At 41.7% G+C, this 72,089-nt stretch overlaps 2 long non-coding RNA genes across 2 annotated transcripts; one reads left to right on the plus strand and one right to left on the minus strand.

Annotated features, from left to right (window-relative positions):
* The first annotated feature begins 23,194 nt into the window (after positions 1 to 23,194).
* LOC138756625 (uncharacterized) lies at positions 23,195 to 29,129 on the plus strand. The gene is made up of 4 exons (XR_011353200.1): positions 23,195 to 23,316; positions 23,441 to 23,559; positions 24,928 to 24,999; positions 25,100 to 29,129. It is a non-coding gene; the product is annotated as an uncharacterized lncRNA (long non-coding RNA).
* A 10,826-nt stretch (positions 29,130 to 39,955) lies between these two features.
* Positions 39,956 to 41,554, minus strand: LOC138756626 (uncharacterized). Its single transcript, XR_011353201.1, has 2 exons — positions 41,243 to 41,554; positions 39,956 to 40,093 (listed from the first exon to the last, which is right to left on the minus strand). It is a non-coding gene; the product is annotated as an uncharacterized lncRNA (long non-coding RNA).
* Positions 41,555 to 72,089: the final 30,535 nt, after the last annotated feature.

A 72,089-nucleotide genomic window follows, 5' to 3' on the forward strand; every position in this document is an offset into this window, starting at 1 on the left:
AGTTACCCCACTTTCCAAGTGCCCCTCCACTCCCAATCCGCCCGCCCACGTGTCTTTCAACACGTTGGCTGCTTTTGCAAGGCAGCTGGAAGTATGGATGGACTCGATGGAGGGGAGGAAGTGTTTGTATGGTAGTCTGAGCTGCTTTCACAAGCTCTTGAAGGGCCTTGAGTGTTATCAACTTCATATCATATCAAAGTTTGGGAACTAGGAGCTCAGCTTCACTGTTGGAACAGGGGCCATGTGATTGCAGAGGCTACAGGAGTTCGAAAGGCAAATTCACAGACGCCTAATATCTCTGAAGGACCTCTCTTTTGCTTCTCTTTCACTTATTGGTAGGGGATCCTGGCTAGTGGTGAGTCTTTGTGTTTTTATGTGCTTGACAACTTATGGTGGTACACCACCAACCTACTCCGGGGGCAACCTCTGTACCTGCAGGAGTGTAAGGGGACAGGACAACACCTGGCCGGCTGTCAATCAGTCGGCCTGAATGGATCAAGCCCCACCCGGTCGGGTGTCAATCACCCTCCGGGATATAAGCCTGCTCCGGCTGGCCTCCCGAGGCCTCACTCAGAGTTGCTGCAGCTACAGCCAGCCTGGCTCTGTGGAAGTCTTTGTGGATTAAAGCCTGTTGTACAGTCTTTACCTTGAGTGTGTCTGATTCCGGCTAACAGCGCACCGCACAACTAAAGAATTTTGAAACTTGAATTAAGGGTTATAGGGAACAGGCAGGTAGGCGCAGCTGAGTCCGCAGCCAGATCAGCCATGACCTTATCAAACCACAGGCCAGATGGCCGATTCATGCTCCTATTTCTTACGTTGTTATGAGAGAGAGAGGGAGAGAGAGAGAGAGAAAGAGAGAGAGAATGGATGAATGTGTTTATTTTCATATGCATATCTACAATGGACAGATGCAATGAAAATTTTTACTTGCCGCAGCTCTCCAAATACGAAAATGCTACGACAGAAAGAAAATGCATACATGCAGATGGCGCTTGGTGTGCCGATGAAAAATAGTTAGAAAGATTAATGTAGTCAGTCGTCTACTTCACACTCACCTGGAAGGCTGTTCATTGTCAAAATAAAAGGTAGAAATCATCATGACCTCCTCCTCCTCCTCTTCCCCCCTCCCCCCTCCCTGCTTCCACTCTGATTTTGTGGGTTCAGTTGTGACAGATTAAGTAGTAGGCATTAATGGCCTCTCTATCCCAGCTGAGTTCATACCCATTCCTGGTTCGTCCACTGACATCTTCTGTCCATTAAGTCTCACTCAGGACTACAGTGTCAATGTGACTCAGAGCTGTGATATGTCGCTGCCTGGGGCATATTGTGAAATGGAAGTTGCCCGTGGGAGGTTTCTGTTAACTTTGTTGCAAGGTGAGCTCTTAACCCAGCAGCAAAAGGGCACACTCACAGAAACCTCACTACATGATGCTACATGATGTTCAGGCAGAGATAGATACGTACATTTTCTTGCCTGTGCATCTGCATATACACATGCAGACATGCGTCAACACATGCATGTACACACATGTGCATTCATGCTTGCACACATACACTTGTGCACACACACACACACAAATGCACACATGGAACACAAACACACTCGTCCACATAGAAATGTATGCACATGTATATACATAAGGACACGTGTATTCTTATGGATGCACACACACACATGCATTCACACCCAAACATGCATATATGTACACGCAGAGGGCTTACATCTATGCAAATGCCTTTCACCATACTTGATGAGGAAAGGTGAAAATTGATTTTTTTTGTCTCTTGAAAGAGGCAGAGGAAAAAGGGAAGAGAGAGAGAGAGACAGCTAGAGGAAAGGAGACAGCGGGAAGAAGACTGGGGGGTAGGGGGGGGTTCAAATGAAAACTGGAGAAATTAATGTTAATGCCATCCAGTTGGAGGGTGCCAAGATGGAAAATAAGATGTTGTTCCCCCAATTATGGGCGGTCTCGGTCTGGCAGTGCATGAGACCATGGACAGACATGTCAGCAAGAGAATGGGACAGGTGAATGTGGCCACTGGGAGATCCATTCTATTGTGGCGGACAGAGCTAAGGTGCTGAATGAAGCAATCTCCCAGACTCTCCAATGTGGAGGAGCACCAGATGGCCCCTGCAGATTCACAAGTGCAGTGTTCCTTCAGTTTGAAGGACTGTTTGGCCCCACGAACGGTGGTGAGAGAGGAGGTAAAGGAGCAGGTGGAGCATGTCCTGTAGTCACAGGGGTAGGTGCCAATAGGTTGATTGGTGGGGAGGAAGGAGGTGTAGGTGCAGGAGGAGCCTATCTGTGGGCACAGGGGTAAGTGCCAAGGGACCATTGGTGGGGAAGGAGGAGGTGTGGGTGCAGGTGTAGCTTCTCTCTGGACACAAGGGTAGGTGCCCTGCTGGGTTCCCAGTATTTTCTATTCTATATTTTTGCAGCATCTGTAGTTTTTTGATTTTAATTTATTGCTGCTGAGACAGATCTGTTGTCCCAAAATCACTGCTGTCTTCCCCCTTTACTCGACAGGGAGCCCAACTTCCACTGTCCTCATAGAACAGTTCAAGTTTATTGTCATCTGGCTGAATATTAACAACCAGAGGAACAAAACGATGTTTCTCCGCACCTCTGTGCACACTCACACACAAACCCACACCCAATACAATAAAGATATGTACATATAGGCAGTATGGTTGGTGACGTGGTTAATGCAATGCTGTTACAGCACCGGAGATCAGGACCGGGGTTCGAATCCTGCACTGTCCATAAGGAGTTTCTATGTTCTCCCCATGTCTCTCTGGGTTTTCTCTGGGGGTTCTGGTTTCCTCCCACCATTCAAAACGTACCAGAGGTGTAGGTCAATTGGGTGTAATTTGGCGGCATGGGCTCATGGGCCATTTTCCACATTTTATAAATTTAAAATAAATATACAGTATATAAACATTTTGGGATGATTTACCCAGTGACAGAATAAGTTTACTCAGTTCATCAATCTCACAGTCTGGGGAAAGAAGCTATTTCCCAGCCTGGCAATCTTGATTTTGATGCTCCCTCCTTCCTGAAGATAGTGGGTCAAAGTTACCGTGTGCTGAATGGAAAAGATCCTTAATAATTCACAGAGCTTTGTTTAAGAAATGCTCATGCTAGATGTTGTAAATAGAGGAAAGGGATACCCCAGTGGTCTCGGCCGTTTTGATGATGCTCCGTTTTGCCTTCCAGTCTGATACTTCGCAGCTACCGACCGGTCCACACAACGATTCAGCCAGATAGGACACCCTCAAATGTTCTCCTGTGAAATGTTGTCAACCTCCAGTAGAAGTGTAGTTACTGCTGCACCTTCCTGACTAATGAGGGTGTGTTGTGGGTCCAGGATAGGTAACACTATGTTCTCAGTCCAAAGCTATGAGGGCTTTGAATGTTGTAATTATCTTCACATCCCTCAAAACACTCAGTCACATCATGCATGAGTCAAAAAATAAAATTACTGCCAAAAATAATGATGTAAAATTCTAAAGAGCTCACCCACACACACTGACAAGTAAAAATGTAAATAGTAGATTCTAACAATAGATTAACCTCCAATGACCTTTTCCCTAGCAACCATTCTCATATTGTACCCGTGGTAGATTTAATGGTGCAAGTTCACAGGGCAGATGTGTGTTACAAGGACAGTTGTAGGTCATCAGGAATTCCCTCCTACATTATTTTACATGCATACCTGGCAGCACAAATGGCAGGGTGCAAAGTCCTGCTGCTGGCCTGATTGCAAGCCAATGCTAGAAGCATATGGTACTGTGCTAGCATTGGAGAGAAAGATCTCACCACCATTTGAGCCTCACTTCCTTCTTCACACCTGACATCCTTTCACTATCCATCTGTATGATCTGTGAAGACTCTCTGCTTCTTCTTTCAGTGGAGGCCCTCTCTCCTCACAATGAACGACTTTGTCCGCCCTCCACTTACTTCATTCAAGTCAAATGTGTGGCAATCTCTGCGTGTCCCCACCACATGGGTTGTGGGGAGAATTATTTGTTCTGATCTAATACAGGGCCCTTCCTTTGCATCTCACTCCAGAAGAATAGTGGCTATTGACAACTATACAACTTTCCACATCTTGCATCTTTCAATCACCTAATATTTCTAAGACACCTCTCTGACCCTCCTCAACCTCTCTACCTCTATTTATGATACAGGCTATCGAGTTACATGCAACATAGGCCCACAAACACTCCTGGCTATACTTCACCCTCACTTGTCCCCTGGATATTCTCCCAGATATTCCTGCAAGTCCTCTATCTCTATTGGATCATTAGTTAAGTCCTCAGATCGCCATACATTGATGCAATGAAGCTCAAAGGTTTGAGGAACAGCAAAGGAGTTTGTAGTTTGGGACTTCAAAATTCAACACAACCTCAGGCTATGACTGCCACAGAAGCTGAATCTCAGTTGGTATCCCTCTAGCCTCTATTTCAGAAGTTCGTCTCACTCCTTATTGTCACCCTGTTCTATGCTGAGTGTGTGCTGCACTGTTGAAGGTGACATCATTTTGTACGTGATATTAAAATATGTAAAACAGGCTTTATTCAGTTAAAAGTCTCTACTACAGAGGTAGCTGTACTGGTGGTTCCCGAATGACTAGCTCGGGAGGGGCGGCTCAGGATTATAATCACGGGCAGTTGATTGACAGCTGGCCGGGTGTGGTCTGTCCTCCAGTGATCTTCCTGCAGGTACAGAGATCACCCCCTGCAGTCGGCTAGTGGTGTATCACCACAGGTCCTATTGCCTCTATTGTGAAAACCAAAAAAAATGTTGGTCAAAATCTTGAATAACTATCCTTTCAGTGTGCAAAAAGCAATCGGCTGGAGAAATTCAACAGGTTGAGCTGCGTCAGTGGGCAAAAAAAGAACTGTCAACATTTCAAGTCGGAGAGTCAAGACTTTCAAGTTCTTTCAGTGTTTGGCCAATACAATTATCACTGCTGGTTTTTTTTTACAATTATCACTGCTGGTTGAGGGAGGTTCATGTGTACAAGTCAGCCGATGCCCTTCCACATTATCTGCAGTTAGTTCAAGGGGTGTAAAGCACTTTGGGACCTCTTTAGGAACTTCTTTAGGAACTGCTTCCACATAGTACTTTTCTTTTATCGAGATATTGATTCAGTTCCTCAGCTGTATTTTATTTAACCATATAACAGTTTATGGCATGGAAACAGGCCATCTTGGCCCTTCAACTCCATGCCGGTTCACTCAAACATCTCCGCTAGATCCCCCCACCTATTCTCCTATTCCCTTCATAATTTTAAACACCTCTATCAAATCCCCTCTCGATCGTCTACGTTCCAATGAGTTAACCAGTATCTGTGGCCTTGGTCACTTTTCCAGTCTAAGTTGAATCAGAATTGACACACTCTCACCAAGGTCTATTACAATGTTGTTTTGTCAACTCTTCCCATCCCCCATCCCTACCTTGTAACTTTCCAGTGTGAATCATTGGGACAACAGTTAAGGGCATGAGCCAAAGTTGATTTTTCATCCTGGGATCAGAGTCCTTTGGGTACGTTGTCATGTACAGGCAACTCTGCACAATATAGGTATGTAGATACTGCCTTGGCTAACCCAGCCTTCATTGAAGGTAGGGGGAGGAAAAACAACTTGCCCTGCCATTGAGTTTCCAGTCCCTGCTCAACACCAACTGATCTCTTTAACACCTAGAGAAAAATATACCAAGAGATCCATTCTCAGACTGATTTTTCTCTCTCCATCATAGACACACACACACACACACACACACACACACACATTCACATGCACACATACACAAGCACACATATACACACTCACTCTCACACACACACTCACTCTCACACATACACACACACACACACACACACACACACACACACACACACACTCACACACATCTAAAAAAGGGCTCAAGCCTCCTGTGTCGCTGCAAGACTGGCTGAGTTCCTCCAGCATTTCTGTTTGTGTTTTGCTGCAGTCTCAGTGTCTGCAGACTTTTGTGTTTCACTACAAACACACGCACATTCACACACACGCACTTATGCTCACATACACACACATGAATGCACATACATACGTGCATGCATGCACACATGCACGCATAAACTTGTGTGTGCACACCTGCAGAAACAAAAGTTCTCTTCCACACTCATTTTCCCAGATGCACACACTTAATTGTAAATACACATTTAAAAGAATTTAATCATTTCTGCTAAACCATGTACAACACACAAAAGGCAGATGTCATACCATGGTTCCATAGAACCATAGAACACTACAGCACAGAAACAGGCCCCATCGGCCCTTCTAATCTGTGCCAAACCATTTTTATCTAATTATCGTGACTGTACGTCACTAAATCTTTTTAATTAGAACACTAATTTAGAACACATGTTGACTGGAATTTATGACAAGGATTTACTGGCAAGAATACCCTGATGTTCTCTTAAAATATTTCCCTGCTGGCTTTTTGCAGGCTTGTGTTGTAGTCCATGTGTGAGATGAATTCTTGTTTGGAGTTACTGTTGATAATTTGACTGCTGGAGGCTACAATGAAAATGTGCATAAGGGAAATGACGGAAGCTTAGAAAGAACAAAAAAAAGCTTTTTAAATAACACAAGTGACCTGACATGTAAAACCTGTTCTGGCTGATGCAAAATCTATAGCTTTGTACCTTATTCACATTTCTTGCTTGCAGCTGCAATACAGAAAAGAGTTGGAGAATTTCAGCGGGACACACAGCATTTATCGGAAACAAAAGGATATAACCAATTTTAGGGCCTGTGCCTTCATCAAGGTATCCCTCTTTTGCTGGAGCTGCCCTAATCTGGCACTTCTCTGAGGGAAGTTCCTATCTTTCCAGGATACTGATAAGTGCATCACTTATGTCACGAGTAGTCACTAAAATGCATGTCAATAACGGACTTGAAAAAAGTCAAGTCAAGTTTATTATCATCCAATAGCACAAGTATAACCCAGCATTCTCTGGTCCTCAGTGCAAAACAAGTAGACACACAACCAGACATAACACACATGCAGACAAACAATACATATGGAGGGGAAGCATTCAAACATACAATAAATAAATAAATAAACAGTTTTTCATGTGAGGGTCTCCGATGGTCAGTGTGAGAAATTCCTTTGTTCGTTCAGCATTCTCACTGCCCGTGGGAATAATCTGTTCCTCAGCCTGGTGGTTCTGGCTCTGATACTCCTGGATCCTTTTATCAACAGGAGCAGCTGAAAGATGCTGTGTGTGGGTGAAAGGAGTCCTGTCGGACTCTGGCTTTACCTTACTCTTAATTTAGTCTATGCGTAGTCTGAGTCCAGCGTGTTCTTTGAATGAAGTGATAGGAGAAGGTATTCAGTTCAACAGTCAATTTATTACACAGCACAAGAATAAAACTTAACAGAGCTCTGGGTCAATCGTTAGTTCATAGGTCACCTGCACAGTGAGCTATTCCCCAAGACTGACCCCTATTGTCCAGTTGGCTCAGTTTATATAGATCAACCTTATCATACAGAACAAAAGTTGGCTTCCTTTGCTAGATTTCATTATCATACAGAACAAAAGTTGTCTTCCTTTGCTAGATCTTTTTGCATAAGGGTTATCACAAGTCATCTCCTGTTTTGCAGATATCTGGGGTGTAGCGCTCCCATCTTAATCCTCCAGGCCAGACTATCCTGTTGTGTTGATCAGAAATTAATTCATCCCCAGATATTTCTAATCACCATTCTGTTCCTGTCTGGCCAATTTCTGCTGTTCTCTTTAACACCTCCTCCTGCCTTAATCTTCCTCCTAGACTGGTTTTCCATTCCCTTTGTTTCTTGCAGGCCATTCTTTGTTCTGGTCTGGCCTGTGTCTCCTGTGCTACTCACCACCTCCTTCAGTTGAGCATTCCTCCTAACTCGTTTTATGCATTTCCTCTCCCTGTATTTGGGAGCAGACAATTTTGCTCAGCCAACTTTGCTCCATGCTGTGATTGCCACTTAATCACATTCCTCTTTTCCCATGAATCATGCAGTAAATATACACTTATTAATTAATCATTTCTTTCATAATGTTTTAACCCCTAGATTCCAACAGTCCTCAATGATTTGGCGCGCCCTCTTCAGACAATGATCATCGTAGATCACGCCGATGGTGGCGCGAACCTCTCTGCCACTCATGGGCCTGCAAATGAACTCCGATTCAATTCTCTGCAGGTGTTGCATTAGCACCTACTCCTCCACCCTCATCAGCATTCAGGGCCCCGAATCATCCTTCAAAGTGAAACAACACTTCACTTGTGAACCTGCAGAGTTATCTACTGCATCCGATGCTCTCATTTGCAGTCTCCTCTACATTGGAGAGGCTAGACACAGACTAGGAGATCACTTCATTGAGCACCTTGGCTCTGTCTGCCAAAATAGTGGGAATCTCTCAGTAGCCAACCATTTCAATTCCCCATCCCATTCCCTTGCCAAAATATCTGTCCATGGTCTCAAGCAAGGCCAGACTTAGACCTGCAAATTGGGGGAATGACATACTCTCCAACTAGATGGTATTAAGCAGCTTCTCAGTTTTGCCCTGGTACCAACAGACACGGTGAACTCCAGTCCAAAGCTGACTTTCGGATGATGCCATTCTTTAACATATAGTCAAGTTCCTGATCCACTAACCTACACTTTTCTATGTTCATTCAATAGGGATGCAGCTTAATAGGCTGCCACATCATGGCATACTTGAGGTATATCTGGAAACAAGTTCTTAAATTTTAGGAGTAATTGTTGGATTTCTTCCCTTTCCTAAATTTTGAGATGAGCCAGTTTTGTTTCCAGGCCCTGTAAAACCATGGAATTCTCCAGCCTCAGGCTTATCAATTTCTGTGTCCCATGACTTTGAAACTTGTTCTACTGGCTTTCTCTTGATTAATAACCATGAGAGTTTCATCTCATTAGGGGCAGTTGCTTAATCATATTTACCTGGTAGACTTGACTCCTCTGCGATCAGGAGTCTTAATTACATGTGTAACCTCACTAATTTTAGACTGAACCTCATATGGTCTGGAAAATGTAGCCATAAGGAGATTCGATTGGGTAGGAAATAGTACCAACACTCTGTCACCAGGTTTGAAGCTCTTCATTTTTGCCTTACGATCATACTAAACCATTTTCTGTTGAGTGGCTTTTAGATTTTCCTTTGCAGGCTTTTTGTAACCGCTCTTTAAATTTAAAAACATAATCCAATAAGTTCAAATGTATATCCTGATTAATCCATTGTTCCTTCAGTAACATTAAAGGACCTCTCACCTCATGTCCAAAAACTTGCTCAAATGGACTAAAACCAAATGATTCTTGGACTGATTCCCTCACTGCAAATAAAAGTAAGTGAACCCCCACATCCCAATCTTTCTCACGTTCAGAACAATAAGTTCTCATCATATTTTTCAGGGTTAAATTAACCCTTTCCAGTGCTCCCTGACTCTCTGGGTAGCATGCAGAAGATACAACCTGCTTAACCCTCAATTCATAAATCACTTGTTGGAATAGGCCTGACATAAAATTTCTCCCTTGATCTGATTGAATTTCTCTAGGCGGGCCAACTAAGGTGAAAAACCTTAACAAAGCTTTCATCATCACCTTTGCTTTAATATCTCTCAGAGGAATGGCCTCCGGAAACCTTATAGTTGCACACATGGTTGTTACCAGCTTTTGTTATAGCCAATGGGCCCTCACAGTCCACAATTACCTTTGAAAACAGTTCACTGAAAGCAGGGATCAGTTCTAAGGGTGCCACTGGGGGACCCTGATTAGGTTCACCAACTATCTGATAAAGTGTGTCAGACTCTACAAAAGCATGTGACATCCTTCCTTACAGTCGGCCAATAAAATTGTTTGGTTATCTTATTTACAGTTTTCTTCACCCCGTGACCTCCGAAAGGTGCTCCATGAGCCAAAGTTATAATTTAATTTCTATAGGTTCTAGGAACCACACCCTCCTGCATCACTGCCCAGTCTTCATTGGCAAGACTATCAGGTGATCTCTATTTCTTCATTAGTACTCCATCCCTAACAAGGTATCCTACAGGCACCTTCTTTAGTTCTTCATCAGAGAGAGCCTTATCCCTTACCTCAGTGAGATGAGGATCCTCCTTTTGTCTGACTATCAACTCCTGTCTGGACAATGACATCTCCGTATCCTTAAGTTTACTATCTGGGCTGAGATTTACTAGAGATGATTTTTCAACCTTTACCAGGTCAGTTTTACTTTAAACCTGTCCTGAACTACCACAGATTTTGTTTTGGATTCAATTCTTTTCTATGCTCACAATCTTTTTTAGACAATGCCCTTGTTATAGCACAGGCGGGGTAAATATCAGTGTCCTTCTCTAACACCTCACTGACTGGCTTAGCTATCAATTGCAGTGCAGGAACAACCTTACCCTCCACCAAGTCATTACCCAGCAATAGTGAAACTCCGTCCACTGGCAGGTTTGCCCTCACAGATCCTTTAACTACGTCTGACTTTAACACTATTCTGTGCAGAAGAATAGGTTCAGTATCACTCCCGATATCCCTAATCAAGTTTATCTCACTCATTCAGTTTCTTCACCAAATTCTAAGACACAGTATCTCTTAAGATTTTTATTGGCACTGGCTTCGACCCTTCTCTAAATGGCACTAAACCTTCTGTCACAAAAGGTTTATTTCCCTAACCCCATCAGTAAGTCTGGATCCTTCCTGGCTATTATATCTCTTCATACTCGGAATACAAGCATTCAGTGGTACCTCTTTATTATTAACACAGGACAACTGGCTATCACATGACCAGCCTTTTTACAGTAGTGGCAAAAAGAAACCAAAGGCTTTTTTTTATTACCTTCCCTTCACTTTTGTTTCTAGTACTACTTTCAACCTTACTCAGATTATCCCTCTGACCTTTTGCAAAGTTTTACTTGGCATCCACCTAAACTTGTGTTAAAACCTATTCATCTGCACACTTAACAGACTCCTGTCAAGTCTTTGTCTCTTTCTCATTCAATTATGCTTTAATATCATCAAAAATGCATCTTTTGATCTCCTCAATTATTATCAATTCTCTCAATCGATTATAATCATTGTTCATGGTCTTGGAGGTGCACCACCAGTCAAAACACACAACTTTTCATAAGAAAAATCTGTGTATGATTGGGTTGGGGATATCCTCAAGTTCCTGAACTTCTGTCGGTAAGCCTCTGGAACCAATTCATAAGCCATGAGTATGGCTTCTTTCACAATTTCATGATTAGCAGTTTATGCAGGGGTAAGGGCAGAAGAGCCGGTTGAGTTTTTCCCCTATCACATTCTGCAACCTTAGGGACCACTGAATTTGTGGCCAATTCAAATTCACAGCTACCTTCTCAAAGTTCTGAAAATATTTATCTATTCCAGCTTCATCAAATGGTGGAATTAACCTAATTTCTCTACTAGATATAAACCCCCCACCAGGACCAGAAGGTGGATCTCAAGGCACTACTTCTTTCCTTTCTCTCCCTTCCTTCTCCAATCTGTTTTTCTGACTCATGTCACCTAGTTCTCTCCTTCTCCTCTGCTAATCTAATTTTGTTTGTCTCACAGTTACCTCTATTTTTAATTTCTTAAGTTCCATTTCCATGTCCAATCTCTTCAGTTCCATACTGTATTTGCTCAGAAGTTTGACTCTTGGGGAAAATGTTTTAACACGTCTTCAAACTGTTCATCTGCTCTGTAATGTTTTGTAATCTTTCTCCCAATCTCCACCTTTTTTTCATTGGTGATTTCACTGAAGCAATTTCTAATTTTTGGGCAATAGCCACCTATTTGTGGTTTCTTGCCCTCTGCAACTCTTCCAGAGAAGGCGACTCGATACATTTCTTCATGTCCATTGCTGTTGATTTTTTCACACACACACATGTCTCTTAATTAGTTTGCAAAAGGAATTTAACCAATTAATCAAAATTTAATCAATTACTAAGCTCCAAATTTTGTGTTCTTTCTATAGCATATACTTATTCCCAAATTTGGTTAACTATCCCAGACGGCGAGCCCCCACAATTTATGGTACACCTCACCCGCAGTCATTGAAAGAAGCATAAACAGATGAGTAAAGTTTAACTCAAAAATTATTTTAAATATTTTAGCGACATTTTAAATATACAATATATTAAACTTTTAAAAATTACAAACACAACAAACAAAAACAAAAACACAAGTCCCTCCCTCCTCCCTTTCCTTTCACCATCTGAGCTCACATATATTTTAACTCAAAAATTTTCAACAATTGTCAATAATATAATTATCTCAATAAACTCAACACCCTAAAATAAGCCTTTAGGGCAACTATATTGATATTTATAATGTGTATGTGAAAAAAATACTCAGGCCATTACACTCGAAGCCCAAATGCCCCAAAATAAACTCCCAAACAAAACTCCAAGTCAGTCTCATCAAGTAAGTCAGTCAAAAGAACAATCCACAGAATCTGGTCTCCAGGCTTTAATGTTTTGGTTCAGTTGGGCACAGGTCTTTGAGCTGAATGTGGAGAGAAATGACTGTTGTCACTGAGCAGACTTTCAACCTGGCAGGAGATTTTCCTTTGTTTATCATTTAGTGATGACTACCTTCAGTTTTTTCACAAGGAAGTTTGTCACAGTAACCTCCTAGTCACTAGCACAAAGTCTGCACCTCCGAAGCCCTCTTTGGGGTTTTTCCAGGTGGCCCTCTGTCACACAAAGTCTTCTCTGCCAAAACCCTGACTTGGGTTATACCAAATTACTTTTGTCATGCAAAATCCTCTTCTCGAAGGGGAACTGGAGGAGCCCAGGTCGGACACTCACTCTGGGAATCACAGAGTAAAATCTGCTATCAGAACACCAGTGCTGGCATCTGCGAACAGAGCAGCTCAGCCTCCTGCCTTTCAGCTGGAGCTGTCGGGTGAACGCACTGACAGTTCGTGCTTCAACACGTTGGACAGATTAACTGCCGCAGCGCATGTCTTCGGGACTCCTGATTGAAGGAGAGGATTGGACAGCAGCAGGCGCGCTCTCAGTGAGCCCACTGGCTTCAGCGCGCAGCCCTCACATTCCACACAGCTGTTCATTCTCCCAGCTCGCTGCTCTGATGCTCCACACAGCGTGTGCTCCTTTCTCCCGCTGCAGAGTCAATCACTGACCCTGGTCAGAAATAAAACTGCCCGTGGTCCATAACACAATAAATCTTCACCATCTATCTGTCTTTAATATTTACCATCTCTTTCTGTACTGAGGTGATTTAATGTATATTATTGCAGTTTTATTTACAAGTACCTGTTCAGCTGCAGGAAGTAGGAATTTTGGTGCATAAGTGCATTGTATGTATCACAATAAGTTCATGATCACTAAAACCTTTTTCAACTAGACGATATCATTTTCTAATTTGCTAATTTGGGCCAGCATATGAAGCTCTCCATTGCTCTGCTTTGCCAAGATATTCCATAAATCTCTCATGTGACATTTGCACAGGATTGAAAACTGAATGCAGCAGAAATCAATGCAATGGACATTACATGAACAAAGGGAAGCTGTAATTCTAAATGGGGTGCATAGTTTTGTCATGCATCAAAATACTCAAGAAGGGGTGTTCACATTAATAACTGTATGATTGGTGTTCATATCATTTCTTTCTTTCTTTCTTTGGTTTGGCTTCGCGGACGAAGATTTATGGAGGGGTAAACGTCCACTCTGCTGCAGGCTCGTTGGTGACTGACAAGTCCGATGCGGGACAGGCAGGCACGGTTGCAGCGGTTGCAGGGGAAAATTGGTTGGTTGGAGTTGGGTGTTGGGTTTTTCCTCCTTTGTCTTTTGTCAGTGAGGTGGGCTCTGCAGTCTTCTTCAAAGGAGGTTGCTTATCATTTATTGACATCATATATGATTAATGATTTTATGGTCAAGATTTTGCCCTTCCGATCCCATAAAGGGATCAAGTATGTGGAAGATCGTTATTTGCAAGAGCAATTAATATCATTAGAACAGTTAAAAAATAAGTATAATATTTTTAACAACACAATCTTCTGCTACTTTCAGTTAAGAGATTTTTTCAGAGATGAATTAGGACTGACCATGATGTTACCAGAGTGCAGTGAAATGGAGATTCTGATTTGAAAGGGAAAACACAAGGAAGTTTACATCTGCAATGTATTCCCTACTTCAGTCAGGAACTTCTAAACGAGAGCTATATAAATCAAATCAAAGATGGGAATCAGACTTGAATATTAGCATTGGTGATTAAAAACTGGTCTGATTTATGTCAGGACCGCAAGACCAATTCAATAAATGCAAAACATAGATTGGCACAATATAACTTTTTGCATCAGGTACATCTTTCTTACCCTGCAGAAATTACGTAAATTCTAATGTATCGGATATATATTTGAGATGAGGTGAAGAACGGGAACCTGTCTACATTCCACCTGGTCATGCTCTAAAATGAAGCCCTTTAGGGGAAAATTTAAGAATTTTATTAGATCGAATTTTTGGGAAACAATTACCACAAAGTCCAGTATTGTTTCTCCTAGGAAATTCTGTGGACATAAGACCTAAAATGAGGCTGACCAAGTGCCAATTAGCATTTCTTAAAATTGCATTGGTGGTGGCCAGGAAATGTATTGCGGTTACTTGGAGGACTGATTCCCCTCTGGATATAAGGCCGATGGAATGCAGAAATGCACAGTTACGTTCCCCTGGAGAAAATTACTATAATCTAAGGAAGAAGTTTAACATGTTTTTGCAGGTATGGCAGCCATATTTTTAGAACGCAGGGTTGAATATTTAGGGATGTTCTGTTCCTGAGTTGCACGCCCTTGTTCTTTCCCTTATCCGAGATCTAGGTAAGAAAAGGAATTAGATCCCGGATCCTGACAGTTCTTTCTTTCTTCTTTTTTTCTTGCTTTTCTATTCTCTTTTTTTCTTATCCACCTTTTGTTCTTTTCTTTACTTTGGGCCTTTGTTTGGGAGAGAGGGGATGGGATTGTTTGAAGATACGTACTAGTGATATTTTTTCAATTTATGTATGGCGGATAAGACCATACTTGAAGCACCCAAAAACACTTCCCCAAAAGAAGGGGGGTCATCTTATAGGCCAGATACAAAAAAAAGTGGCCTTAAAAATTCTACTCAAAATGCCACCTGATGGATTCCATAACCCACCCAGATCCCACCCTATAACAAAATTTTAAGATATCGATGTATTGAAAGAAAAGCTGCTGTAGTGTACACAATTTTTGTTTTGCACTAAAATCCATGACCAATGTTGTGTTAAACCAATCAAAGAATTGTAAAATAAAAAAAAACACATCATGCACATTTAAAATCCTTGAAAATCACCAGCTTCGTCGTCTGAAACAAAGAACTCGGCAAGCACATCCAGAGTCTCACTGTTTACACTGTCATCATATGGGTCCCAGTCTGAATCTGGTGAGTCAGCTTTGGCTTTGGTGTCAGTCCCACAATAAATCATCCTCCACAATCGAGATTTTATTACATTCTCTATCATTTTATCCTATGCTTTGATCACAAAATCACTCAGGTGATCCTACATGCAATGCCCGGCCTTTTGGAAAGGATTTTTCAGCATTCATCATCTAATTATTCCATTCTTCGAGCACATGTTCTTTGAATGGCTTGTTCAACCAGACATCTAGTGGTTGCTTGTGACTCCATGATAACAATTTGATTCAAATTTGACTGAACTGTAAATCGCTTTAGCCCCTTTCCCATTTGCATCCCAGTAAATTGGCCATTCAGTATCCCGGGATAGGAATGGGGGTTTGGCCTTTCACACTAGACCACTCCTAACTGGGACACTAAACGCTTGCACACTTGCAAGGGTTTATCCCTGGGTTTGGTCTGTTCTACTTCTAATCGGAAGTGCCTGCAATGTGGATGCCCCTTTCACACTTGCCTGATCTCAACACCAGCATCTGTAGATGCTGGGATTGTACTAGGGGTCGAGGCCAGCAATCCCCAGCGTGAAATGACATCATCTGATGCCAGCATTGAGCAGATTTTGCTTTCACGCTTGCAACTTTAAAGGCCAATTGGCGTTCGATTCCTGGGATCACTGGCAAGCGTGAAAGGGGCTTTTGTGACGATGCTTCACCCACCTACCAGCCACGCCTACCAGCTCAGTCAACACACTTATGAGAGTGGTATGTAAGAGCCAAAATTGGATTAACTTGTTTAGTTACCTTGTTAGGTCGGCATCCTGTTAGTCCCCGTGGGCGTCTGAGGCATCCAAAGTGCATTTTGGCTGGGTGTGGCCATCTTTGTAGTTGTGAGCTTGCGTGGTTCCTGGAACATGTGTTAGAGTGCTGGTTGGAGCATGTGTGGTAATGTATGACATGCTAGGGGAGCTTCAGATAGAATATCATAAACATGGTGACAGAGAGGGTGAGTGAAACGCTCATAACTTTAGTTGACCGTTAGTATTAATGTTACACAGAACCTCAGTGCAGATGTTATTTATGAATATTTCATGTCAACATTAAAGAATATAATTTCAAATTTACACGTTAAATAAAAGATTAAAGTATATTTGGACTTATATTGAAAACACTTCACTATTAAATGTCTCACAGCTTTCAAGCAACTATTTATTGGATTGAAGTTGCTCTTTCACTGACTGAAATTGGGGTCTTGTCTTAACTGAAGGTCACCTTATCCACCCAGATATTCATTAAGTCCTTCAACTCTACTGGCTGGGATGGATCTGACTCAATAATTAATGGGACGTGAAACATAATGTATTGTTGAGACTTCCTATCTGTAAACAATTTGCTGACAGTGTATGAAAAATGTATACTCTACCCAAGGATTACTGCAATTTCCAAGTACATTACAGTGACATGCTAATTCAGACATAGTCTCGTATGAGATAGGACAGATCAGGAGATTATTCTACCCAAAAGTTCCAGGAGCTGGAAACAGGAAATACCTCTAGAATGAGACACAGCTGATTAAGCTTCAACCGATCTAACCATTCAATTCTATAAATTCCCTAAAAATCCAAACTACAGTGAAAGCAAACCTCACACACCAGGGTCTATGGTATGAAAGAGTTTTAGCTGAGGTGGTTCTTAACTCTGGGAATGGGAAAAGGGTACATCTTCGAGAGAGAATAGGGAACAGGAAGAAATAACTGCAGGTTATGTCCGAAGTTGCCAATAAAATACTTGGTAGTTACGGATCTCCATGCTATAACAATTCCAATGACAGTAATTAGCCCTGATGGAACTTACAAATCACTACCAAAAATATAAGAGATATGGAATAAAAATTCACTTTCATTGAAATTTACTTGAATAAAATACAAACAAATCTTTTTCTTTCCACTTGCAAAGGTGGCACGACAACATATTACAGAACATTGCAATACATGTATTTTATTTAGGAAAGCTACTCCCTCACAACATGGGGTCTCTGTATTAAGTTAGACAAGTTTTTTTTAAAAAAACATAATAAAGGCACTAACTTGTATGAAATAGAACAAGTGAAACTTTGCTTTCTGGGCATTGTAAAGTGTTTGGCAGCCAAGATATTGCTTTGAAATGTATTCAAAGTTGTCATTTGGGAAATGTTCACGTTCAAGCTCACATTTCTTGTCCGAGTATGTACATGACATCACATACAACTCTGACATTCTTTTCTCTGCAGGTCAGGCAGAATTTCTACTTATGGGTAGTATAAAATGTATTTAAGAAAAGGATACGTATGCAAAAGAGAGAAATATAAAGAAAGAAATGTATAAAAACTATGTAAATGCAGGAAAAATAAATATTCATTAATAAATAACACGCAAAGTAAGAATCCCTAAATGAATGTCATTTAGGAGACTGCTTCGCTCTCCCGAGGCCGGGGCCACCGCCTCCCCCTCGCTTCTGCCCGGACCGGGGCCTCCGCCTGCCTCACTCTACTGAGGCCGGGGCCGCCACCTCCCCCTCGCTTTTGCCCGGATCGGGGCCGCCGCTGCCTACCTTCTGCTCGGACTGGGGCCGGGCCCGCCGCCTCCTACCCTTTGCCAGGGCCGGGGCCGCCGCTCAATGAGGCAGCATAGCTACTAGACAAATCACTAGACAAATAATGATATATATAGTGTTATTAATTATACACGATCCTCCTAGGCCTTGACTTTCAGAGTCAGTTTAGGAGAGTGATTATGGCGTTCGGAGGCCCCAACCACCATTGACAGGTTGGATTGCGACCAGGTATGGTCCAACCTAGGAGGGGAGGCAGGCCCCTCCAGCCCGGGTAAGAAACCTGCATAGGAGAAGGCCACTCCGATATAAAACCTACGACCCAAGGACCTCGCTGCCACGTCCCAGCTTGCTTGGCCACGGCACACGAATCATGGGTGTAAAGGGTGGGGCCAGTACTGCGCACACTGCACTCCACCTAAAAGCTCCTTTGCCCAGGCCCGAGGACAGGTCCACGTCCTCCCCCTCCACGTCCTCCCCCTCCACGTCCTCCCCCTCAAAAGATGCTCACAAACTCAAGCTAGCATGCTGGAACATCAGAACCATGCTAGACAAGGCTGACAGCCACCGACCTGAACGTCGGTCTGCCCTCATCGCACATAAACTCCTCAGACTTGACATCGACATAGCTGCTCTCAGTGAAGTCCGACTTGCAGATGTAGGCAGCCTCCAAGAACGCAGCGCGGGCTACACACTCTACTGATCTGGCAAGCCTATGGATGAACGATGCCTATCTGGTGTAGGCTTCATGGTCAAGAACTCCATTGCCTCCAAACTCGAAAACCTTCCGACAGGCCACTCGGACCAGATCATGTTCTTGCGACTCCCCCTTCAAAACAAGCATCGCCTCACCCTCATCAGTGTCTATGCTCCAACCCTCCAGGCGGAGCCAGCAGAAAAGGACAAGTTCTACACTGATCTGCGCAACCTCATTCAACGTACCCCTACAGCCAACAAGGTTGTCATCCTTGGCGACTTCAACGCTTGCGTCAGCAAAGACTCAGAAACCTGGCCAGGAATCCTGGGCAAGCATGGCGTCGGCAAGTGCAACGACAACGGGCGCCTCCTGTTGGAGCTCTGCGCAGAACAGCGGCTTGTCATTACAAACACCCTTTTTCAGCAGAGGGACAGCCTGAAGACTACCTGGATGCATCCCCGATCCAAACACTGGCACCTCCTGGACTCCGTCCTGGTGCGAGAAAGAGACAAACAAGATGTGCTCCACACCAGGGTCATGCCCAGCGCGGAATGCCACACTGACCACCGGCTTGTTCGCTGCAAGCTCAACCTTCACTTCAAGCCAAAGTCCAGGAACAGTAAAGCCCACAGAAAGAAGTTCAATGTTGGAAACTTGCAGTCAGACGAAGTGAGAGAAAACTTCCAGGCAAACCTCAAAGCAAAGCTCGAGGATGCAATCCGCCTCCGGACTCATCCCCTGAAACCCTCTGGGATCAGCTGAAGACTGCCATACTGCAATCCACTGAAGAGATACTGGGCTTCTCCTCCAGGAAAAACAAGGACTGGTTCGACGAAAACAACCAGGAAATCCAGGAGCTGCTGGCAAAGAAGCGAGCTGCCCACCAGGCTCACCTTGCAAAGCCATCCTGGCCAGAGAAGAAATTAGCCTTCCGTCGTGCATGCAACCATCTTCAGAGCAAACTCCGGGAGATCCGAAATGAGTGGTGGACTAGCCTCGCCAAACGAACCCAACTCAGCGCGGACATTGGCAACTTCAAGGGTTTTTGCGAGGCTCTAAAGGATGTGTACGGCCCCTCACCCCAAGTCCAAAGCCCGCTGCGCAGCTCAGACGGCAAAGTCCTCCTCAGCGACGATCTCCATCCTCAACCGATGGTCAGAACACTTCCAATCTCTTTTCAGTGCAAACCGCTCAGTCCAAGAATCCGCCCTGCTCCAGCTCCCTCAACAGCCCTTAAGGCTAGAGCTGGATGAGGTCCTCGCCCGGGAAGAGACATATAAGGCAATTGAACAACTGAAAAGTGGAAAAGCAGCAGGTATGGATGGAATCCCCCAAGAGGTCTGGAAGGCTGGCGGCAAAACTCTGCATGCCAAATTGCATGAGTTTTTCAAGCTCTGCTGGGACCAAGGAAAGCTGCCTCAGGACCTTCGTGATGCCATCATCATTACCCTGTACAGAAATCAGACTGCTCAAACTACAGGGGAATCATGCTGCTCTCCATTGCAGGCAAAATCTTCGCTAGGATTCTCTTAAATAGAATAATACCTAGTGTCGCCGAAAATGTTCTCCCAGAATCACAGTGCGGCTTTCGCGCAAACAGAGGAACTACTGACATGGTCTTTGCCCTCAGACAGCTCCAAGAAAAGTGCAGAGAACAAATGAATCTACATCACCTTTGTTGACCTCACCAAAGCTTTCGACACCGTGAGTAGGAAAGGGCTTTGGCAAATACTAGAGCGCCTCGGATGCCCCCCAAAGTTCCTCAACATGGTTATCCAACTGCATGAAAACCAACAAGGTCGGGTCAGATACATCAATGAGCTCTCTGAACCCTTCTCCATTAACAATAGCGTGAAGCAAGGCTGCGTTCTCACACCAACCCTCTTTTCAATCTTCTTCAGCATGATGCTGAAACAAGCCATGAAAGACCTCAACAATGAAGACGCTGTTTACATCCGGTACCACACGGATGGCAGTCTCTTCAATCTGAGGTGCCTGCAAGCTCACACCAAGACACAAGAGCAACTCTTCCGTGAACTACTCTTTGCAGATGATGCCGCTTTAGTTGCCCGTTCAGAGCCAGCTCTTCAGCGCTTGACGTCCTGTTTTGCAGAAACTGCCAAAATGTTTGGCCTGGAAGTCAGCCTGAAGAAAACTGAGGTCCTCCATCAGCCAGCTCCCCACCATGACTACCAGCCCCCCCCCCCCCGCCCACATCTCCATCGGGCACACAAAACTCAAAACGGTCAACCAGTTTACCTATCTTGGCTGCACCATTTCATCAGATGCAAGGATCGACAACGAGATAGATAATAGACTCGCCAAGACAAATAGCGCTTTTGGAAGACTACACAAAAGAGTCTGGAAAAACAACCAACTGAAAAACCTCACAAAGATTAGTGTATACGCAGCCGTTGTCATACCCACACTCCTGTTCGGCTCCGAATCATGGGTCCTCTACCGGCATCACCTACGGCTCCTAGAACGCTTCCACCAGCGTTGTCTCCGCTCCATCCTCAACATTCATTGGAGCAACTTCATCACCAACATCGAAGTACTCGAGATGGCAGAGGCCGACAGCATCGAATCCACGCTGCTGAAGATCCAACTGCGCTGGGTGGGTCACATCTCCAGAATGGAGGCTCATCGCCTTCCCAAGATCGTGTTATATGGCGACCTCTCCACTGGCCACCGAGACAGAGATGCACCAAAGAAGAGGTACAAGGACTGCCGAAAGAAATCTCTTGGTGCCTGTCACACTGACCACCACCAGTGAGCTGATATCGCCTCAAACCGTTCATCTTGGCGCCTCACAGTTCAGTGGGCAGCAACCTTCTTTGAAGAAGACCGCAGAGCCCACCTCACTGACAAAAGACAAAGGAGGAAAAACCCAACACCCAACCCCAACCCACCAATTTTCCCTTGCAACCGCGTCTACCGGTCCCGCATCGGACTTGTCAGCCACAAACGAGCCTGCAGCTGACGTAGACATTACCCCTCCATAAACCTTCGTCAAGCCAAAGAAGAAGAGGTGGAGGGGCAGCACCTGTTCCTGAACCTGGTTGTTCAAGCCTTGTGGCACCTATACCTCTCTCCTGATGGCAACAGTGAGAATAGAGTGTCTCCTGGGTGATGATGGCTGTTGCTCTCTCATGACAGCATTCCATATTGATTTTCTCAATGGTAGGGAGGGTTTTGCCTGTCAAGTTCTAGGTTGTGTCCACTACCTTTTGTAGGGCTTTATGCTCAGAGGTATTAGGGCTTTCCACTACACATCTGTAGATATTTGTCAAGGTTTCCAATGTCCACAAACTCCTGAGGAAGTGCAAGTGCTGACATGGTTTCTTCATGATGATGTTAGAATCAAGATTTCTTTACCGTCATGAAATAAAAACAGTACATGAAATTACCTTTCCACTTGTATGTTCCAGGAAAGGTCCTCCGAGATAGTGATTCCCAGGCATTTAAATTTGCTCACCCTCTCCACCTCTGATCGCCCAATGATCACTGGATCGTAAACCTCTGGTTTTCCCTTCCTAAAGTCTACAGTCAGCTCCTTGATTTTGGTGATTTTGAGAGGGAGGTTGTTAGTTAGTACACCATTCTTCCACCCCCCCACCCCCCCCCCCACCGTCTGCTGACTCCTCACCCCCTTTTTGTAGAGCCCTCTACCGTGGCATCATCATCAAATTTGTAAATGGTGTCATCGTACCGAGCCGCACGGTTGCAGGTGCATAGCGAGTAAAGCAGGGCACTTAGTACGCAGCCCTGTGGTGCTCTGGTATGGAAGGAGATTGTGGAGGAGGTGTTCTTACCAATCTGCAATGATTGGGGTCTGATGGCAGCAGTGAGAATGGATAGTGTGGATACATGATGAATGCTGGTGCTCTCCCACAGCAGTGTTCCATATCGATAGCAGGCCCAGGTCCGGGAGTTTGCTCATCAGTTTTGAGGGGAGGATGGTGTTGAATGCCAAACCATAGTCGATAAAGGGCAGCCTGATGTATGCATCTTTGCTGTCCATATGTGCCAGTCTATTTACACTTAGAAAGCTCCCATTAACAGCAATGTGATCATGGAAGGCAATTGTGTTTAGGGATGTTTACTGAGAGAAAAATAACAGTTGGTTTGCTCAGATATTTATGATCTTCTTTGAAATAATGCCATGGGATCTTTCACATTCTCCTGGGAGAGCAGATGGGAATTACTCTTGAAAAGAGAAAGAATGCTGATTTAAACATGGAAAGAAAATGTTAAAATGGAATTGTATATCAGTGATTCCTGGAACTTGTTGAATGGCAGCCCTTCCTGCAAATATTACCAATCCTTGCCCCAGGGAGTAAGTGTAAATACTGGCATTCTGGTAAACTCCTTGTTCTATTTCCTGTTAGGCAGAGCCAGCTTACTTAAAGGAAAACATTTCTTTTATTGAAAAGAACATTTTGTTTTATACACAGAGAAGAGGAATGAAGTACTGGTCGGGCAAAACTACAGAGAAGTACATGGCCTGGATTTCAAAGAGTGTGCTGGATTCTAATCAAAGTGCACTGGATATGGGGAATGAGCTGCCAGAGGAAATGGTAGAGGTGGGTATGATACAGTGTTTTAAAGTCATTAAGACAGATACATGGATGGGAAAGATTTAAAACAGTGGTTTTCAAACTTTTTCTTTCCACTCACAATCCACATTATATAATCTCTATGCCATAGGTGCTCCGTGACTAGTAAGGGATTGCTTAAGGTGGTAGCAAAACCACAAAGGTGCAAAAACTCTGCAGGTCAAGCAGTGTCCCTTTTATAGCAAAGACGGGCTCAAGCCCTTCATCAAGGTAAGCATCAAGGTTACTTCTGTTTTACTTAAGGTGGTATGTGAGTGGAGGATGTGATGATATGCTGCGGTACATCACTCGGCCAACAGGGGGCCTAGAGACAAAGCACCTGGCCTAATGACCACCAGGGCCCATGGTATAAAGCCGAAGTCCTGACCATGTGCTCTCTCTCTCTCTCTCTCTCTCTCTCTCTCTCTCCGGGATCACGGTAAGCACAGTTAGCAGCCAACTAGATATTTATGTGAGTGGAATAAAGCAGTTTTGCCCCAAACAGTATTGTGTCTGTGTTTTCCTTTGGTGCAGCCTGCCACAGGTTGAGAACAACTGCTCTAGACCCAATTGTTACTGAAATATTTTGCTAAAGAAAAATTGTCATTGGCCCATTTCCTTTGGAGTTATGAAACCATGCACATAACGAGTCAATTAGGTACGATTGAAACAGTGGTTTTCAGACATTTTCTTTCCACTTACTAATCACAGAACACCGATGGCACAGGGATTACTTAAGGTGGTATGTGACTGGAAAGAAAACATTTGAAAACCACTGATTTAAAGGGACAGAACTTGTTCTGCAAAGCAATATGGCCAGCGTGCGCAAGTTGGGCAAAATGGACTGTTTCAAATTTTAAATTTAAATTTAATTTTTAAATCTAGCCATACAGTACGTTAACAGGCCCTTTCAGCCTGTTACACCCAATTTCAGCCCAATTACACCCAATTCTTTTCTTTGCTTCTTCTTTGGCTTGGCTTCGCGGACAAAGATTTATGGAGGGGTATGTCCACGTCTGCTACATTAATCATATCATTTCCAAGAATGTATAAAATAGAGCCACAAGTAGACAATAGCACTCCTTGAAGCTGGCCTTGTATTCAATAAGGTTTTGAGTTGAATTGAATTGTTTATTGTCATGTGAAAAACTATCCAGCTAAGTCAATTTAAGTGGAATAGTGGAAAGTAAAACAAAAGTACTAAGTGTTCGAGGGAAAAAACATTAGTTAAAAGAGTGTAAGAGCAGCTTTGTTCTGTCATTGGCATAAAATAATTATCTTTGTCCCTCTTCCTCCCTTTATCTTCCGTTGAAATATATCAACAAAGTTAGATGCAGTTTAAAAAAAACCCCCAGTTATTGGGATTGGTAGATGCTGGATAATGAATTTTCTGGTTGCTTGAGATTGCATGAAGCACGAATGGTGAACTGACCGCTATGGGAGGGGCGCCAATTTTAAACTTTTGTATTTTTTTTTAACCTATTTATTTATTTCCAGTTGCTTGAGGCTGCTGGTTGCTTAAATTCCAGATAATGGGGATTTTACTGTAGTAGTTTTCAGGTAAATGGATTAATTTTTCATTTGTTTGCTTCCACCCAGAGAATAATTGGGCCCAACGAGATCCCATGGAACAAGATGTCACCAAAATAAATTAGATTTTGAGAAGTCATGGTGAGTGTAAAGCTTTAGATAGTGTATAGACATGAACTGTGAATTTTAAGGATGTTCATACAAGCACGAATTCAAGTATTTAATCAATTGCTATTCGCAGGAATGAACGCTGGATGCCAAAGAATATGCTGACACTCAGTTCAGTCACCACAAAGGCTTTGCAGAGAAGTGCCATAGTCTAGGACTCTGCCTTCACTGAACCCTGTGAAACAGCCTCTCAAACACTTCACTGATGCAGTGTTTCTGAGTGAAACAATAGTGGCATTGACATCATGAAATGGAATGCAATGAATTTTCGGTAAGATTAATGTCAATAACAACACGTCTCATTTGTACTTAATGTATAAGTTAGGAATAAAGTATACTTTTTGGGGGAAAATAAGTTAGTGGGACTGAGCTTTTGCTGTGATGGACCCAATCTGAATTTACACAGACCCCAAACTACATCAAACCAGGGACTCAGCTACTTCAGTGTGAACTAGAATCCTCATGTTCTCCTGGATCCACCACATTGAGGGAACTGTGAAGGCGCACCAAAGCTTCTTTAGTAAAAAAGAACCTGAGGAGATTTGACACGTGATTGTATACTCTATCAGACTTCTGCTGGGGGACTATGGGAAGAATACAGACTGTTTGCATCACAGTCTGGTTTGGAAGTTTGACTGCCCAGGAACACAGAAGACTAACATAGCCAGTACAATCACAACTCTGATCCATTGAATGTGTCCATGTGAGGCGCTGCCTCAAGAAGGCAGCCAGCATCATAATGGACCCCCATCCCCCATCTCACTGCTACCTTCGGGCAGAAAATCAGCACACTCTAGGTTCAAGAAGAATTTATTTTCAATAACCATCAGGCTCTTGAACTTCCCTTTGTTGCACTACTCAGAGACTGCTCCAACACCACAAAATGACTGTCTGCATTATGGCAAGCCATTTCGTTGGTGCACTCGGACAACTGCGAATATTTATTATTTATCTATTTTTCTGGTATTTATTGTCTTTTTGTAATTCAATAAGGTATCCTATTGTTCATTTATAAGTTGTTTTTGAAGTTTATTTTTAGAATCATTATTTACTGTCATGAACATGTCACGAACTTCATATTAGAAAGTAACTGTTCAGCTGCAGTAAGAAAGAATTTTGGTGCACTTGTACATTGAACAGGGTAATGACTATAAACTCATTTTAAACTCTGGGCCTCCCAATGCAAGCTGCAGGTTCCGATTTGTACACACACACCCAACGTCAATGACCTGGGCTGCGTGACCTCAGTGAACCTACTCAAAAGGTTCTCTGCACTGCCAACACTGATATGGACTCAGGAAAGGCAGAAGCCCAATTACCACCTGATCAGCTTCCTGAACCCTCTGCCAATTTCTGCCAATATCTGGAGGATCTCTGGCTTGTCCCATGTTTGCCCAGAATCATTAACAAGGGGCCTGTTGAATGGAGAGACAGGCCCAGGTGTATGTTTGTAGCTCAGAGTCTGAGAATAAGTGAGGGGAGCATGGCGTTGAAGAAAGGCTCCTTTACTGGAGAAAAGGCAGGATAAGCCGATCATCAGATTAGCCATGATATTGAATGGAGGAGCAGGCCTGATGGGTTGGATGGCCGACTCCTGCTCCTATTTCTTATGTTCTTGTGTTCCTTTCAACGCTCTCTGGAAATCTGACCCATTGACTTGCCTGAAAACACAATTGAACAGGAAGGGCAAAAGGTGACATGGTTGCCTTTCCCCTGATAGGAGGCATTTCTTCTTGTAAAACCCTTTCCTTTCCTTCCCCTGATTTCGTGATTAGATTTAAGCATGACCTGCTGAACAACGTCTTATCAATAGGGGAACCAACTGCTGAGAACGAGCAGAAGAGAACTATCACACACTTCTTGCAAATATTATAATTAATCTAAACACCCAGAGTGACAGAGGAAAAAAATACAAACAGGAAGAACAAATGGAGATTACAATTGATGAACCACATGCAGTTCCACAGGCTGAGGGAGCTTGTCTGGGCAAGGTGCTAATATTCCACTGGGCCTTTCTTCCAAAGCTAGAAGATGTTTCATGCTTGCAGTGCAAAGGGGAAATTCTTGAGGGCAGAAAGAACTAAATGTTGGCCCCATGCATTGATGACACTAGCATTTAGCCTTGGAATGCAATACAGGAGATGTTCCTATTTTCAATGACTTGGCCCAAGCAAGTATATGGGTGGGATTTCCAGCTCACACTACTGACCAGCCTAGAATTGTAGAAAGGAAGAAAGAAAGAGATTTAACACTTCCTTTCAAAGCCTTAAAGTCATGACAAAGTGCCAGGTAGGATCAAGGCCGCTGGAAAACCTAGACTTGGCTCAATCACCAACCCTGAAGTTCCAATATTATCCGGTGTCAGCACAGCTTTTAGTGGAATAAATTGAAAAAATAGATATTAGCAAGGAACTCTCCTATTGCCCAACAGAATCGTGCCGTGTGGTCTACCTGTGTCAGTAAGTAGGACCTCACCTTACTGTGTCATCTGCAAGATGGTGCCTCTTACGGTACAGAAGACACATTGCACGGCGCTGAACACATACAAATCGCAGCAGTGAGTTTTACTCTGCACCAGAAGCGTGTAGCATTCAAATAGTGAAGATATTCTCTGTGAATTTACTTATTTTGTCCATGCAACCTCCATGAACTTTGAGTTTAATTTTTAAGCAGGAGTTGATTGTACTTTGGCCCTCAGGCTAAATGAAACACAAAGATTTATTTTGGCAAAATATCACCAGGATTTTTATCGGAGTGAGTGTTCAGACTGCAAATGTCCATTTCCAGAAGGTCCAAAAACAACCATGGTCTTAAAGTTGAAGCAGAGATCATGAACCTGTTGAATAGCCATTCTGTGAACTTTTCCAAAGTATTGTGTTGTGGAGTCCATCCACGCTTAATTCTTGGCTGCAAGGTATGTGCGCTGTAACACTTTGAGGGTTGGATTCATTTAGAATTTTTTAAATGATAGTATTCTTTCATAGAATCAAGAGACCCTACTGCACCACAGGCCATATTGAACAGGGTAGCACAATGGTACAGCCATGTTTTAATAAATTTTCCAGATCTATGTGTGATGAGCATTTGGTCAAACCAGCTTTTATACTTTCCCTTTTCAGATATTACTTATTGTCACCTAATAAAATAGAAAGGTGTGCGCCCAAATAAAATGGTGGGGGTGGGGGTAGAGAAGCAGGGGGAGGTAAATCCCTGTTCTCCTTCTCTTCCCTGTTCCTCTGCCTTCTTTCCTCCAGATCTCCACCCCCTTCCCTCTCCATCACCCCCTCCCCTACCACTGGTGTGCCCTCCTTCCCTTATCCACCTATTACCTCCTGCCTGTGAGACTGCTCCTCCCCCTGCACCTTCATTTTATTTGGGTGCCTGCCCACATTTTGCTCACACCTTGATGAAGGACTCAAGCCCAAAATGTTATGTATCCTTGCCTTTGCTACATAAAGTACATTGCTTCACCTGCTGAGTTTCTCCAGCATTGCGTTTTTTACTTTTTTTTCTCTTTGAGGTGCCTCTACTTTGTTTCCAAGGAGAGAATTTTGATTGAGGGGAGGAGATAAAAACTGCTCTCAACAGGCTACTTTTGTTCCAGTGATGTTAGGGAGGAATTACAACCAGTGACCACAGAGTAACACTGAGAAAAAGAGCTTGAAGTTGAACGAGAAGACAGTCTGACAGATGACTACTTTGTGCACTTGAGAGGAAGGGGAGAATGTCAAATATTTGTTTCTTCTGTGTACTTCCTGCAGATGATATTTTTACACCTGCAGAAACAGATCGAGGATTTGGTATTTAAAAAAAAACAGCTTTTTTACATCTCTGCTTTCCGTGGGAAATTGGGAAGTTTGTATACCATTTCACCATGAATATTGCATTACCCCTCCTATGAACTTACAAATCATCACCACAATATTATTTGAGATCATATTGTACTCTTTTGGATGACCACAAAGTTTTCTTCCTCGTTAGTCAAAAGGACATCAGCATGCTTGAATTTACCTTGATTCTCAAAGTTTGATACAATGTTTGAAAAGATTATTATATTATCTGAACGATTTACGCAATTACTGTATTGAGACACTCTTAACAATGTGAAACCAAACATTTACAATGGTTACAGTGTTAATAAAGCAGAACTATGTTGCAATAGGAAGTTTCTTTGAAAAATGATTAAATATCTGATTCCAATGAATGGCTTTCGTAAAGGCCTACCAGCAATTCACATGCAAAAGATTGCAACGTAGCACTTAGCCTTGCCCTATGATGGGACTAATTTCACTTTGTTTCACAGCCTATTTTGCTGCAGTTCATCTCCAAGAAAAGGTTTTGTAGACCTTTGGATGAGATTCTGTAAAAGTCTTCAAATGTACATCATGAGGTCCCAATAAAAATATTGAACTGAAAAATAATTTTCAGTGTAGACATTGATCGGACCCCACTCACCATTGTCACAGGGTGGAAAACTGGAGAGAGCTCCAAGGCTTGATCAGCTTGAGCAGTATTTCACATCTTATAACCATATAACATTACAGCATGGAAACAGGCCAATTTGGCCCTTCTAGTCCAGACTGATCCAAGTACCCTCCTCTAATCCCACCTACCAGCACCCTGACTATATCCCTCCATCCCCCTCCCATGCATATACTCATCCATCTCAAAATTGACCCTGCCTCCACCACCTTTCCCAGAAACCCATTCCACACAGTAACCACTCTCTGAGTAAATAAGTTCCCCCTCATGTTACTCCTAAACATTTGCCCGTCTTCTAAAAAGGCAGAGGATAGAGGGTTCTGTGTGACCTATAAAGGCATGCATCTGGTATTGTTGAAAGCAGGAGCAACTAAGCAACTGATCCACGGGAAACCCATCTCTGCCCTGTGTGCACTCCGGAAGGAGCATTGTGCAAGGAAGTTGAGTGAAGGGCGGGATCTTTTGCCTAAGGGCGAGGGTTGGCCTGACCCCACGTCGGCGCCCCTTCCACATCACACAGTCCCTGCGACCAAACATCGAGGCCCTGCAGGAAGCAGTGATGGAGCTGCAGTAGCATCAGGGATCGACCAGTGGGCGGAACCCGAACCCTCTGCTCCGCTGACATAGCATTGGGGCCAGGTCACCCGACAGATTAGTTTGGCGGCCCTTTTCCCGCCCAGGAGACCCAAGGCCGAACACTGGGGAAAACATAATGCCCAGTGGTGGTCATTGGTGCTGAGCACACCATCATCCCAGGCCACACTGACATATCACGGGTGTATTATAAAACATAATTTGTCATCAAGCCACAGAAGGTGACTAAAAGCTTTAAGATAAATTGTAAAGGAGAAAGGAGGAAAGGTTGGAGGCAAAGTTTCAGAATTCATATTCTAGAGAACTGGAGACACAATGACTCAATAATGAACTTTTGAAAGTCACAGGGGATTAAGAAGGTGGAATTAGAAATATGAGGGAGTGAGAGGGATGCTACAGAATAATTGTCATGGAATGATTTTAAAAGGATGAAATGTAAATATGTAAATGTTACACTACCAGAAGCCAGTGAGCTCAGGGCTGGTGCGTGAACAGAAAATAGTACAAGTTCAGACTTGAGCAGAAGAGTTTTGGTTGATTTCCATAGCAAATGTATTCCAGAAGATAAGAAATCGATTTTCTCTTGGATGCATTCCTCACACAACACCAGGAAGTATCTTTAGTGTGTAGGAGAAAGAAAACATAATAATGTCAATTAACAAAGGAATCATATGAGGGACTGGTAAAAGGGTTCAGGAATCAGGAGGGAGCTGTCAATTAAATGAAAAAGACAGGTAGTTTGGCTTGTCTGATTGAAACAGACTCCACACAGTCAGAGCTCTTTGGAAAATATCCATGCAGAGTTGGCAGAAAATTCTTCCTGAATGCTGTGGTTAAGCTTTGAACTGTTCATAAATGTTCACGGCTGGATCTATAATTACTTAAACAGCCAAAAAGGTTCTACTGATGGGTAACCGTAACACTGTGAAAACAATCAGAATGGTATTTACTCAATTACATCACAGAGGAGCAAAGGTTGTGCCAAAGGAGTTTGTTTCACACCAATGCAGGATGTAGAATTGGACACTGGAGATGCCACTTCTATACATTAGAGTATAATGGGTGAATTTCTAACTTGTGATGTTTCCAAGAAATCATGCATCAAGTAATTCCTAATTTGGGAGGAGTCACGTGATGGATTAGTGGCCAGTCGGGAAAACCAACCCTCTCCAGGAAAATAGGAAAAAAGTTAGGAAAAAGCAAAGCATAACAAAAATAAAGTTACAGAGAAGAGAAAGAAGATGGCTTCCAAGAAGGACAAAGTAAATACAACTGGAAAAAAAAGTAGAAAAGTTGCCGGAGAAGAAAGAAGAAGGCCTTACCTGCATGAAGGTATAGGACGCTGTGATAGCGAGGAGTGCCCGACCCTTGAAGTCAGTGCCTGCCCTGCAGAGTCGCAACCCACCAGCCAGTGCACTACAAAAGTGGCTCTTGGAGCCAAACAAAAGTGCACAACTGTGCAATCAAAAGAGAAAGAGGACACCAGCGGGAGAGGGGCTCAGCAGAGGAGCAGGCTGTCACAGAGCAAACAGCTGAGGGACACCCGACACCAGGGCGCTCAGCTGGAGGACAAGGAAGGCAGCAGAAGAGGGAGAGATGAAGCAGACGTGGGAGATAGACGGAGGGATGACCGACAAGAAGACCAACGTCAGGAAGCACAACAGTCAAGCAGCCCAGGAGGGGAGGACCAGCAACAAGAGGCCCAGCAAGAAGAGGCCCGACAAAAATATACAAGCAGCTCATCAGGAAAAACAGAAGAGACACAGACACAAAGAAGAGAAGAAGACACAAACACAGATACAGACACAGAAGAAGAGCAAGATCCTCACAGAGAAATAGAAGGTAAAACAGATGAAAAGAATATAGATAAAGTATTTTTTGAAGAACAAATGAGATCACTAAAAGAATGGTCATCATTAGAGTTTAATGCAATTAAAAGGAAAATGAAAAGAACAGAAGATAAAATGCAAAGGTTAGAACTGGTAATGACAGAAATAGGGAAAAGAGTAGAGAATGTGGAAGAGCGGGAAACGGCTGTAGAAATGGAAGTGAATGACTTAAGAGAAAAATTGGAAGAAAGTGAGAAAAAAATTAAAGAGACAAGAGTTGTTATCTCAGAAAATTGATATGTTGGAAAATTAAAGTAGGCGAAACAACATAAAAATAGTGGGCCTGAAGGAGGGTAAAGAAGGCACAGACATGAAGGAATTTATAAAAGGATGGATCCCGAAGGTCCTGGGAATGACAGAAATGCAGAAAGAAATGGAAATAGAAAGGGCACACAGAGCATTAGCTCCAAAACCACAGACACATCAAAAACCAAGATCCATCTTAGTAAAATTTTTGAGATAACGACAAGAGAAAATATACTGGAACGGGCAAGGAATAAAGTTAGAGAAGATAACAAACCATTGGAATACAAGGGTCAAAAAATATTTTTTTACCCAGACATAAGTTTTGAACTCTTAAAGAGAAGGAAGGAGTTTAATACAGCAAAATCGAATTTATGGAAAAAAGGTTACAAATTCATATTAAGACATCCAGCCATGCTTAAAATATTTATACCCGGGGAGCAAAACAGACTGTTCTCGGATCCAGAGAAAGTGCAAGAATTCGCAGAACGTTGGCAGGACAGGAGAAGAGACGAAGAGATGTAACAAGAATGAAGAATGGCGATAAAGTATATATAAAGATGTAAAAACAAGAACTAAAGAGGGAAAAGAGAAGGGAAGGAAGAGAGTAAGGGGGAAAAAAGAAGAGTGAGAGCTTTGTTATATGTGATTTAAAAAAGTGTTTTCTGGAGAGGGCTGGGTAGAGGGGGAATAACCGTCACTGCAAAATCAGTTGACGCTGCAAACAAAATCCCAATCCAAATGAAAAGGGGAGTTGTGGTTGCCTGACAAGGGATATGGGGCAACTCAGAGAGGGGGGGGGGTGACATTTAGGGTTAAGGTATTAATGGATGTCTTAAATGTGTTGTCGTACATTAAGTACATAAGAGAAAACTAAGAAGTGAAAATGGGGAAAAGGGGGATGGAGGTGGTGAAGAGGTGGAAAAGAGGTGTAAGCAAGACATAAGGAATTAAAAGGAACAGGCTACTAAATTTATTGAAGAAGGAAAAAAAATAGATATAGCATTTGTGCAGGAAACGCATCTAACTGAAGTGGCACATAACAAATTAAAGAGAGACTGGGTAGGACATGTAACGGCAGCATCCTATAATTCAAAAGCTAGAGGTGTAGCCATACTAGTTAACAAAAATGTACCAATCAAAATAGAGGAGAAAATAATAGATCCGGCAGGGAGGTATGCAATGATAAAGTGTCAGATATACTCAGAAGTTTGGAAATTGCTCAATATATATGCACCTAATGAGGAGGATCAAAAGTTTATGCAGGATTTTTTTTGAAGATTGCAGACACACAAGGCAATATATTGATAGGAGGGGATTTTAACCTTAATTTGGACCCAATATTGGATAAAACTGAACAAAAGACAAGTAGCCAAATTTATGGTTAAATCAATGCAGGAAATGCAACTTTTGGATATATGGAGGAGACAACACCCAAAGGAGAAGTAATACTCATATTATTCGAGTAGACATAAAACATACTCAAGGATTGACCTGTTCCTGTTATCAGCCCATATCCAAGGGAGAGTTAGGAAAATGGAATATAAGGCTAGATTGTTATCTGATCACTCACCCCTGTTATTAGCAATAGAACTGGAGGACATCCCACCAAGAACATATAGATGGAGATTAAACTCCATGCTACTTAAAAGACAGGAATTTAGAGAATTTATTGAGTGCCAAATTAAACATATTTTGAAATACACAGGATCGATGAAAGACAAATTTATATTATGAAACACAATGAATGCCTTCATTAGAAGGCAGATAATAAGTTATGAGACTAAAATGAAAAAGGATTACAATCGGGAAATAGAGCAGTTGGAAAGGGAGATAGTAAGTCCAGAAAAGGAATTAGTAAAAAGGGATGATTTAATGAAAAGGAGAGAATTGGCAGACAAAAAAATTAAATACGAAACATTACCAACGTACAAGGTGGAGAAGAACATGATGAAAACAAAGCAAAAGTATTATGAACTAGGATAAAAAACACATAAAATATTAGCCTGGCAACTTAAAACAGAACAAGCTAAAAGAACGATACTGGCATCAAGGAAAAAGGACAAACAAATTACATATAATTCAACAGAGATTAATGAAAATTTTAAGGAATTTTTATGAACAATTGTATCAAACTGAGAACAAGGGGAAAGATGATAAAATAGAGGAATTTTTAGCTAAAATTGAACTGCCGAAATTGCAAGAAGAGGAACAAAACAAATTAATAAAACCATTTGAAATAGAGGAAGTACAAGATATATTAAAAAAGCTGCCGAACATTAAAACACCAGGAGAGGATGGATTTCCAATAGAATTTTATAAAACATTTAAAGAGTTATTAATTCCTCCTCTCCTGGAAGTAATGAACCAGATAGAAGAAACACAAAATTTGCCAGATTCATGTAAGACAGCAATAATTACAGTAATACCAAAGAGTGGGAAGGATCCATTAACACCAGTATCATATAGACCAATATCTCTACTTAACTCAGACTATAAGATAATAGCAAAATTATTAGCAAACATATTGGCTGATTGTGTACCTAAAATACTAAAACAAGATCAAACTGGATTTATTAAGAAAAGACGAACAGCGAACAATGTCTGCAAACTTATTAATCTAATCCACACAGTTCAAGGAAATAAGAAACCAACAGTGGCTGTTGCTCAGGATGCAGAAAAAGCCTTTTACAGAATAGAGTGGAATTACTTATTTAAAGTATTACAGAAGTTCAATCTACCAGAAAAATATATAAATTGGATTAAAGCATTGTACAATGGACTGTTGGGAAAGGTAACAGTAAATGAATATGTATCAAATCACTTTAAATTAAGTAGGTCAACTAGGCAGGGATGTCCACTATCCCCTTCATTGTTCGCCTTAGCAATAGAACCTATGGCAGAACTGATAATAGAAAATAAAATAAAAGGGATAAAAATAAAGGAGGAGTATAAAATCAGCTTATTTGCAGATGATGTCATAATATACCTAACAGAACCAGAGGTATCAGTAAAAGAATTACATAAGAAATTAAAGGAATATGGAGAAATATCGGGGTACAAGATCAACGGAAATAAAAGTGAAGTGATGCCAATTAGTAACGCAGACTATACAGAATTTTAAAAAGAATCACCATTTAAATGGCAAGCACAAACAATCCGATACCTAGGGATCAGGTTAGATAATAACTTAAGCCACTTGTACAAACTAAATTATCAGCCAATAATAACGAAATTGCAGGAAGACTTAGAACATTGGAAAGAATTAACGCTAACATTGATAGGGAGGGTAAACTGCATTAAAATGAATGTGTTCCCAAGGATACAATACTTATTTCAAACATTACCAATTCCTTTAACAGAAAAATTCTTTAAGGAACTAACGAGAATAATAAGGAAATTCTTGTGGAAAGGGAGGAATCCAAGGGTAGCGTTAGATAAATTAACAGAGAGGTATAATCAAGATGGTTTGCAGTTACCAAATTTTAGAAATTATTATAGAGCCGCACAATTAAGGTATTTATCAGATTTTTACAAGACAAGGGGAAAAACCAGACTGGACTAAGATAGAACTGGATAAAATAGGGGAAAAGGTACTGGAACATAAACTTTATAAGTGGGATGAAAAGCTGGTGGAATATAAAAACTCACCAGTACCGCATCATTTACTTAATACATGGAAGAAGATCCACTTACAAAGGAAAAAAACGAATTATCAAATACCAAAATTACTATTGACGCAAAATCCACGAATCATTTTTACAATAGACAACCTTTCCTTTCGAAAATGAGAGAGAAAAGGAATAAAAAGAATAGAAAATTGTTTTTTGGGAAATAATTTATTAACATTTGAACATTTAAGTACAAATATGGAAAAACTCATGGTACAATGTTTGCATATCGTCAATTAAAAGCTTATTTAAAGGATAAATTGGGAAACAGCTTGAGATTGCCTGAAAGAAGCAGCTTTGAATACGTGATTACAGACACAACGATAATTAAAAGATTTATAACCAACATGTAGATTAAGCTGCAAGATAAGGAAAATGAAATAAATTATAAACCTAAGCAGAAGTGGGAAAGGGATCTAAACATAAAGATAAAAAATGAAGTATGGGAAAAGTTATGTTCTGGAACTATGAAGAATACAATAAACACAAGGTTACGCATGATACAGTATAATTGGTTACACAGGGTATATATCACCCCTCAAAAATTAAAAAAACTGGGATTCAACATTATCGGATAGATGTTTTCGCTATATGAAGGAAATGGGAACAACATTACATGCAACTTGGGCATGTACGAAAGTAACTACGTTTTGGGAAGAATTAAATCAGATCCTAAATAAAATTACAAAAAATAACATACCAAAAAAACCAGAGATATTTCTTTTAAGTAACATAAGAAGTAGAGCATTAGGCCTCAAATTGGATAAAGTGCAAAAAAAATTCATTATGATAGCCTCAGCGATAGCAAAAAAATGTATAATGTCAACTTGGAAAATGGAAGAGAGCATGAGTATACAGCAATGGTACATGGAAATGAATAAATGTATTCCATTGTAAATAATAACATATAATTTAAAAAATAAAGTCACAATGTTTGTACAAATTTGGGAACCATGCATGGAACATATTAGAGAGAGCTTGCCTACGACCTCCATCCCCTAAAATGAGAATGAAAATGATAAGAAGACAAAATGACTAGATTCAGTGTGTAATAAATAGATGATGAATTTTTCTTGTTTATTTTCCTTTGTGTGAAGATATTGTTTTATGGTTTTATTGTATTGTATATGTTGAATATTTATGAGTTTGGAAGGGGGTGGGTAGAGGGGAAGGAGGGAAAGGGGGGGAGGGAAGGGAGAAAAGACCACGGTGTAAATTTAATGAGAAACATTTGTACATATTTTGGTTGATATGGTTCATAGTGTGAAAAGTAAAAATTTATATATATAAAGAAGTAATTCCTAATTTGAATGTGAAAGCGTTCTACTGGAATTATACCTTTTCTCTAAATTGTAATGAATTCAATAACATATCTGCTCCAACCTCAGTTTCCTGTTCAGTTACCAAGAATAAAAGCCACTGATGGAAATTAATTTCAGGGGAAAGAAAATCTGCATTTCCCATCATATGACATGCAGTCACTTTGGAAGGAACTTGTAGGGATATTTCCATTCACAGTTTTAATTCTCTTCAGCTGAAATTTTATTTTCAACAGAAGCTAAATCTGAGTTTAAAAATCCTTTATTTTAATCTCTATATAACCATATTACAATTTCAGTACAGAAACAGGCCATCTTGGCCTCTCTAGTCCGCACAGACTCAAGCGAACTTCTCTAGTCCCCCCACCCATCTGCTCCCTGTCCATAAGCCTCCAATCCCTTCACATCCATGTACTCATCCAACCTTCTCTTAAATGACAAAAATGACCCTGCTGCAACCACCTCTTCCGGAAGGTCATTCCACTCAGCCTCCACTCTCTGAGTGAAGAAGTTTCCTCTCATGTTACTTCTAAATTTTTGCCCCCTAACCCTTAACCTATGCCCCCTTGTTCCAATCACACCTACCCTCAAGGGGAAGAGCCTGTTCACATCTATTCTGTCTATCCCCTTCATAATTTTAAATACCTCTATCAAATCCCCACTCAACCCTCTACGCTGCAATGATTAAAGACCCAGTCTACTTAATCTTTCTTTGTATTCTAAATACTGCAATCCAGGCAACATTTTAGTAATTCTTTTATGCATCCTCTCTACCTTATTGATATCCTTCCTATAATTTGTGGACCAGAACTGCACACAGTATTTCAAATTTGGCCTCACCAATGCCTTGAACAGTCTCAACATCACCTCCCAGCTCCTATATTCTATGCTTTGATTTATAAAGGCCAACATACCAAAATCCTTCTTTACCACCCTATCTACATGAGAACCCACTTTCAAAGAATGATGAACCGTTACTCCAAGATCTCTCTGTTCCTCTGGATTCCTTAATGCCCCCCCCCCACCCCCTTCACTGCATTCATCCTGTTTTGATTATTCTTCCCAAAATGAAGCACTTCATACTTATCGATATTAAACTCCATCTGCCATCTTTCAGCCCACTCTTCTAAGTAGTCCAAATCCTTCTGCAGTCCCTGAAAACCATCGTCACCATCCCAATTCACCACTCCATCATCCAAATCCTTATTTTTTATTTCTTTTAAATGTCGAGATACAGCATGGTAACAGACCCTTCCAGCCCACGAGGTCGTCCCTCTCAAATACGCCTATGTGACCAATTAAGCTGCCAATCCCTTAGTTTTATGAAATTTAAATGATTATATTTAGACATAGTGCACAGTAATAGGCCCTTTTGGCCCCCGAGTCTGTGCTGCCCAATTACACCCAATTAACCTACAACCCCCAGTACATTTTGAATGGTGGGAAGAAACTGGAGCCCCCAGGAAGTCCAAACAGACACAGGGAGAACACACAAACTCCTTACAGTTAGCAAACCCTGATTCAAATCAGATGTAGAAAGTTCACCATCCTTTCTTGCTTCTTTTTTTAAAATGGCGGCTGAATTAAAAATGTAACTACACGGAGAATTTATTGTCTGCATTGAAGTTACACAGGGCAGCGTGATAGACGCTACTGCCCTTCATCCACAATACCTTGGGTTTATAGGCACATGCTAGTTGCTGCTGCCCTTCACCCCATAATGCCTTTTGTTTATGGCACATGCTAGTTGCTGCTGCCCTTCACCCCATAATGCCTTGTGTTTATGGGCATATAAACAGCTGCTCTCCAGATAGTAATGAGAAGCTGACATAAAGTCAAATGTTTAATAAAAGCAAAGCAGCAAAGTTTCTCTCACTGTTATCTACCACTATAAAGAGAGGCAAAGATATTGACCCCATTTGGTTTCTCTATCCCTCCTTCTCAATGGGTGATAAATGTGGTTACATATAATAAATGATTAAAAGGAGAACTGATGAAATGAGTGAGTTCTCTTTATATTTTTGGACAGAAGGCAGCAGCTTAGCTTCCAAGATATTTTCGATGAACAGGTGTACACCAGATTGTTCTGTTATCATTTCTGGAACATCTTTCTTCAATGTGTTGAGCAGTCCAGAGAGGTGGATGGCCAGCTGTCGAAAATGGTTCTGGGGATATATTACTTTGTAGTCAAATTATTGCTCCCTTTACTTCCAACTGTGTTATCAGGGTACTCAATTCCATCTGCTCCTTCAGTCTTAGTTTTGGTAAATTATCTGAGATAAATAATCTATTTTATTGTCATACTTTAAAGATTTTTTTCCTATATAATTTAGAATAAAAACTTTTAAAGGATTCATTTATTTCTTGAGGTTTATAGCTAATAATATTAGAATAATTTTAATTGTGTTAATCATTCTTGAAACTTGTTCTGTTTTTAATTGCCATGCAAGAATTTTATGTGTTCATTTACTAAATAATATCTTTGCTTTGTTCTCTGTTTGATAAGTTTGCAATTTATTATATTGAAGTTTTTTATGAATCAAATCTCATCACAACTCCTCTTCTGAAGGTCTTTTTCTAAAATTGTAATATCTTTTTCCAACTTATCTAACTCTTTCATGTATTCCTTTTTAATCTTAGAAAACTACTTAAATACACTTTCAATACATCCCACATTATAAACTTATTACTTACGGAGTTCAAATTTGTTTAAAAAAATCACAGAAATCAGTTCTCTTTAACAGAGGTGTATTCAATCTCCATCTGAATACTCATTTCTCTTTCCGGGCATTACAATTGTCATGAATAAAGATGAATGATCAGACAACATTCTTGCTTTATATTCCACTTCCAAAATTCTATATTGCATCTGTGCAGAAATCAAGAATAAATCAATTCAAGAATAAGAATTATGCATAGGTGAAGAGAAAGAATAATCCTTTTTTCTAGGATATATCCTCCTCTATACAGCTATTAAATTTAAATCCTTCATCAAAACCAACATTGCTTTAGCCACTTTAGTTCTTATCATACTTCTAGTTGATCTATCTAATAGTGGATCTAAGCAAAAATTAAAGTATCCTCCCACTAAAATATTTTCATATACGTCTACTAAGTTGAGAAAAGTTTCTTGAATAAATCTTTCAACATCCACATTAGGGCCTGCAGAGCTCATCGAAAGAACCAAAGACTTGTTGATCCAAACCAAGGCTTTTATTAGCAAAAGACAGGAGCTCTTCACAGGTGGCCGACCAATCCGGAATGATCCGACCTGGCTAAGGACACAACCCTTTAAGGCCCAGATAGTAGGCGTGGCTAAGCTCTCAGCCAATCGCTGTAAGCACAGTCATTACATACTCTAGATACTGTAACTATATACATTGGTGATAGGTCTGTACTATCACAGGCCCATACAAATTTAAAAGTGTCCAAAATTCTAAATATATATTTGACACTTTACTATTCCATATCTCCCTATTGGATCAGTCACAACATTATGAGTTTTAATTAGTATATTCCTTTTAAATTTCCGGTGTTGTTTCCTGCAGAAAAGCTGGATCTGCTCCCATTTTCTTAATATATGTTAATACTCCCTTCCTTTTTACCGTTCCATTTATCCCATTAATATTAAAATTTACAAATTTCTATGTATTACCCATCATAATTCCGTCCTTCTCCCTTTACCCCACCCTGCACATCTCCTTTCAACAACTCCATTACTCATTGCCCATCGTGTCATCGTGCATCTCTTTTGACAACCAAGTATATATTCTGACATTCGTAACTATATTTAAACAATAAAATATCCTACACGCCCCCGCCCATCAAGTGTTGATTACCCAACACTACTTCCCTCAATTTTACAGGTTGTGACCAAGGTCATACGCATAATCTAAAGCCCCAGCACCACACCCCCCCCCCCCCATACATTTAACATATGGTCTTTAAACAATTACCCTAATAAGAAATAAGGTTTAAAAGAAAACTTCCCAAAATCAGAATAATCAGGACTGCATACCCTTTCGTTCCGACCCTTGAAACAAGTGTGGACCTCCTAAGTTAATCGGTGTGGGAAATCTTCAGGTAGGCCTGGAAACAGCCTCGTCAGTCTGTGAACTCCTCAGATGTGTCAAGAGACAGAGGGTCTCTCAGCAGCAGACCTGGCTTGAGTAGCGTTTCCATCGTTTAAGGAATAAGCTAATACAATTGTAATGCAAATAAAAGCTCTCACAACTGGAGAGAGAACAAATGCTTTTATTTGCTTATAACAATGGGTGAGGTTTCACAGTAGTCTTCGGAAGGGTTCTGGTTTATATGTGAGCAGATGGGAGCAGAGCTAGCCACCAGCGCAACACACTACCTGTGAATCCCAGTTCACTGCAGGTAGTAATACAAAAAGAAAGTAAAAATATCCATTGAGCCAATGCAAGTGCATTTGTTAATTGTTTGCATTGTTACTAGGCCTTGATGCCTAAAGTTTGATGCATTATGACTCCACTCTATTGTTGCTCTGATGTATGTGGGTGGTGGGGGATGGAGAGAGCATAAATCAGAAATCAGACCAAAAATAAGTTTCCATAATTAATTTTTGGTTGAATAGCCAAGAAGAAGAAGAATAGAAGTAGGAGTAGGGCAAGTTTCCTTTCAAACTTGTTCATGGCTGATCATCTGCTGCTTTAAAGAAAATCCTTCAATTCTGTCATAATTTTTGTAAGGTTTCATAAGCGATTTGTTCTGCAGACCCAGCCCCACCTACCACCATTCCCACTCATGCCCTGTCATGTTGGGAAGAGTATCAGGTTCGATGGGTTCACAGAGAAATGAGTCTGGACACAAGGGTTGCAATCACACGTAACTTTAATTAACACATGGGAGATAAACAGGAGAACGTTAAACAGTACTCAATAACTATTTCACAAGCAGCGATATAAATAGTCACCTTGGATCTAGGGTGGACACTGACAATAGTGAACCTATACTCGACACACTCACACACTTGAGTACACACATTACAAATAGGGATTCTTACACGCACCCGGTTCCCTGTACCAGCAGGGATGCGGCTCTCTGCAAGCACTGATCTATCACGGTACTACGGCTCAGCTTCAGTGCAGTGCACACCATACCTGCAACACTTCCAGTGATGTCCACAGTAGCGACCTGGCTTGAAACAATGTCTGGGCTAGGACCACAAGGCAGAAAGAATGTGCTGTGCCTTGGTGTTAAATACAGTGCCAATCTGTGCTTCTAGCCAATAATGACCCTAGGTCATTTAAACAAGCCAAAGGCAATGGGTGGTCAGAGTCCAACCTTGATCGACAGGTGATTTGATCTCTGAATAAGTTTCATGCAGATGACACATGACCACCTGCAATACACACATTCCATACTGGCAGGGAGGCCACATTTCCTCCACTCACAATACACCCCTGCTGTGTTTGTATTGTATTTAAAGGAGATAAATTGGGGCAGATTTTTTTAGTGCAGGCCTCATACAAACACTTCAAAACAGATCTCATTTAAAATACTGGAGCTCCGCTCAAGCCAGACAGGGCGGCTCCTGGTGGTCTTTGCAAAAACTTTGGGGAGTGCCCAAGAGACCTCACTAATGGATTATTATTTTGAAAATCAACAGATGAAAGAGATTGGAGAAGTAGTTCAGAGCCGCAGGCTATCTGGGAGTGCAGCTTGCTGTTCTAAGAGGGTCAAGTGGTTTTTGCAAGGAGAGAGAGAGTCGAACAGTTTTTTTCTCTGAGAGAACGAGAGATCAGTTCTGCGGTGATACAGTCAGCAGTAGCTGGGACTGGAACAGGACAAGCTGGCAAACTTGTGGAAAAGCCCCATTTTGAGGATGGGTTGAGAGTGCTGTGTTCAGCCTGGTCAAAGCCCTTGTGGTTCTTGCAAGGGGATAGGACTGGCTACCTAATGTTTCAGTTGAAATAAGCGAAACAAAAAGGAACTCTGTGGTGACCTGAAAGAAAGGTTATCATCTGGAGAACCCTGATGGGGCAAGTTTCTTTGGCAAGACACTGATATAGCTGATGAAAAGGTATCAGCTGATGTCCAACGGGCAACACATCTCTCTCTGAAAACTGACAAGAACCATCCTAAGCGGTAACCATTTACCTTTCAAGCATCAACGCCTGGTGAACTTCATAAATGTTAAATTCTGCACAATATAAGAATTGCCTGCAACCAGTGAACTTGGAGGAATGAGAAGTGCGATTAGACGGTGAATCAAAGAACTTTTCTAAACTTACACACACATTACATACACGCGTGCTTAGATTAGAAGGGGTTTAAGTTAGGTTAGTTAAGTTAATGGTGAAAAGTTAAAGTGTGATTCTGTTTTCATGTTTAAAGATAATTAAAAGTAACCACTTATCTTGATGAATATCTATTGCTGCTGGGTTTTGGGGTCCTCTGGGTTCATTACACCCCCATCCAGATCACCCCACCCAGATGAATCCCAACTTTGAGCAGGACACTCCATTCCTCTCCTGGGTCTGATGACCTCTGTGCTTTGCAGACCAGAAGCACCAAAACACCTCAGCAAAGCTGATATTGCTGCTTGCCTGCAGAGATCACTTGCTAACTCAAAGTCTGGGAGATCCCTTCTTTCCAACAGCATAGTGACCTCAACAGTGCCTGATAACATCAACGGATCGTTGGCTGAGCAAACAACCTGCCATTCCACTGGTTTGACCATCTTCTGACCCGGAGCAGGTCGATGAGTTCCCCAGAACCAGAATTGATCACACTGATTTATAAAGAACAGGTTTAGCATGTTATTGCAAACAGGAATTCCATGTGCTGCACCTACTGATTCCAGTAATTCACACTTATAACAGTAACAGTCAGTCTCAGCTCATTGCTCAGCAATGTTTCGTGGCTGAACCATGACACAAGCCGTGAGAAAACTGGGTCCACAAGAAATGCCTGCGTTGCCACAATTGACCTTAACTAGCAGAGGTATTTTGGAAACATCACTTGAGAGCACATGTGTATAACCATTTAATAAAAACAGAAGAGGATGTGGCTAATTTTACATCTGCTTGAACGACTGAAAATTTTTCCAAACTAATGAAATTTGAAGTGAAAAATGTATTATTATGAAGTTCACTTGAGCCCTCAATAGTCTCCAAGTGATCAAGTTTCTTGAATAGGTGTGTGACTTCCTATTTCTTTGTAGATGCAAAGTACAATACCTGTTACCCCGAATTCAAGCAAACAGCAGAAAAATCAAGGAAAATAAAAAAGAGAAAAATACAGGTTTAAAATTGGTGCCGTAAGTTCACCAATCATGCAACAGACAATCTCAAGCGACCGGAAAATACACTTATCCAGCATCTACCAATCTCCATTTTGCCGGATACCAGAGGTTTTCCTGTATCAAGTTACATTTAAATAACTGTATGACTTTGTGTTTTTTTGCAGATGCAAAGTACGGATAGACCTCAGCTTACGATGTTCCAACTTACAATTTTTGAAGTTACAGTGGTCAGAATCTGTACTTTCAATTTCAAGTTCCAATGTTTATCCGAACTTGCGATGTCCAGGCCACCCGTGCATATGAGCTCTCGAAGCCTTGGCCGCCTACGCATACTAATTCCCAATGCCATGGGCCGCATCTGAGCTCGGGCTCCCAGCCGGAATGGGAACGTCAGGCTCTCGGCAGGAGCAGGTACATCGGCCTCCCAGCAGGAATGGGGACATCTGGCTCCCAACAGGGCCAAGGCAGAATATTACTTGTACAGGTAGGCCACGACTTACAATAATTTTGACTTACAATGCAAGTCCCAGAACCAAACCAAACCCAAACCCTATCGTAACTAGGGTACTACCTGTAATTGAATGGGTTACCTGTCTGTACATTTTTTAAAAATCAATTGAAAAGAACAAATTGTTTCAGATTATTAATAGAATTGCTTTCCCTTTGACACCTTCCCGTTCAGATTACCTTTGTTTTACACGGCAGAGAGAGGTTTTATTTTTACAACCATTGTCTACAAAATAATTTCTACTTACTTCCTGAAATATTTGATTATGAAACTTACAGTGATCTCTTGTCTGAGGAACTGGGCCACGTTTATCTCATTATACACTGGAAGCATGTGTGGGTAGTATGCAAAATAATTCTAGGCAAACCTACTTAAAAATAAAATTGCAATGTGATTCCACAGAATTATGATGCAGTCTTAGTCATACATTACAGGTATGTAAGTGCAATCATTATATTCAAGATAGAACCATAGAACATTACACAGTGCAGAAACAGGCCTCTTCACCCCTTCTAGTGTGTGCCGAACTATTTTTTTTTGCTTAGTCCCACTAGTCCCATAGCCCTCCATACCTCTCCCATCCATGTACCTGTCCAAATTCCTCTTAAATGTTAAAAAATGAGCCCTCATTCCCCACTTCAGCTGAAAGCTCGTTCCACACCCCATGTGAAGAAGTTCCCCCTAAACTTCCCCCCTTTCCTTTGGTTGTATCTCACCTACTCTCAGTAGGAAAAACCTATCTACATTCACTCTGTCTATCCCCCTCATAATTTTATCAAATCTCCTCTCATTCTTCTATGCTCCAGGGAATAAAGTCCTAACCTGCTTAACCTTTCCTTCTAACTCAGTTCCTGAAGTTCAGGTAACAGCCTCATGAATTTTCTCTGCACTCTTTCTATCACTGTAGTTAGGTGATCAAAACTGCACACGAAACTCCAAATTTGATCCACCAATGTCTTTCTTTTCTTTTTCAATCTTTTTAGTAACATTTCATAATATACGCAGCATAATGAGAATAGAAATAACTCAATTAAAAAGGTCTGTCCAAGTCTACATCGTATAAGTATCATATATAAATTCCAAAGAGTGAAAATGTGACATATTAGAAATAATTCTCCTCACAAAGAAAACAGAAATAAAAATATTATATATATAAAAAATGCAATTAATCTATTAAAAATAAAATAAAATTAAAAAACAACTGAGCGGCCCAGCCTGAAGATTTGTCGAATAGTTTAAAACATAGTTCTGGTCCACATCTACAGATAACAAAAATGGCAAGAATTATATTACATCTGGAAAGGAAGAGTTAGTTCATAGAATAATGTCAGTTATATCCCATGAAAGTAATCACTAAATGGTTTCCATGTTTAGTAGTTGTATCTAAAGTACGACTTCTGATATTTTTTCTAGATTTGAGAAGGACATAATGTGAGAAAGCCATTGAAATAATGTAGAAGAATCAGAGTCTTTCCATTTAAGTAAAATGGCTCTTCTAGCTAATGGTGAAGAAAAAGCTATAACTCGATCTGCAAAAGTAGGTAGACAACCTACATCTGTAATTCACCAATATCTTATACAACTTTAACATAATATCTCAACTCTTGTACTCAGTACTTTGATTTATGAAGACCAATATGCCAAAAGCTCTCTTTACAATATTTATTTTGTAAGGTGGTTTATACAAAAGATTGCACTGTGATGCCGTTGCAAAACAACAAATTACATGACAGATTCATGAAAATAAATTCTGATTCTGATTCTAAGGACAAATACTAATCTTTCTAGTGGAGATCATGCAATCATTGAACATTGAAGTGGGGGTGTTCAACGAATTAAAACTGTGGGCTCTTTTATAGTTGTCACAATTTGTCCCCACATTTCTTGTCCTGGCTCTGGAGTAATCTCAGCTGTATGAGAATGAGACGGTGGCCAGGATTTTATGGGCAGTGTCAAACAAAGGGCATGTGCCTTTGACCATGGAGAAAGCCAGCCACAAAAATCCGGAGTTCATCATGTCATGGATTTCTCCTTTTATATTGTCTGTTTCTGTCCAAGAAAGGGATTCCTGGCACCCAATAATAATACCATCCAGCTGGTGGAATCTATTTGATGAATGTTGAAATGAAAACTAAGCAATAACAAGCAGTAATTTGCAGCATTAAATATCCACAACCACAGCAAAGACTGGAACATACACCTAAGATAAGGTTAATGTAGAAATGCCCAAAAATGTATGTTCAAATATCATTATTATTCCTTAATTTCTTTATATTTTGAAATGTTATCTGAGGGAATTATAATCATGTTCAAATGTTTCTTTTTGAAAAAAGAATATTTGCTAAGCGCCAAAATTGGCTTGATGCTTCATTAAATACTTACTTCATCCAGAAAGGTGTAGCATTTCAGTGTATTGATGTATCAATGTATCATTGAAGATGGTCTGGACATGCCTGAAATTCTCATCAGTTTCCAACTAAAAATTACACAATGGTATATAGAAATGCAGAGTTGCATATACAATTTATGGAGGAAATAGGCCACATTCATTACCAACTTTATCTGAAGTATATTGGTTTGCAGATAATTACTATTCCCCTTTGGACAAGGGTACTAAAACAATCCTTCCCAACAGAGAAAAGATTAGGATCAAGGAAATGGGATGTGGCGTAGATAACGTGCTCTGTTAGTCATTTTTTAAAATTCCTTACCTTTAGTAATTCGGTTACTTTGTATGGTTTTTTTCCCTCTCTCCTAGGCTTTTTCCTTGGTTTCTGTGGAGGTCCTTGACTCCATCAGTATTTGAGTTTTTCATATCTGTATAATTTATATGGCATGATTCTCAGTTTTATCCAGGGTTGATGCCAGAATGAATGTTGTGGGGTGGGGGGGTGAACTTCCTGTACTTTAGACTGATATATTCCCGATTGGAATGTTAGAGGTGGGCACATTCCAGCACTCAAGAACTTGCTCGGCAGAGTGGGGGGGGGGGGGGGGGGGGGAGGTGAGGGGTGCTGTCGACTAAAAATGCGCTGATGGGGGAGAGTGGGGGAGGGGGTGCTGCCTGCTAATGTGCTGTCAGAGGGCCACTGTGGGCTGCCGACTGATGCATAGGACCTACCTAAGCCAACGGACACGACGGGGGCGGATGGAGAGTCGCTAGCATGTGTCAATCTAGATGCTAGCTATGCTTGGCGCACGCTAATGACATGACCGGGGTCAGGGTTGACAGTGTGCAATAGCTGCAAGTTGGGGAGGGCACAGCACCACCCATGGTTGTATCAGGACAAGAAGGGGGTAAGGGGGGGGGGGAATAAAAACAGACTCTGAATATTATACTGATGTTGGAACAGATTGTATTGTATGTTTGAATTTATATGAGTTCGTGAAAACCAAAATTAAAATATTCAAATAAAAAGAATTGTCCCATCACTGTACCACCTAAATCTAACTGCTTCCCTGCCCCTATCCTACAGTACCAGCAGCAACTGGTTAAAGTCTGGAAACGAGATGACCATGAGGTAAGAGAGAAGACCTTTTATTTCCTGTGGACATTGCGTGACCTGCTGAGTTTCTACAGCACTTTTGTGTAATGCACTCAACTCCAGCATCTGCAGATTTTCTTGTATGATCTTTTGTTCTGTGTAACACCAGACAAGCCAGTTCAGTGAAACAAATGAACAAAAACATTCATGCCAATTATTTTTGGTACTTATTCTGCACAACAGATATATAAAATTCCCATGTGAGTATCTTGTTCCTATATACTCCTTCAAATCTTTAATTTTGGAAGGGTTAAGTAGAAGACTGAAAATCCTGACTGCTCAGGGATTGAGTCAGTCCGGATTCTCAGATTTTCTGATTTCTCGGGCAATACTTTTAAACTTCAAATTTAAGGAAAAATAAAGAAGAGACGAAGAAGTAAATGTTGTTAGTTTATTCATGGGCGTCACGGTTAGTGCAACACCTTTACAGCACCAGGACCGGGCTTCAAATTCCAAGGAGTTTGTCTGTTCTCTCCATGTCTTCTTGGGTTTTCTCCAGGGGTTCCGGTTTCCTCCCACCATTCAAAATGTACCTTGGGTGTAGGTTAATTGGGTGTAAATTGGGGGCACAGACTCGTGGGCCAAAGTGGCCTGTTACCGTGCTGTATGTCTAAATTTTTTAAATTAGTAAATACAGATACTTCATTTATCAAAATGAGCAGTTTTAAAGAAAAATAAAAATGCCGCTGTGCATCTGTGGGGCTTACGGAGGGAAACACACAAATGCCCGCTACATTTTTTAAAATTTGAGAGTTTTTAAAAAGTTCGGATTCTTGGGCGGTCTGGATTTCTGGGATCCAGATTTTTGGACTTCTACTGTAATCCACAGTGTGTAAAAAGAAAATTGTCCTCTCTCGCTTTGTTTTAATCTTCTTGCCATCAGTGTGGTTGTGGAAGCAATGATGTGGCTGAGAGAACTGAGCCAATTAGAGTGCGCAGACCGATGTGGATCTCGCCTCAAGCTAGTGAAGGGTTGTCCTTGTTGCCAAGGGCTCTGGAGGAACTACAGACATGTTTAACAACCTCAGAGACAATATAAGTCTCACACATTCCAATCTGTCCAGAAGAAAAAGAATCAGCAATAATGCTTAGGGCAGTGAGAAGAGTTCTTCTGAAAGGTAATCTCAAACATTCATAAATCCATGAATTTTTTTTCAGACATACAGCACAGTAACAGGACCTTTTAGCCCACGAACCTGTGCCATCCAGTTACAATTAATTGACTTACAACCCCCATATGGGAGGATACTGGAGCACCCGGAGGAAACCCACGCAGACATGGGGAGAACGTATAAACTCCTTACCGATAACACAAGATTTGAGCCCTGGTTCCTATTGCTGGCGCTGTAACATCTTTGTGCCAACCACGCCACTCTCAAAAAAAGAGAACAGTTGACAGAACATCAAGTTGTAATGACAAGAAAAAAATCAATTAGCACCAAGCAAGGGCAATATGAGAACACTGTTACGGGGTTGATTAAGGAGATTGATGGCTGGAGGGAAGAAAATGTCTTTAAATCCTTGAAGCCTTCTCTCCGATGGGAGGAGGGATAAGAGAGTGTGTCCAAGGTGTGATAGCTCTTTCAGTCTGTTTGCTGGCTGCCTTTCACAGGCAGCAGAAGATGTAGACGGAGTCCAGGGAGGGGAGAGAAGTTTGAATGACACGCTGAGCTGCATTCGCCACCATTTGCATCCACGTCCCATCTTGAGCAGCGCAGCTCCACACCACGCGGCGATGAAGTGTGCTTTCGGCCCCTGCAGACGTTGCTGAGGGGCAGGGAGGACAGGCCAAACTATCCATAGTCTGCTAATAAAGGGTAGTAGGGTAACAGACACTAACTAGTGCAAAGATATGAAGCATTTTTCCCCATAAACAGTCACAAGATCAAACAAAGCACTATAAACTGTTGATTCTGCTAAAAATTATCGAAGCCTTGGAAAGAGTTTATATTTCATGAAAATCCTTTCTACAACAAAATGTTCAGTAAAAATTCTCGTAAATTGCTTATCGCAAAGAAAAGCTAAAAATAAAGTTGTATTTTGAAACGTGTTGTTCTGAACCCCAGGATGCCCACAGTTTTGGATCTAATTCTAATGTTTAGTTACTGCTCTAATTTTAGAAATGCAGTGACATTTTGCACAGAACAATGTTGTCCAAACAACAATGATGTGAATACTTGGGTCATCTCCCTTAGTGAAACACGAAGGCACTCAGCAGGCCATGCAGAGTCCCTAGAAGGTAAAGATATATAACCAACGTTTCGGGCCTGAACCCTTTTTTAAGATATGAGCAAAAAGCTGGCAGGCATCTGAAATGAAAAGGTTGGGGGAGGAGTGAAGAAAGGGCAGGGGAAGGAGCACAGGCCAACAGACAAAAAGGAGATCACTGGCAAGGACAGGAGAAGAAAGGTGAGAATTCTAGAGGGATGGGGTGATTCTGTGAATGCAGAGATGGAGGAAAGGAGACAGAGGGAAAGGAAAAAAGAGAGAGACAGAGGGAGAGAGAGAGAGAGAGAGCTAGAACAAAGGGATAAAGGAAAGGAAGAGACCAGGTAGGGAGTGAGGGTTCTAACAAAAATCAGAGAGGTCTGTGTTAATGCCATCTGGTTGGAGGCTGCACAGACAGGGTATGAGGCATTGTTCCCCCAATTTGCAGATGGTCTCAGTCTGGTAGTACATAACACCATGGACAGGCATGTTGGCATGGGAATAGGGCAGGAAATTGAAATGGGTTACCTCTGGGAGATCCTTGCTATTGTGGCAGACAGAGCCGAGGTGCTCAATGAAGCCCTCTCCTGATCTGCATCCAGTTTCTCCGATGTAGAGGAGAACACAGTGGGGCACCAGATGCAGTAGATGACCCCTGCAGATTCACAAGTGTTGCTTCACTCGGAAGGACTGTTTGGGGCCCCAAATGGTGGTGAGGGAGGATGTTTTACAATCACAGAGGAATGTAGAGAGGGCTTTACTGAAAGTGAAGATTGGCCAGTATTACAAGAAAGCATTGTTCTTCAGAATCATGTGTTGGGTCTTTGGTGACCATCAAAGGGGTCGAATTATTTAAAACTTCATCTAAAAGATGACCCTTAACATAGAACATAGAATAGTACAACGCACGACCTTGTGCTAACCAATATAAACCTGCTCCGCCACAATCTCACACTTCTATTCCTCAAAGCCCATAACACTCCATTTTTCTTGGATGTCAGATGTAAGTCTTTTAAATGTCCCTATTGAACCAGCATCCACGACCACCCTCGGCAATGGATTCCAGGCACCCATCAATCTCTGTGTACAAAATGTCTCCCCTAAATGTACCTCCACTCACCTTAAACTTTTGAGAGTTTTGCATGCCCCACATAGTGTACTGGGGTGTCAGCTTGGATCATGTGGTTAAGACCCTGACGAGCTCTTGAACTCTTACCTTCTGCTCAACTATTGGACACCCGCCATTTTTAACCTTTCATGATAAACTCTGCAGACTAAGTCCATGGTGGTTGGGTATGAAACCAGTCGCAGAAAACGGGAACCCAGAGTATATGTACTTGTTGGTAGTCCCTGAAAATCCGGACCCGGATTACATGTGTTTGTTGGTAGATCATGAATCCAAAGGGTTAATCCATGTGTTTAGAGGAGAGGCTGAAAAGAGTGTTATCCCAACTGAATCTGTTTCCCAGGTGCTGCTTTCACAGAATGTCTCACGAACAATGTCCAGGAAATGCAGCCATATAGTTTTGCATATGATTCAACAGAATTATATACAATTTAGTACAATAGGAGTTTCCAAGATAAAATGAGTTAGGCCAAAAAATCTCCGGAATTGAAACCATATACGTAGTGTATGTTTAGCCATTGGATTATCAATTTGTTTATATAATTTAGTAAGAGTGAAAGGGAGAGCAGCTCCCAAAATAGAGCTAATTGAAAAATTTTGTATCGGTTTAATTTCTAAATTTACCCAATGGGGATTTAGAGATAATTCTGAATAATTCAACCAATACCTTAAGTAACTAATATTAATTGCCCAGTAATAAATTCTAAAGTTGGGTAATGCCAACCCTCCCTCTAGTTTAGGTTTCTGTAAATATTTTTTCCCCAATCTAGGATTCTTGTTTTGCCAGATATACGAGGACAATTTAGAATCGACCTTATCAAAAAAAGATTTAGGAACAAAAATAGGTATAGCTTGGAATATATATAAAAATTTAGGTAAGATCATCATCTTATTAATTATATCTTTTTTTTTAGAGATAGTTCACACCCTAAACTGATCAAAAATTTTTTTTTAATAATATATTTTTATTCTGTAATATTATTGTTTAATATCTCTGTATTAATTCATTACTTATTATGTATTTTTTTATATCTCTTTGAACTGTATGTGTTTATAAATTATAATAATAATAAAAAGATTGAAAAAGAAAGAAAGAATTATATACAATTGCTCAATATCGATTGTTTAACAGTAGTGAGGTTCCAGTTTTGTGATCTGGATTGTCTATACATAAAAATTTCAAGGTGTGGTGCGCTGTTAGCAGGAATCAGACACACACAAGGTAAAGACTGTACAACAGCCTAACAGTGCACCACAATTTAATCCACAAAGACTTCCACAGAGCCAGGCTGGCTGTCGCTGCAGCAACTCTGAGTGAGGCCTCGGGAAGCCGGCTTATATCCCGGAGGGTGATTGACACCCGACCAGGTTGGGCTTGATCCCTTCAGACTGACTGATTGGCAGCTGGCCAGGTGTTGTCCTGTCCCCTTACACTCCTGCAAGTACAGAGGTTGCCCCCTGCAGTAGGCCGGCGGTACACTCCTGCAGGTACAGACGTTTCTCCCTTCAGTAGGCCGGCGGTATACTCCTGCAGGTACAGACGTTTCTCCCTGCAGTAGGCCGGCGGTATACTCCTGCAGGTACAGACGTTTCTCCCTGCAGTAGGCCGGCGGTACACTCCTGCAGGTACAGACGTTTCTCCCTGCAGTAGGCCGGCGGTACATTCCTGCAGGTACAGACGTTTCTCCCTGCAGTAGGCCGGCGGTATACTCCTGCAGGTACAGACGTTTCTCCCTGCAGTAGGCCGGCGGTATACTCCTGCAGGTACAGAGGTTTCTCCCTGCAGTAGGCCGGCGGTACACTCAAGCAGGTACAGACATTTCTCCCTGCAGTAGGCCGGCGGTACATTCCTGCAGGTACAGACGTTTCTCCCTGCAGTAGGCCGGCGGTATACTCCTGCAGGTACAGACGTTTCTCCCTGCAGTAGGCCGGCGGTATACTCCTGCAGGTACAAACGTTTCTCCCTGCAGTAGGCCGGCGGTACACTCCTGCAGGTACAGACGTTTCTCCCTGCAGTAGGCCGGCGGTACACTCCTGCAGGTACAGACGTTTCTCCCTGCAGTAGGCCGGCGGTACACTCCTGCAGGTACAGACGTTTCTCCCTGCAGTAGGCCGGCGGTGTACCACCACACAATGTGCAGAAGCAGATCTTATCTGGTGTGAATGAAGCTTTCTTTTCTAAGGTATTTTAAGCAGGAGAATGCTATTCCCTGTAACTATGTATGTAGTGATTCTACTAGCAGTCATGTCTGTTTCTGAATGGTGTAGCATTGTCACAGGCATTCACTTTGCACAGGAGTTTAAAGAGTTGGTAATGTGACAGGCCCAGAGGACCCCAAAACCCAGCAGCAATGGAAATTCACCAAGACAAATGATTACTTAAACAAAAGTTACTTTTAATTTTCTTTGAACATTAAAAACAATCAAATTTTAACTTATTACTATTAACTTAACCTAACTCACCTCCTAATTCTAAGCGAATGTGTATGTAATGTATGCATGTTCAGAAAAGTTATTTGATTCACAGTCCAATCTCACTTCTCACTCCTCCAAGTTCATTGGTATCAGGCAATTCTTAAACTTTGCACAGAATTTAACATTTATGAACCTTCACCACTCAGGAAGGCTCTTGTCGGTTTTCAGAGAGGGATTTGTTGCTCTCTGGACACACACAAACTGATTCCTTCCGATCAGCCACTTCAGTGTATTGCTGAAGAAACTTGCCCCATCAGGGTTTTCCAAATGATAACCTCTTTCTTTCAGGTCACCACAGAGTTCCTTTTCTGTTTCTCTTATCTCAGGTGAAACATTATACAGCCAGCCAAATCCTCTTGCATGGACCACAAGGTCTGTGAACAGGCTGAACTAAGAATTCACAACCCGTCTTCAAAATGGGTTTCAAACAAGCTTCCAAAAGCCAATGCAGAAAACCAGCAGTCTCTCTGTCCCTCTCTGTCATACTCAAAGAAAAAACCTGTTTGACTCTCCCTCTGCCTGCAAAACCAGATGACATTCCTAAAACAGGAAACTGCATTCAGACAGACTGCGGCACTGGACCTAATCTTCGAGTCTGTTCATCTGTTGCTTTCCAAAAGAATAATCCATTACTCCACAGCATGTCCAATTAACAGCTGCTTGTGAAGTCCTTCGGCAAAGCAATTTCCATTGTCTTTACAAAGGCATTGGGAGCCTGGACTGTCTGGCTTGAGCAGAGCTCTGGCATTTTAAATAAGATCTGTGTTGTGAAGTGGTTGTGTTTGTGACCTACACTAAAAAAACCCACAATTTATCTTCCAAAAACATATCTATACATAATATAAAATATAACATAGTGTTTTAATGGTTTTAATGGTGCAATCTGTGATTAAACCTGAACTTTGGATATATCCTGTATCGATAAATGTGCAGATACATTACATTGAGGCATTAGTTAAAAGGCCATCCTTATCTGTATCATTGCCATTGAGTCCAAGGTATTCATCTTCTTCTTTTTAATGCTTCACAATGCTCTCTGCAATTGGGTTCATTCTCACCATCATCACACACTGTTGTTAGCAACAGGCGCCATCCCACAGGCCCTGATGCCTTAATCATCTTCTTAGCTCAACCAACCAACCAACAGTGTTGAGTTTTTACTTCAATCACAGTGACTGCAGACTTTCGTGTTTTACTCCAACTAATACCAGCTCTTCCACTTGCCTCCTTAACTGACTTATTTCCTTCCACATTTCACCCAATAGAATCCATAGAGGATTGTCTTCCTTGCCTCCTTCACGCCACTCCTCCCACATCCACCCCAATGCACCACCTCTGTGACCTCCATGATCAACAATGATGAAAACTGCAAAGGAATGCAAGGTTCCTCAGATAAGGTTTGCACAAACTTTGACCTTTAGACCTGTGCCTGTCCCACGAAACTGACCAGGCTTCCCTTGCACAAATGCCTTAACATTTTTTTTTCAGGCGCATTGCAATTTGTAAGCCATTATGTTCTGAAAAAATATTACTGGCAAAAAAAATCATGTTTCTATGTTTCATTTATCCCTTTGGAACAAGTGCTATATAACTTTACTTCCTCCTGATGACATAAAGGAAATAAACCTTGATATATCCTGTAATATCTCTGTTTCCAATAACAGGACACAGAGGTGTAGAAAGACTAGAATTCCAGTTTACAAGGTTAACTGACAATTCTATAAATCCAGAAGTAAATAATATTATAATGTATAATTACTGTATATAACACCTTGACATGATTACTACTTATAATTCTATATATACAAAGTGGAAATTATCAAGTTGTGAAATAACACCTGAGATATTTTTCTGTTCTTTGAAGGAAATTATTATTTCAAGAAAATTGTAAATTGTGCATCATTGAAAAAGAATTTGTTGAAAATGAGTAAAATTATTGAGTTTTTTAAAGACTCATGAAAAAATAAGGTTTTTTTTTCCTGTGAGGATTACATTTGAGCTAACACAGAAAGGAGTACTGTTAAGAAAGCTGAATATAAATTTATAATGATGGGAAGCTGGGTGTTTTTGTGGCCATCTTATTCGGCTCCGAATCATGGGTCCTCTACCGGCATCACCTACGGCTCCTAGAACGCTTCCACCAGCGTTGTCTCCGCTCCATCCTCAACATTCATTGGAGCGCTTTCATCCCTAACGTCGAAGTACTCGAGATGGCAGAGGTCGACAGCATAGAGTCCAAGCTGCTGAAGATCCAGCTGCGCTGGGTGGGTCACGTCTCCAGAATGGAGGACCATCGCCTTCCCAAGATCGTGTTATATGGCGAGCTCTCCACTGGCCACCATGACAGAGGTGCACCAAAGAAAAGGTACAAGGACTGCCTAAAGAAATCTCTTGGTGCCTGCCACATTGACCACCGCCAGTGGGCTGATATTGCCTCAAACCGTGCATCTTGGCGCCTCACAGTTTGGCTGGTAGCAACCTCCTTTGAAGAAGACCGCAGAGCCCACCTCACTGGCAAAAGGCAAAGAAGGAAAAACCCAACACCCAACCCCAACCAACCAATTTTCCCCTGCAGCCGCTGCAACCGTGTCTGCTTGTCCCGCATCGGACTTGTCAGCCACAAACGAGCCTGCAGCCGACGTGGACATTTACCCCCTCCATAAATCTTCGTCCGCGAAGCCAAGCCAAAGATAGCACTATGAATTTGTCTGGCAATCTGCTTTAAATTTTAAAATGTTAACTGTAGACATACAGCACAGTAACTGGCCCTTTCACCCCACGAGCCTGTGCCACCCAATTTCACCCAATTAACCAACACCCTCGAGGTGCTTTGACAGTGGGAGGAAACTGGGGCACTCAGGAAATTCAAGACAGACCTGGGGAGAAAGTACAAACTCTTTACTATGTAATTGAACTTCACAGAGTCGAGTTTGTTGTCAGCAGAGCAATGTCACTAGGAGGTAAAAAGAGGGAAGAGATGACATCTGGAAATATCTCTCTGGATATCTAGCCCAGGAAGATAGTTGACATATTTTAATTAGGGCCGTATCAACACACCAAAATATGTTCACCACAAAGTAAAATACCTCCCCTGGAGGTAGCAATGCTGACTTCAGCCTAGTTTATATTGTGCCTTCCCATATTTAATGACGGATTCCAGAGTCTTGCCAACCACTAAAGTTAAGCTAACCAGCCCATAATCTTTCGCCTCGCTCTCTTCTTAAAGAGTGGAGTGATATTTGCGATTTTCTAGTCCTCTGGAACCATTCCCAGCTCTACTGATTCTTGAAAGATCGCTACCAAAGTGTTCACAATCTCTTCAGCAACCTCTTTCAGAACCCTGGGGTGTAGTCGGTCTGGTTCAGGTGACTTGTCCACCAACAGCCCCTTCAGTTTCCCCAGCACCTTTCCCTCAGTAAAAGAAACTTCACCTTAGTGTTAGCGATTACTTCTTCCTATGTCAATCCTGAGTGCCCAACATGGGCCACCCAAGACAGGAGAAACATTAGCCCTGTCAAGCGCTGTAAGAACATTGTCTGCTTCAATGGGCTCACTGAAGGTAAGAGAATGGCCTGGTCTATTCATATCTCTTTATAGGACAGATCTGTGATGCCAAGAATTGAGAAGATGACCCTTCGCTGTTCTCTCTCAAATGCAGTTTCAGTGAGATCAGATTTCAGTCCAGTATTCTAGCCATATTCTCATGAGTTTAGTAAAATTCTTCCATCCGTATTATTGAATGGCGCATTTCAGCTAACAATAATTAATACATCCAAATCAAATCTTCTTGCAAAAAAGACCAACACATTTGCCCTCATAATTGCTTGTTTTACCTGCATATTAACTTTCAGTGATTTGTGTAAAATGACATGCTATTCCCTCTGACAACAATACCTTTCATGCTCCCAGCATTTAAAAATTACTCTTCATTTTAATTATGTTCACCATAGTGGATGGCCTCACATTTTTCCACATCTGCCATCTCTTCTTCCATTAACTTCCCTGTCTTTAATCCTCGAAAGATCCTCCTCACGACCCACATTGTCACTCGGACCAACGGTGAGAACCCCTGAAATTCAGTCTTTGAGGCCAATGGGTAACAGCAGCAAGTGATGCATAGGTGTGGTAGGCTGGAACTGCACATTTAATTTTGAAATAGTGCTGATCATGGCAGAAGAAGCATGCAGTGTGCTTTAACAAAATATTATGGTCCTGATGGATGAGGAATCCAGGATTTAAAAATGATTCTTCACCTTACTCCCCTTCTCATCCAACCCATGTTAAGAAATGACAAAAAAAAACACTGTTGACAGTTATATATAGACCTCCAAAGAGCAGCCAAGATGCGAACAACAAATTAATACGTCAAAGAGAAAAGGTGTATCAGTCATGGTGGGAGAGGGGGGGGGGTTAACATGCAAGTAGTTTGGGAAAACCAGGTTGGGACTCGATATCAAGAGAGAGAATTTGGAGAAAGCCTATGAGATGGTTTTTCAGAACAGCTTGTTGATGAGCCACTAGGGAATTGGTGTTGTGATTAGAGACCTTAGAGCAGTGGTTCTCAACCTTTTTCTTTCCACTCACATACACAAATATTCCCTCTGCCATAGGTGCTCTGTGGGCGCTTAAGGTGATATGTGGGTGGAAAGAAAAAGTTTGAAAACCACTGTTTTAATCGTACCCTATTGACTTGTTATGTGCACGGTTTCATAACTCCAAAGGAAATGGGCCAATGACAATTTTTCTCAAGCAAAATATTTCAGTAACAATTGGGTTTAGAGCAGTGATTCTCAACCTTCCCTTCCCACCCACATATCACCTTAAGAAATCCCTTACTAATCACAGAGCACCGATGGCAAAAGGATTACTTAAAGTGGTATGTGAGTGGAAAGAAAAAGGTTGAGAACAACTGCTTAGAGTACAGGAACCATTAGGGGACCGTCATCACAATACGGTTAATTTCAATTTGAGATTGTGTTGGTATTTTATCAGAGTAAAGGGAATTATACTGGCATGAGAGAAGAACTGGCCAAAGTAGATTGGAAGGGGGCACTAGAAGGAAAGATGGCAGAGCAGCAATGGATGGAGTTTCTGCAAGAAATGAGGAAGGTGCAGGATAAATGCAAACTGAAAAAGAGGAAATATTCAAAAGGAAAAATGTCACAACCGTGGCTGACAAGGGAAGTCAAAGCCAACGGAAAAGCAAAAGAGAGGGCATAGAAGGAAGTAAAGATTAGTGGGAATATAGAGGATAGGGAAGTTTTTAAACCCTTCAAATAACATGGAGTATTGTGAGCAGTTTTGGCCTCCTCATTTAAGAAAGGATGCGTGACAATGGAGGAAATTCACAAGGATGGTTCCGGGAATGAAAGGGTTATCATACGAGGAGTATTTGATAGCAATTGGCTTGTATTCATTGGAATTTAGGAGAATGATGGGGGAATCTCATTGAAACATTTTGAATGTTGAAAGGCACGGACAGTGTAGATGTAGAAAGGTTGTTTCCCATGGTGGGAGAGTCTAGGACAAGAGGGCACAACTCGAATTGAAGGGGACCTGCTTAGAACAGAGATGCGGAGAAATTTCTTGAAACAAAGGATGGTAAATCTGTGGAATTTGTTGCCACAGGTGGTTATGAAGGTCAGGTCATTGGGTATATTTAAGCCGAGATTGATAGATTTTTGATTAGCCAGGGCATCAAAGGTTATGGGGAGAAGGTCGAGCATTAGGATTGCCTGAGAAAGTGGATCAGCTCATGATTAATGGTGGGGCAGACTTGATGGGCTGACTGACCAATTTCTGCTCCTATGTCTTGTGGTCTTATGGTCAAAAAGGGCAAGGAAATGTTCAGCAGAAATATGTACGGGGGTGCACTTTTAAACTGGAAAACTAAGAATAACACTGGAGAAAAGATCCGTTTGGTTGAGCACTTCTGAAAAGTTGTCACAAGCACAATGACTGATAGGGCTTCTGTGTCATGATCATTTTGCAAGTGACTAGTTAGATTTTGAGAGACGGTGACTGATGCGATAAGAGTCCATGTGACTCATTGCAGAATGTTATTTCACAACCAAATTCTTGGAAGCAGCTTGTATGGATTACTACCAGTTCTCAGTGATTGTCAGGTTTTGCAAACATAACATTCACATAAATACACATTAATCCAAGCTACAAACAATAAGAAATCATTTTAAGAAACACAGTCAATTCCTGTTAAAATTAGCGTTGTCCTCTAGATTCATTTCGCTATTTGATAAATAGAGGTTTATATCTTTAAAATATTGAAATTAAGCACTTCAATATTGTAATTTAACATTTAATAGCAAATTTCCTTCCTCAAAGGTCGTAGGACAAGGAACATTACAGCACAGTACAGGCCCTTCTGCCCACAATGTTCCACCAACTGTATCAACCTTCCCTCCCTCACCTCCATAACGCTCTACTTTTCTTAAATCCATATGCCCATCTAAGAATCTTTTACATATCCGTATTGCACCAGCCTCTACCACCAGCGCTGGCAATGCATTCCTGACACCCAGTACTCCCTATGTAAAAGAAAGTACCCCTGACATTCCCCCTAAACATTCCTCTCCTCACCTTGTACAGATATCTTCTGGTCTTTGCTACTGTTATCCTGGGAATAATTTGATGGTTGTTTCATAATCTTGTAAAATTCTATTTTGTCACCTCTCATCCTTCTTCACTCCAAAGAGTAAAGCCCTAGCTCTATTTACCTTGCCTCCCAAGACACTTTCTCCAATCCAGGCAACATCCAGGAATCTCCTCTGCACCCTCTCCAAAGCTTCCACATCCTCCCTGTTATGAGGCAATCAGAACTGAACACAATATTCCAAGTGTGGTCTATCCAGAGTTGCAACATTATCTCATGGCTTTTGAACTCAATCCCCCAACTAATGAAGGCCAGTATACCATATCCCATCCACCAGCACGGCAATCTTGAGAGATCTTTAGACCCTGTTAGGTCTGCTTTGTTCATGAATGAGTGAGACAAACACCAGACTGAGTCGAAATCAGGGTTCTTTGTTCTTTATTACCGGATTGTAACACTTGCGACTAACAATGTTAGTCGGAGAATGCATTCTGCCGTTATCAGCAAAATGGTGATTTTTTATACCCTTGGATACATGCTTAGAACATCATCATATCATTACTTGTCCAATGACTAAAACTGTTGCTATCCTTTCCCTGCTAGCTTCCTGCCTCTCAATCCATCAATGTCTCTCTTATCTTGTAAGTACAAGGATGCATTCACATCTTGTTACAGCCCTGTACAGGGTAACTCCTTACACATTCCCATCTCATGATGTTTTACCTTACAACCCTTAACATCTTTCTGCTCTTCCATACTGTTAAGAATCCTTCCATTAGCTATGTAGTCGTTCCAAAATGCACACTTACCCAGATTGAACTCCATCTGCCTCTTCTCCGCCCAACTCTCCCTCCTGTCTAAATCTTGTCATAACCTAAAAATATGTTCTACACCGGCCATTCTCAACATTTTTTTGGCTATGGCCCCCTTTAAGACTCTGCTCAAAGTTTAGGGCCCCCTTCCCTGTGAAACAGTCACTTAATAGCTTTCTTCTGAATTTCTCTCCTTCTTCTTTTCTTCTTTGGCTTGGCTTCGCGGACAAAGATTTATGGAGGGGTAATGTCCACGTCAACTGCAGGCCTGTTTGTGGCTGACAAGTCCGATGCGGGACAGGCAGACACGGATGCAGCGGTTGCAAGGGAAAATTAGTTGGTTGGGGTTGGGTGTTAGGTTTTTCCTCCTTTGTCTTTTGTCAGTGAGGTAGGCTCTGCGGTCTTCTTCAAAGGAGGTTGCTGCCCGCCGAACTGTGAGGCGCCAAGATGCACGGTTTGAGGCGATATCAGCCCACTGGTGGTAGTCAATGTGGCAGGCACCAAGAGATTTCTTTAGGCAGTCCTTGTACCTCTTCTTTGGTGCTCCTCTGTCTCGGTGGCCAGTGGAGAGCTCGCCATATAACACGATCTTGGGAAGACGATGGTCCTCCATACTGGAGACGTGACCTACCCAGCGCAGTTGGATCTTCAGCAGCGTGGATTCGATGCTGTCGACCTCTGCCATCTCGAGTACTTTGATGTTGGTGATGAAGTCGCTCCAATGAATGTTGAGGATGGAGCGGAGACAACGCTGGTGGAAGCGTTCTAGGAGCCGTAGGTGATGCCGGTAGAGGACCCATGATTCGGAGCCGAACAGGAGTGTGGGTATGACAACGGCTCCGTATACGCTAATCTTTGTGAGGTTTTTCAGTTGGTTGTTTTTCCATACTCTTTTGTGTAGTCTTCCAAAGGCGCTATTTGCCTTGGCGAGTCTGTTGTCTATCTCGTTGTCGATCCTTGCATCCGATGAAATGGTGCAGCCGAGATAGGTAAACTGGTTGACCGTTTTGAGTTTTGTGTGCCCGATGGAGATGTGGGGGGGCTGGTAGTCATGGTGGGGAGCTGGCTGATGGAGGACCTCAGTTTTCTTCAGGCTGACTTCCAGGCCAAACATTTTGGCAGTTTCTACAAAACAGGACGTCAAGCGCTGAAGAGCTGGCTCTGAATGGGCAACTAAAGCGGCATCGTCTGCAAAGAGTAGTTCACAGACAAGTTGCTCGTGTCTTGGTGTGAGCTTGCAGGCGCCTCAGATTGAAGAGACTGCCATCCGTGCGGTACCGGATGTAAACAGCGTCTTCATTGTTGAGATCTTTCATTGCTTGTTTCAGCATCATGCTGAAGAAGAAGATCTCCTACTGACTAAATAAAACACATGATTCACTCTGTGGACCTCCTTAAACGTGCTGTAGTGCTTGTGGAGGATGGTGGGCGGTGGGGGGGTGGGGGGTTGGTGGGTGTAGGAATCCTATTGAGAAAGGCTGGTCAACAACTTTCCAAAACCAACTTTCATATCATCTGCAAACTTGCTAACCCATCCTTTCACTTCTTCATCCAGGTCATTTATAAAAATCACGAAGAGCCTGGGTCCCAGCACAGATCCTGCAGAACTCATTGACCTCCAGGCAGAATACATTCCATTCACTACTACCCTCTGCTTTCTGCAGGCAAGCCTATTCTGAATCCACACAGCTAAGGTTCCATAGATCCTGTGTCTCATGACTTTCTGAAAGGAGCTTATCAAATACCTTACTAAAATCCATAGACACACCTACTGCCCTACTTTCATCAATTTATATTGTCACTTCCTCAAAAAACTCAGACTCGTGAAGCACAACTTGCCCCTAACAAAGCCAAGCTGAATATCCCTGAGTAGACTATGTGTAATGCGCGTCCTAAGAACCAAAGACTTGTTGATCCAAACCAAGACTTTTATTAACTAAAAGACAGGAGCATATCTCAAGTAGGTCGACCAGTCCAGAATGACCTGGTCTGGCTAGGATCAATCCTTTAAGACCTGCCAGTAGGTCTCAGCCAATCACAGTCATCCTACACTACCATCTGTACATATGTACATATACACATTGGTGATAGAATCTGTACTATCACACTATGCTTTTCTAAATCCTCAGAAATCCTGTCCCTAAGAACAGGATTTCTGTGCAAAAAAAAAACTGTACTCAACGTACATACGCATTTAAAGAAATAAAGAAATGTAAACAAACTGACTATGCAATACAGAGAGAAAACAAAAATCAATAAAGTCCTTAAATGAGTTTGTCATTGAGGTGTCTGATGGTGGAGGGATAGTAGTTGTTCCTGAACCCAGTGGTGCGTGCCTTGTGGCACGTATACTTCTTTCCCGATGGTAGCAGCGAAAACAGAGCGTGTGCTGGGTGATGTGGGTCCTTCATGATTGCTGCTGCTCTCCGATGGCAGCGTTCCCTGTAGATGTTCTTGACGGTGGGGAGGGTTTTACCTGTTATGTCCAGGGCTCTTTGTACAAGTAAAGGGTCTTTGAGATTCATCAGCCATAGCTTCCCAACCTGAAGAGGCAACGTAAGGAAGGATGACAGATGATAAGATAAGAGCTTGGGCATCCTGATAAAGTTCCCCACAGAGAGTACCAATAGAAGGAACATTTCATCGTCAAACATCTCAGTTTGACCTGTGATATGTAGAAATGAACTGGAGATAGACTGAGTTGGGAGGTGTCATTAGAACCTTTGGAACAACCATTACTGAAATGGCAGCAATCTGCAGAGATGTACCTAAACTCATACTTCTTCCCCTTTTCTACAGTTCCCTTATTCTCTCATCTCTGATTCACAAGGTACAGTCAATATTCCAGCTACCTTGTTCACTAGCATCCTATCCCTGCTGTCTGTCTCTCTCTCTTCAGATTCTCCAAACTAGAAACCCCTGGACAAGTTTGATACAAGACCAAGAAAACAGAGAAGAAGATGAAACGTCATTATTCGAATACAATCCCGCAGCATCTGACATTGCATGCAATTTAGAAGAGAGCTTAGAAACATAATTTACATCAGATAGTCATGTCCTGCAAAGAGCAGTGGCAAAAGTTTTGTGGATGTTGCCACAGTTGAGATCCATATATTTTTCTGATTAATTATATATATTTTATAACATAACAGATTTCTAATCTGAACCATCCCAAAGCAGGGATGAGGTGAAAGCTAATCTCAGTTATTTCTCTGTTGAAAAATAATTCAGGTGCCATTGCTCCAGGAGTGAAACATTGCAGCTCATTTTATCTCCAGAAACAATAAGCAGCAAAATCCTGACCCAAATGATGGGTCAACCTACAACAAACCTTCCCATAAGATGAAGCCTTTACTGGAATCTCGCTTAAAATATTAGTAATTCTAAGTGTGCCCTGAGAAATCTGTTTAGTCTTTTTCCCTCTGACGATGGCTTGATTCCTTCTCTTCAATTCCAATTTGCAGTAAACTTTTGCAGTTACCATAGCACTATAACATGTTTTTAAAAATGTGGTTAAGAGCATTTACTGTAAAAAGTACTTTAACAGTAAACCAGATGTAAGCTTTGACATCCTCTATAAGCTCAAATATCGGCCTAAATGCCTTTCCCCACCTCCCAGAAGTTACAGATTGACAAGTTAAGGTACGATTAAAAAACAAAATTAAAAATTCTTCCTTCATACTTGCCATTTCTGCAGGGAAAACATTATAAAATGCTTTTTCTAAACAGTAGTTTGTGAATTGGACAGGATTGTAACAGTGGGTATGCAATTTACAGTAAAATCCCTGGTATTCGGTAGATGCCGGATAAGTGTATTTTCCAGTTGCTTGAGACTTATGCCTAACTAATACACTTGCATTAAGAATAAACAGTTTAAAAGACAAAGATGAAAAATACTATACTGTTCTTCTACTGAACAAATTTCACTTTCATTTTACTTTATTTTCAGTCACATTCTTCGAAAACATATAACCATCGCTGCATCCTCAGGTTCCTCCCCCTCCACGGAACCACCTGAGAGATGAACAATAAAATATAGATAATTAGCCCCAGCTCACTCAAGTTTACAGATAAAGCCTCTGACCAGGGCTGGGATAAGGAGACATTTTAAGAAACTCACCCCAACAGTGAGCAGCATTCACCAGTTCTTCATTCTGAGTGATGCCATTTTATTCAAACACAACTTTATTCAAACAGCTACTATGAGCAAAGCACAACCACTGGTTAAATATTTGCTCCCATCTTCACCAAAGATTTTTGTGTTACTTCAGAGAACATTTACTTTTACAATTTTAAACTTACATATTTTTAACCTATTATTTTATTATTATTATTTATTTTCATTTTTAAAATTAATTTTCCTCAATTTTTTTTTGCCAGTTTACTTGTCCTGCATGTGTATTGTTTGTCTGTATGGGTGTTATATCTAGTGTTTCTGCATGTTTTGCACTGAGGGCCGGACATGTTTTGTCAGGTTGGACTTGTGCAATCAGATGACAATAAACTTGACTTGATCTGCACAAGCCTCAACTGTTCTTCTGCGCCAGTTCCACAGGACCCTCAATTTTTCAAGCTTTCAAAAATTCACCTCTTTGTGCATCTCTAATTGATTAGCCCAGGGGTAATTAGTTTCTGACATTCACCAGAAAGAGGCAACACACACCAGCGATGCCGTTGTTGAAATAGAAACATGTGATACCCTAAAATGTTAAGACAAATAAAAATGTACAAAATAGGAGCATGAATAGGCCATTTAGCCTTTTGAGACTGCTTTACCATTCCATATTGAACAGGATCATCTATCTCAAAACCATATTCTCATACTTTCCCCATGTTCTTTATATCTTAAAATGTATCTATCTCCTTAAATACACACAGCAATTAGGCCTCTACAACTCCTTATAGGATCAAATTCCATACATTCGGTACCATCAATATGAAGAGATTTCTCCCAAATCTTTGTATCCTGTATCCGGAGACAATGACTCCTTGTTCTGAACACCAGTTTGTCGAAGCTTCTTGCAATAATAACTAAAAAGTTAAAAAAAAAAGCTATGGCCTCTCAGCAAGTGGTTCTGATGAAAAGTCATTGACCTGAGACAGAAACTGCTTCTCCCTTCACAGATGCTGCCTGATCTAATGAATGTTTCTCACATTTTCTGATTTTATTTCATGTTTCCATCTGCAAGTTTTCTTTTGCTTTTCAATGGCAAAATTGTCTTTTTCAAAGAAATATTGTCCAGGATACTGAAGATTACTTCCCTGCCTTTCTCTGAAATGATGACAGGAGAGAGCCAACATTTATATAACACCACCTCATGCCATCCAGGTTGAATCCTGACCTTCTCATCCTCAATGTGACTACATGGGTTTCCTTTGGGTACTCCAATTTCCTTCCACATTTTGAAGACATACCATGGGTGGGTTAATTTGCTAGTGCAAAATAGCCCCAACTGTATTTACAAGTGGTAGATTCTGGTGGGGGAGGGGGCGAGGTGGCGTGTGCAGGATGAGGAGGGATTAATCAGAATGTAGGATTAATACATAGTGAGCAAAATAATTAATGGCAAATGGTTTGCTTTACAGACTGGCATAAGTTTGATAGATCGAATGGGCCAATTTCAGTTAACCAGATGGCATTGATATCGACCTCCAATTTCTGTTAAACCCCTCTCTGCCAGTCTTTCTCTTTCCTTACCCCTCTGTCTCCTTAGCTCCCAATATGAAAGAATTGGTTAACAAAAGGTTAATGAGTTGGGTGAGAAAATAGTTGCCTTGTAACCCTGTGGAAATGTAGTTGCCTTCTAACATGACCTTCCCTGTGCTGTCGTGAAATAGTAACTAACATCTCTAAGAATGTAGTAAAAGTAAATAAACCAAGAATAAGGACACCCTGACATTTCCCAGCTGTTTGCAGACACCATAAGCCAACATTTTATTGTAATAACAAGAATCGCCAGCTGTGTGAAACTCGAGTGAAGCTTGTAGGGTCTCACACAGACACCTGCCAAAAGATGTATAAAAGTGGGGAGTCCAGAAATGGAGACAGACAGCAAGTAGGGCAGTGAAGATGGGCAGTCGCCACCGATGGTCAGCGAAGATGGGCAGTCGCCGCCAAAGGTCAGCGAAAGTCAACTTGGATGTGGGTCAACTAGACCAACAATGCTTCTGTTGTGTGAAAGACAATCACCAACCAGAAAACTTTTTCTTCACAAATTCTAAATGCAACCATTACAAAACATGAAGGCATATTAGAACCGATACAATACAGATATTGGGCAGCGCCCTTCGTACCTGTACAAAAGGCAAACGGTGAGATTCGCATTTGCGGCGATTACAAAGTCACCATCAATCCGTCATTCAAAATGCCCAAACACCCTATGCTCAAGGCAGAACAATTGTTCCAAGCATGAAACAGAGGGCAAAAATTCACAGATTTGTCACAAGCATATCAACAGATTGAATTGGATAAAAAAAATCAAGGAAATATGTGACAATCAATACCCATCTGGGACTATTCACCTGTACACACTGGCCTTATGGAAGGTCAGCAGCACCTATGATTTTTCAAGTTACAATGGACAAATTGCTACATGCACTCTCAGTTGGGTGTTACCAAGATGATATCATTAACACGGGCCAAAACGACAGTGAACACTTACAAAACATTGAAAAGGTTTTAACCAGATTACAACAGGCTAATCTATGATTACAAAAGGACAAATGTATCTTCATGCGCCCGTCATTAACATATCTTGGGTTTGCAATCAACAACGAGAGGGTGCGAATGAATCCAGCAGGAACAGAAACCATTCGCAAGGCCCCATACCCACCAACAAATCGGAATTACAGACCTTCCTCGGACTTGTTAATCACTACCGAAAACATATCCCTAATATGTCTACATTATGCAGTCCGCTGAACCAATTACTCAAGAAACTAAAATCACAGTCGATCAACTAAAGGAAATACTAAAGTCAACAAATAAGGTGCTGATCCACTACGACCTTAGTAAAGAAGTTACACTATCTGTGGATGCTTCACCAGTGGGACTAGGAGCGGTACTATCCCAAATCACAGAAAAAAGTGAGCAACCAGTAGCGAATGCTTCGCGAACATTAACCACAGAAGAACGCAATTACGCCCAACTAGAAAAAGAAGGATTGGCAATAATTTTTGGTGTAAAAAAAATTCCATCAATATCTTTACGGAGGAAAATTCACTCTGATCACAGACAACAAGCCTCTTAGTTTAATCCTGGGGCGCACAAAGGTATTGACTGCGACCAGTATTCAAAGATGGGCCCGTGCTACTAGCGGCATATAAATATGATATAAAACATAAACCAGGAACACTCAACAGCCATGCAGTTGCCTTATTATGCATGCCGCTACCCGAGTCAAAACAACGAGAAGAACTTATTAAATGGACAGTAGAGGCAACAGGCATCAACCAAGAACAATTTCAACAACTGCCCATTACAGCCCAGATGATTGGAAAGGAAACCCAAAAAGAGGCAACATTAAGCAAGATCCTATACTTCAATCTGAAGTCATCCCAGAAGACCTAATACCTTACCACACACGCCACCAGTCGCAAAAGGATGTTTACTATGGGGCACCCCGTACAATTATTCCAGCCAAATGGCAAAGTACCTAGTTTATCAGAACTGCACCACACCATCCAGGAATGGTACGAATGAAGGCACCGGCCTGGATGCATATCTGGTGGCCCTCCATAGACAGAGGCATTGAAATAACAGAAAGAGAATGCAAAGTATGTCAGACAATGCAGCCAAAAATGCCGCAGGCTGAAGCTAACCCATGGAAATGGCCATCCAAACCCTGGCAATAGATTCATGTAGACTTTGCTGGACCATTCGTGGGTGAGACTTTCCTAATATCTGTGGACACACACTCCAAATGGCCAGTAGTTCCACAGCTGAAAAACACCAAAGCAGATCCCACGATTGACTGTCCTCAAGCTATCTTTGCCATTTACAGATTGCCTCATGAATTAGTTACGGACAATGGGCCTCAGTTTACATCAGAACATTTTAAAATATTTATGCGCGACAACAATATCAGACGTTTTCTCCGCACCCTTTCATCCAAGTACTGATGGGGAGGCAGAACGTTTTGTACAAACCTTCAAAAAAGCAATGAAAACCATGAATCTTCTAAATGCCTCCTGGACTCACAAAATCACAGATTTCCTATTGGGGTACAGAAACACACTGCATTCTACCACAAAATGCATCTCAGCAGAACTAATGTTTAGCCGCAACCTGTGGACCAGGCTGTCTACAGCTCATCCAGATCTGGCTCTCCGATTGCAAAAAACAGCATCGCCACAAACCTCATCTAGAACATTGGAAGTGGGCGAGAGAGTTCTGATACAAGATTATAGACAATATAATATAAAGACCCATGGGTGGTAGGAATAATCTTACAAAAATTGAGTCCCTGTTCATACTCTGTTCTAGTGGGGAAAGATTGTAATTGACCAATTATGAGCATTGACTGACACTAAGGTCCATGAACTGCCTCATGAACTGGAGGAAGAGGAACAAGACCTGCCGTGCCTGCTCCAACCATCCCACCCCTCAGGCCGATTGCGGAGTGGAGGAGACCAGAAAGGAGTCCAGCAACTGAGACACGCAGCCAGGAGGGCAGCGAAGGCAGGCAGTCGCAGCCGACTCAACCGCCAACCCAACTATCTAGAGGTCCTGAGCAAGGACTGGCACAGCACACCATGTCGAGGCAGTCCAAAAGAGAAAGAGGCTACCTGAACCCTTTAAGGACTATGTGCCCTGACTATTGTTAAAAACTTTCCCTTTTATAACTACTCATGAGATGTATTCTAATTCTCACTTGTAGTCCTGGGCCCGATGTAATCTTATTAGTTCGAAGGGGCCAAGTCAGCATTTATTGGATGGGGTGGGGGGGGGGGGGGGTGGAAAGAGTGTCTGGTATAACCCTGCCCTCTGCTGGATATCATGACCCCCATGTCATGATGTCACCCTTCCATATATATAACCCTGTGTGTCAGTAGCCATGTTAATCTAAAAGAAGTAAAGGATGAGAAAGCATCACATCTCCGAGCCTTAATTGTGTGAATGCATACACAACAGGGTGAACAATCTGTATGCTTTGAGTGAGCTCAGTGTAGAGAACAAGTTACTGAACTTTTTCTTTGTAGTCCTCACTCCCGCTAGCATTATCAAGATTGAATAAAGAACCTGTTGTATGCTTAATTGGTTCTACTGTGTTCTGCTGTTTATGTATTACAGCGCAGGCCAACTTTCACACCCAATCCCTTCCCTTATTTCTCTTATCACAGAGCTACCCAACTTATTTCTCTTGGTTTCATGCAACCAATTGTCAACTTCATTTTCTTCTTCCCGCCACCTGCATCCAACTTTTACTCACCTTTTAACCTGTTCTTCTCCCACTCCTCTCTTCTTCCTCTCCCTGACTTTTTATTCGGTCATCTACCTGTTTTACCTGATTCCTGAGTGAAATCTGTAGATGCTGTGATTGTAGTAAAAACATAGAAATGCTGGAGCATCTCAGCGGGTCTTGTAGGATCCATAGGAGGTAAAGATATTTATCTATTTATTTATTTAGACATGCAGCGTGGTAACAGGCCCTTCTGGCCCATGAGTCTGTGCCACCCAATTATGCCCCATTAACCTGCAACCGAGGTATGTTTCGAACGGTGGGAAGAAGCCAGAGGCTGTAAACAACATTTTGGGCATGAGCCCTTCTTCAAGGTATGAGTAAAAAGCGGGAGGGCTCCTGAATTTAAAAGGGTGGAGAGAAGGGAAGAATGGTCAGAGGGAGGACTACTGACCAACAGACAAAAAGTGCTATTTGGATATGAATGGGATGCTGGAGAGAGGAAAATTGAGAATTGGCAGGGGGAGGAGGAAGTTTTGTTTTTGGCTCTGTGGAAGCAGAGGGAAAGGAGACAGAGGGAAAAGGAAGAGAGAGAGAGAGAGAGAGAGAGAGAGAGAGAGAGAGAGAGCGAGAGAGACAGAGAGACAGAGACAGAGCTAGAGGAAAGGAGACCATGGGGAAAATGGAGGCGGAAACCAGAGAAGTCAATGTTTATGCCATCCAGTTAAGGATGGTATTTACTTCTCATTGAGCACTCAGCCTTGTCTGACATAATAGAAACGATCACCCAGTGGTCACACATTTCAACTTCCTGCCCCATTACTTTGCCGACATACCTAACCATGTTCTCATGCACTGCCAGACTGAGACCAACCACAAATTAGAGGAGCAATACCTCATATTCCAT

Source organism: Narcine bancroftii, chromosome 3 (assembly GCF_036971445.1).
Source record: "Narcine bancroftii isolate sNarBan1 chromosome 3, sNarBan1.hap1, whole genome shotgun sequence".
Lineage (NCBI taxonomy): Eukaryota > Metazoa > Chordata > Chondrichthyes > Torpediniformes > Narcinidae > Narcine > Narcine bancroftii.